The sequence below is a fragment of the Lactuca virosa genome, chromosome 8 (genome assembly GCF_052849685.1).
Source record: "Lactuca virosa cultivar CGN04683 chromosome 8, Lactuca_virosa_CGN04683_v6, whole genome shotgun sequence".
NCBI classification, from domain to species: domain Eukaryota; kingdom Viridiplantae; phylum Streptophyta; class Magnoliopsida; order Asterales; family Asteraceae; genus Lactuca; species Lactuca virosa.
Window position 1 is genome coordinate 33,927,157 of NC_136433.1, and position 72,089 is coordinate 33,999,245.

Genomic DNA, 72,089 nt, shown 5'->3' on the forward strand with positions numbered 1-72,089 from the left:
CCTGCATTGCATGTGATAATCGGCCGGTGAAGGTCGAGGCTCCGAGGGCTCATGGGAGAGCTTTCCAGTTGACATCGGAGGAGGTCCGCGCAGCGCCTGACGTCGTGGCTGGTATGTATTTCTCTTATTACTGTTATTTTGAGACATGTATATGCTTATATTGTGTTGTCCATAGGTACTTTTCTTGTGAGTTCTGTACCTGCTCTGGTGTTGTTTGACTCAGGTGCGATTCGATCCTTTGTGTCTATAGCCTTTAGTCGTCACATCAGTATCCGGTGTGAGGCGTTGAGTCGACCTCTGAGGGTTTCCATAGCCGACGAGCATGTGGTTTTTGCCACTGATGTATTCCAAGGATATATGTTAGAGATTTTTGGTGTTGAGTTTCCGATAGATCTGGTGCCGATAGCGATGGGAGATGTCTGTGTCATCGTGGGCATGGGTTAGTTGAGTCATTTTGGAGCTGTGATTGACTACGAGCGTCAGTTGGTGACTATACGAGACCCTATTGGGGGATTGCTTACAGTGTATGGCGAGGGTACTAGATATGGATAAGCTTTCTGCTCTGCTGCCAGAGCGAAGCAGAGTTTACAGCAGGGTTGCATGGGCTTTTTGGCATATGTGATGGATATGCGGGTTGCCACAGAGAGGCCGAGTTCTATCGTTGATGTTCCGATAGCGTGCGAGTTACCAGATGTTTTTCCTGAGGAGTTGTCGGGAGTGCCTCCCGAGAGGTAGGTGGAGTTCCGGATTGATTTGATATCGGGAGCGACGCATATTGCCAAGGCACCCTATCGCCTTGCGCCGCCTGGGATGCATGAATTATACTCACGGCTCCAGGAGCTACTGGGGAAGGGGTTTATCAGACCGAGTAGCTTACCGTGGGGAGCACCGATCCTTTTTGTCAAGAAAAAGGATGGTTTATACCGGATGTGTATTGATTACCGGGAGTTGAACAAGTTGACGGTCAAGAACAGTTATCCACTACCGAGGATCGATGATTTATTCGATCAGTTGCAGGGGCATCTTGGTTTTCCAAGATTGATTTGAGATCCTGGATATCATCAGATGAGAGTTCGCGAGGAGGATATCCAGAAAACGACCTTCAGAACTCGTTATGGACACGAGTTTGTGGTGATGCCTTTCGGACTCACCAACGCACCGACGGCGTTCATGGACCTCATGAACCGGGTGTGCAGGACCATGTTAGATCGTTTGGTGATCGTGCTCATCGACGATATTTTGGTGTATTCGAGGACCAGAGAGCAGAATGAGGAGCACCTACGTGAGATTCTTGGAGTATTGAGGACGAAGAGGCTTTACGCCAAGTTCTCCAAGTGTGATTTCTGGTTACGAGAGGTCCAGTTTCTGGGGCACATCGTTAATCAGAATGGGATTTTGGTCGACCCGGCCAAGATTGAGGCAATTATGAGATAGGAGGTGCCGAGATCCCCATACGAGATCAGGAGTTTTCTGGGATTGGCAGCTACTATCGGAGATTTATCAGATATTTCTCCAAGATTGCCGTCCCCCTTACTAGATTGACCCGCAAGGGTGTTACTTTTGCTTGGGGGCCTGAGCAGCATGCCTCATTTGAGACTCTTCGCCAGAGATTGTGCGAAGCCCCAGTGTTAGCCCTTCCCGAGGGGATGGATGATTTTGTAGTTTATTGTGATGCTTCAATATCTGGGATGGGTGTGGTACTGATGCAGAAGGGGCACGTGATAGCGTATGTATCGAGGCAGCTGAAGCCTCATGAGACGAGGTATCCCACCCATGATTTGGAGTTTGGGGCAGTGGTGTTCGCCCTCATGATCTGGCGCCATTATCTGTATGGAGTCCGGTGTACCATATACATGGACCATAAGAGTCTGAAGTACCTCATGGATCAGCCCAAACTGAATATGAGACAGAGGCGATGGTTGGATGTAGTGAAGGACTACGACTGCGAGATCTTATATCACTCGGGCAAGGCTAATGTGGTAGCCGATGCTTTGAGCCGTAGAGCAGAGAGTGCTCCAATCCGAGATGTGTGTATGAGGATGACAGTGATGACTCTAGTCTTAGACACCATTCGAGAGGCCCATGTTGAGGTCGTGAGATGGGAGAACCGCAAGATGGATCGGGTGATTGGGCAGGTTTCTGAGTTTGAGACGGATAGTCGTGGGCTTATGACCTTCCGTGGGCGGATTTGGGTGCCCTATACCGGTGGAGCTCGTCGTATTCTGATGGAGGAGGCGTACAAATCGAGGTTCTCGATCCATCCGAGGGCCACCAAGATGTATTTGGATCTGAATAGGGATTACTGGTGGCCCTGCATGAAGAGAGATGTGTCATGGGTAGTTGAGAGGTGCTTGACCTGTCACCGGGTTAAGGCCGAGCACCAGCGACCTCATGGAAAGTTGCAGCCATTAGAGGTTCCCCAGTGGAAGTGGGAACAGATTTCCATGGATTTTATTACCAAGTTACCGAGGACTGCGCGTGGGGTTGACGCGATATGGTTGATTATTGACCGGCTGACGAAGAGTGCTCACTTCCTCGCTATTAGTGAGAGCTCTTCCGCGGAGAGACTGGCCGAGATTTATGTGAGAGAGGTGGTAAAACGGCATGGAGTGCCGACCTCGATAGTGTCATACCGAGACATGCGTTTTACTTCCAGGTTCTAGAAGAGATTTCATGAGGAGTTGGGTACCCGTTTGCATTTTAGTACCGCATACCACCCGCAGACAGACGGGCAGAGCGAACGAACGATTCAGACGCTTGAGGACATGCTGCTTGCATGTGTTAAGGATTTTGGAGGAAGTTGGGACACTTATATGTCCTTGGCTGAGTTTTCTTACAACAACAACCATCATTCGAGTATTGATATGCCTCCCTTTAAGCTTCTATATGGGAAGAGGTTTCAGACTCCCATCTGTTGGGGAGAGGTAGGACAGAGAGTGATAGGTGGCACTGAGATAGTGCTCAAGACGACTGAGCAGATTCAATAGGTTAGACAGAGGTTACTGACGGCCCAGAGTCGCCAAAAGAGTTACGCAGACAAGCGACGATCTGAGCTTGAGTTCCAGGTTGGAGATTTTGTCCTCCTGAAGGTATCCCCATGGAAAGGGGTGATCCGATTCAGGAAACGGGGCAAGCTGGGGCCTCGATACATTGGCCCGTTCAGAGTGACTGCCATAGTAGGGAAGGTAGCTTATCAGTTGGAGCTACCTGCAGAGTTGGGCCAGATACATAACACATTCCACGTGTCTCAGTTGAGAAAGTGTGTAGCCGATGAGACGACTGTGGTACCCTTGGAGGATATTTAGGTTGATGCGAGCCTGAATTACATTGAGAGGCCGATTGTGATTTTAGACCGGAAGGTGAAGGTGCTGAGGAACAAAGAGTGCCTTTGGTTCAGGTCCAATGGCATCATCGGAAGGGATCCGAGTGGACATGGGAGCCGGAGTCCTTGATGCGCGAGCAGTACCCGGAGTTATTTCTGGAGCATGACTTCGAGGGCGAAGTCTGATTCTAGTGGGGGAGAATTGTAACATCCCAACTCCCAGGTATATTATTTATGCATTTAATTTTTGAGATTTATTGAGTGACTCGACGAGTTGTGAGCCCAACTCGTCGAGTAGAGTCGAACTGGCCACGTGGGTTTAATGAACTGACTCGACGAGTCAGAGAGCCGACTCACCGAGTTGGTGCTGTGTGATGAAACCCTAAATCCCTGGGGTTTGGGCCTATTTAAGAGAACTTATTTTCTCATTTTCGCCTCCCCAGCTGCCGAAACTTCCTATGTGAAACCCTAAACGTGTGTAGTTAGCTAAGAGAGTTACAAAGCTAATCCTTGAGTATTCTAGTGCATCTTTTGAGGAGAAGAGGAAATCATCCAGCAAGGAACAAGGAGATCTAGTGTCTTTTCGACCAAGAGCTTCAGTGGGAGGTAAAAGCCTGTACCTTTCTCATCTATTTGGTTAGATCTCATGTTTATGGAAGTATAGGGTTTCTACCACCTTTTATTGGGACTTTGAGTATACTGAATTATCAAGAGGTCTAGACCTCAGATCTGGACCTTATGAGCTCCCTAGAGTCCAAAGGTCCCAAATTTATCCAACCATATGAGGGTTATTGTGCTTAACACCTTGTGAGAACATGTATTGACGTTTTGAAGCAAAAATACCATGCATGAACGTAAAGATCGAATCTTTACGTGACAATCGAGTCTTAGGATGCTAGATCTAGAGTTTGCAGTGGTATATCCACTTTAAAACGTCTGAATGAGAAATCAGATTGAAGGAACTCGCCGAGTCCATGAACTGACTCGACGACTCGGTTAGGGTTTTTCCCGATGAGCGTGATCATGCGATAACTCGGCGAGTTAGGGGTCAACTCAACGAGCTGAGCTGGACTTTCATGAGACTTTTGAGGAAACGAGGGGACTCGACGAGTTGCATAAGTCTACTCGACGAGTTGGGTTAACTTTGACTGTTGACTTGAGTTTGACTTTTGTTGACTTTAGGGTTTGGTCAAGCATGAGAAATGGAGACCATGGAGGGGTAAAATGGTCTTTTACTCACTCCAAGAGTTAGAGAGATAGAGAATAACCTTTGGTTTATTAGAGTTGTGAATAGAGTATTAATTAGCGATATTTATCCAATGTGTTAGGCGGAGGCTAGTTCAGGATTCGTGTACGAGGTTATTTGCTTGCTTGCTTACGAGGTGAGTCTTCTCATTATACTTACCTTGAGTGGTAACCTATGTGTGACTGGAGAGTCTTATGTGTTATATTGAGTAATGTGATATCCTGCATTATGTCTTTGTAATTTATGATGTGTATTATACTGAGCTTACTGAGTTAGGACCGGAGGGTCCACCCGAGTTATGGGACCGAAGGGTCCCGCTGGGACACATTGACCGGAGGGTCTAATTCGAGCATAGCCATGAGCGGCCAATGAGATACGTGTGGTAATTTGAGGAAGTCACTAAGCCTTGTGCTTACGGTGTTATGTGTTATGTGTTTTAGGTACCTCTCAGGATCACGGGAAGGCACCGACGTGATTGTACACATTGTTTGAGACCATGTTGAGGATTCTGGGATAGTGATTTTTATTCTGTGGATTTTGATGACATTGAGACATTGTGGTTTTTGAGAAATGTAATATGAGATATTTTTATGTGTTTTTAAAAATGAAAAATTTGATTTGAAAATTTACGGTGTTACATCTTTCGCATAAGAGCTCCGTTTTTTACTGTTTTTTTATCGTTGAACTCCTATTAACGATATTTTCATTTCTCGTTTAGATTATTTTGGCTAAAAGTCGACCGATCTAAAATTCGAATTCCGGGCCGTGCACTACCATGATAAATCTTAGAAAAATCGTAACTTCCTCATACAAAGTTAGATTTGGACGTTCTTTTTATGCATGCTCTCGGTTTAACGTATACTACGACTTTTGTTTAGACTGCTAAGGCTAAAAAGTATTTTATCAAAAATTCACTTTTTACGTTACGCGGTGTTGTGCCAATTTAGTCGTAAAACTTCGACATGTCATAACATCTTCGTTATAACTCGGATTTCGGCGTTCTTTATATGTACAGAACCCTTGTGACATATACTATAACATGGTTAAGACTACTCATTCTAAATAATCTTTCATTAAAAAGTCATTTTTTATGCTTATTGTCTCTAAATTGACTAGCCCGAATCTGTAGGCGTTACAATTATCTCCCCCTTAGGATGATACGTCCCGGAATCATTAACAGAATAGGGCTATATAATGACTCCATACGTTATCTCTTCTTCCTAGGTAATAATCATAACTTTTATGCTCTTTCGAATGAGTATCTAAATCTTGGTCTTCTTGAATGTAGGCGATGCTCGATCTTGCACCCGCTCTCTTTCTTATGTTAGACTTTCAATCATGACCTTCATTTCACAATCTCGATATTTATTGGAGACTCCTTTAAGAGAAGTTCTTTACTTTGATTTATCATGACAAACCGATGGATCAAGTTCTAATGACCTCTCATCGTATGATGCAACGGTTAGACTCAGGTCTCTTAGAGTCAAATTATATAATGGAATATACCTTCCTTCATGTTCTAATGTGATATAATCACATTTTAGTATGTATCACTTCTATCTACAAGCTTCCAACTTTAGCATCGATTCGCAATACTTTTATTGATTGCTTCGATTATCTTTCACATCAGTCTTTTCACTTAAGTTAGATGCTACATCGATCTTGGTTCTCTAAACCATGTAACATACTCATATTAGTTGGACTCGATTTGATATGACCACTAGGGTCGGAATAATAATCATCTTCTTAGTCATTACCGAAACAATGGTAACGACATACTTGAAAAAAATGGAATCAATTACTAGCTTCTTAGTAACCTTGTGACTTTCCTTGATCCAAGTGTGAGTCCTGTGCTTCCGGTAGTATAGGCCTCTACTACTATTCACACCTACTCATACTCGTCCCAAGCATTGTCTCTTAGTTTTTCAAGTCACCATTCAAGAAAATCACATAACAACTTTGATGGGTTTTGAGCATAACATCAATCCTATGGTGTTCATGCAACCCTAATTGCTTGGATCTAGTTTTTCTACTTTGAACATGCAATAAACCTCCAAGACTTATAAACCCTAGATCTAGCATACAATTAATCAAATTAACATATAAACTAGGGTTTGGATCTTACCTTGATTGTTATGTAGCAATAACAATCAATTCCTTGGCTTCAGAAAGCTTAGTGCCTCAAGTGTTGCACCTCTAATGGAGTCACAGACACCACTAAGCAACTTGGATGAAGAGGATGAGAGAGGAGGCAGCCAAAAATGTCCAGAAACCCTAATCTAAGAGTTTTCCACGTTTTTGGGCATAAGGGGCTCTTTATATAGGTGGCCAATTAGGGTTATCTAACAAGGAAACCCTAATTTGACTGCTTAAGCCCTAAGCAGCCCATGGACCCCTTCTGGAACATGCCTTGGACGATTTCTAATGGGCTTCCCCATAGAATTCGTCCAACCTATTATTCCAAGGTGATCCATAGCCCAATTGCAATTATCTTATAATTACAATTCCAGTCCCCTTAGTTTAATTAATCTCTTTTAGCCACAAAATTAATTCTTAATTAATTATTGACTAATATTAATTAAACAATATGATTTCTCCTTTAATATATTATTCTCATAATATATTAATAAATCATAATTAAACCTTTCTCTCCTTAATTCATCCTACATATTGCTATGGTGAAGGCAACCCAAAAGGACCATGCTCACAATCGGGTCAAGTACATACCAAAATAGTTTTGGACTTAGACACTAATCCAACAGTCTCCCACTTGGATAAGTCTAATAACTATTTTGCATAACTTCAGAACCTGATCAGCAATCGTAGCTTTCAAAAACCGCTGTCAACTCTGATCTTATCAGATATGCGTGTCCTTAACATAAGGGATTATATATTCCTCTATTCTACAATATATCGTATAGACATGATACATGGATTTAAATCATTCTCTCTGTCTATGTACTGTTTCTCGACATCTGATTTATGACGACTGATAACAGACTACAATTGAACACATCAACTTAGTCTCGGCTTGGCCAAGCGCTTAGGGTGTCATCAGTAAATCATCGAGGGGCCCACAAATATCGCTTTTATCCCACTTTGGGTAAAAGGAATGGATAAACTTTGACTCAAATGCTCGCTTGCATTTACTGATAGAATCACACACAACAATAAGTTTTATAACACCAAGTTACTGGTGCGTTTACTTATCATCAATGCGCAACCGACCAACAAATAGCAACTTACACGTCTCGGTTTCAAGAATATACAATATTATCGACTCACAATCACTCGCGATATAATCCATGAAGTGATTCACGTGAGTGTGGGTTTAATCCAATACTCAAATCATATTCATAAGCACTCATGAACTTTGCAGCAAACCTTTGTTATGTCTAAAACCTTTTAGACAATCTACAAACTATTCATGACAGTCTTCATTCATATCTACTTCCAAAATATGTGCGACTGTGGAAAATTCAAATAATATTATTATTCTGGAAGTCAAAACATGCAAACTAAAACACAACGATAATACTTAATCCTATATGGTCCCAAACTTGTGAGAGTAAATAAAACACTTCTATTTAACCACCATATTGATTACTCATTATCAATTGTTTTAATGTTTCGTAAAATCAACTTATTACTTGAATTATGATAACAACTGTCCCATGCTCCAAGCATGCACATTTTGTTTCCTATGGTCCATGCTTTGTGAAATAGATCAATTGAAATTTTTTCAATGATGCTCATTTCACATTTCCCAATCATTAGTGTAAGAACACAAGATTCTTGCCACTATTAGAATATGTTAGATTCTAACATTTTATGCAATGATCCTTTTGTAAAGTCATAGCACAAAAGTCACTAAGACTTGGCCAATGAAATTACAAAGTTCTCTATCAGAAATTGTTACAAAACAATTCTATAGATGTGATGTCTCTCACTCAAAGTACATTCCTTTGAACATCCCTCTTGCATAAAATTTTCTAATCTACATAAAATTCTCAATATCCAACTCCCAATATGGAAACATTTCCATATTTTCCATATGACAACTCATTCTAAATAGAATCTTATCTATTTATAATAATGTCGATCTAGTCCATCCAATACTATACTTCCAACTACTCACAAGCGACCAATCCTCAACAAACTTTGGATCGTCCTTTGATAGTTGTTTAATTATTTTAGTCAAAACCGATTCTTGTCCTTTTTCCCTCTTAATGCCCTAGGCATTTTGAAAATTTAGAATGGTAAAATATTATAGCATTTGCAATCGATCCTATACCCGAAGCGTATGGGATACGATGCATAATGTCTTACATAAAGATATTATGCTTTATCAATCTTCTGCCATAATATTTTATGTGTCATGTTCTCACAATACGAAATTTGAGAACACACTATGTATCCTTTGACTAAATTTATTAATATTTCTCGATCTAAGCTTTAGATTTTGAAACAAAGTATAATATTTTCTCCCTTAATTATAGCAAAACAACTTTTCAACCCTTGCAACTTTGCAAATTGAATCTTTGTTTTTCTATAATTAATATTGCTGACTTGCAATACTTACCATAATAATCATGCTCCCACTAACATGATGATTATTTTCTTACCAGCATAACACTTATGCTCCCACTAGCTTTGACACGTATTCAGAAAACAGCTGAACTTCCAGAAAACAATGCTTATTGAATTCCTTAAGTTCATATTTCTAATACCTAATGCTTTGATAAGCCTTTATCTAAGCTTTTTAAGCTCATACACCTTTGCCTTAGATAGCTCACATGTGTGTCTAAACAATTCAGAATTTATGTTACTAAGTCCCAAATGTTCAGACCAATTGTCAAATCTCACAATTCGAACTATGAAAAGGGATGCCGTAATCATAATCAAATTTGGGAATACAATTTTCACAATTGCTATCTTCTTAAAATCTCTCTTAGTGAAAGCATTTCCTCACAATCATTTTCATGAAGGAGGGAAACCTTATGACACTTAGATTTTATGATGTATGTGTTCCTATCCATGTGAATTTGTTAAAACGAAGTTATGCGACAAATCCAAAACCATATGGACTGAACTTGTTCAAACTTGATTTCTTGCCTCATGGTAACACGAGTGCCCACCATGTCTTTCAAATAGTTTAGCAACTCACCCTTACATATCAATGTACCATCCATTGATCAAGGTGCTTGCCTATATGCATACAAATGAGAACTCATAGAACTCAGAAGCATAACTAACTTAACTGGAATGGCGTAGAAAACAAAATTGTCATCCACGATAGGTTACAAACCTCAAGTCGTGCGCTAGTGATGATCAATTTGGTTTATTCTTGATTTATTCTTGAACCTTTTCAAGAACATTAAGACTCCCACTAACTCCTTGACATATAAGGTTCTCTTGTCAAGAAACATTTCTTGACAAACAAATATTCAAGAGTTAGTGTAGCTTCTTATCAAGCTTAACACTTCACACAATTGGTCTTAGTTGGTCTTTGACTTATCCAAGACATCACAACTTACCAATTTCAAATGTGCAAGAATATGAAAACTTTTCCACATTCCACATTTGATGAGTGTCATAAACCTTCTTAAGACTTGTCACTCAAGTCACAATCTTAGACTCTAAGACTTGATATTGGAACGAAGTATGATTGACTTCTTGATTTAACCATTTCTACAATTTTCGATTCCTCTTCTTAGACATGAAATTGCACTAAGACTCACTTAGAGGATCAATTGAGACATGGTTCTTAATCATTAAGACCTATCATAAAAACACAATAAAAGCTACTCTCCCTTCTTCTTAGAATAGAGAAACTTTTATCTTTCTGCCTACTAGATTCTTCTTATTCGTTCTGCTATTGATTGAAACTCTTTCAATCAACTCAGAATTATACTTATTCTTATAAGTATAATCATATTTACTAAACTTTAGTAAATCATGACGAATATCATTATCACTCTTGTAGTGGACTTGATCAACGCACAATCTTGTGTACTCGATCTCCTAGTCCTTCACTTGACACTTTGTCAAAGAATTAGTCTAATTTCCAAACATGAAGTTTCTCATTCATCACACAATGCAGGTTGCATGATTCCAAGTTTCTGTCCAATTGAAACTTGGGTGATGAGAAACTCTCCCTATCTGGTAAATTCTCGACATTTCCACAAATAACACAATTAAGAATCAAATCCATTATTGCTAATAGAAGAAACATTCAAACATCTATTTTTTCATACATGCCATTGCAAGGATGAATAAATAAGACAAAAACAAATTTTATTTTATTGCGGAAAAAACTTTGTCCTTACAATGCAATTCAACTGAAAAACTATGTTATTTCATATTTCTTATCATTCTATCCTAACTCTAGAGTAGCAGCTCAAAAATCTGATCCTCAAGTCCATGCGATCGAAATCCATTTCTTCATGATCAGATTCAGCACGCTTCTTCCTTAAGCTTCCTCTCTTTTCTTCGATCCTGCAAAAACATCAAAATGTAATCTTATCACATCATGTATTAAGAATCAAAGAATAGGAACTTATAGAGTTAGTTAATAGATTTTACCTGAAGTAGAGTCATACGTCTTGACTCTCCCATCACTTAGATCTCTCAGGTAAACATGGCAGTTTCGTCTCCAATGCCCCTTCTCTTGGCAGTAGAAGCAAATGGACTCGTTTGGAGTGGCACAAGGAACTATCTCAGAATATATATTTTCTTGATTTCCAATGTCACCATTATCAATATCCATTGAAGCTTGGGATTTGATTCACCCGACAAATTTGCTTGACCAGCACGCCAAATCATTTCTGATTCAGCAGCTATAAGCAAATAGGTGAGATCAATGAGGGTCACGTCATGATCCATCATATAGTACTCTCTAACGAACTCACTATATGATTCAGGAAGCAACTTGAAGAACCCAGTCAACAGCCAACTCGCCTGAAATCTCGACACCCAACATCCTTAACCTGTCAATGTGTGACTTCATCTCTAAAACATGTGCACACACAGGTTTCCCATCTTCGTGTTTACTTGTCAATAGGGCTTGAGTGAGCTTGAACTTTTCAAGCCTTCGAACTTGTGGGTTATGGAGAATAATTGGAGGAGGTGGAGGAAGTGAAGCATGATCTCTTGTTCCTCGATCATATCGTGGAATATCATCTTCATTTGGAAATCTTGTTCCATGGGATTTGGGAAGACCATGAATGTCAGAACTAGACATCCACAAAATGGGAGAAAATACAAGTTAGGTTGATTAGAATCCTTGATGTAACACCCAAACGAAACATCAAGGCTAGGATCCAACACAATACTCTACAACCTAGAAAGGGATGCCGTACTCTAGTTGCAGAATATTTGAAGGTAGGTAAATGACAATTTACCAATTTCCACCATGAAAAACAAAAAGTAAATTAAGTTTTAAATGTATTGGAAACTCCTAGATATTTTGAGATTCATTGAACTATTCAATGGCATGTTTAAATCTCGATTATGCCCTTCTATTTGTGACTGGGATGTCGAGGATCACAAACAAGGAGTGAATAACCATGCGAATCACGTGGTGCACTCAACGTCATGCTCACCTAATCAATGTGCCGGTTAACCACACACGCTCCATTGATCTATGACAAACATCGAGCCACCCTTCGCCACCAATGTCAATCCCAAATTAGTGTGTCGGTTAACCACACACGCTCCACTAATGTTTGACAAGGGTACGAAGTGTAATTCCATGGATTAGCATACAATTTCACATTTTTCCTAAAGTAACTATGATTTGGGAATTTGTATAACATTTAGTTACTTTTTTACTTCATTATACTTTTAATGGAAGGTTTCGTCCTATCCTACCCGTTCGGCTAATGACCCTCCACTAGTCAAGAGCGCGGTGGATAAGAGTGGATACCCATTCAATCGCCATTTTATAGGCAATTTCCTTAAACACCCCTTATAGACCAGCTTCGTGAATGAGGCCTACTAACGGTAAGACTGATTTTTACTCATATATATATATATATATATATATATATATATATATATATATATATATATATATATATATATAATATTAGACCTTTAATGTTACATATATATAGTATAGGGTGTATTTTACACTTTTAAAATATTAGGTGGTCTAATTTAATAAATTATACTTTTAATTTATTTAAATGTAAACCAAAACTTTATGATTTTATTAAATCTCTTTTAAATATACACTTTAATTAATTAATAAAACCATAAGGATGTAATTTGAACTTTTCAAAGTACTAGGGTTTTAGAATTTAAAATTTCACATTAAGACTTTTAATCAAATTTTAAATCCAAAACTTGAGGGCAAGTTTTGAAACTTTTTCAAACTTAGGGTTTAGAATTTAAATATTTCAAAATTAACTTTTAATTAAAATTTAAATTCCAAAACTTGAGGACAAGTTTTGAAACCTTTCAAAACATTAAGTTTTAACTATTCAAATTTCAAAAACAAAACTTTTAAGTTCAAATTTAAACTATTAAACCTAAAGGGTGTAAATTGAAACTTTTCAAACTTACTAGGTCAAATATTTATCTAATAATAATCCTATATTATCCATATTTAACCAAATCCATTAATTTTGATGAGGATAAACCTTCCAAACATGAAAAATCGATTTTAGGCAATAAAAACAAGTTTTGGTAATTATCCTCAACAAAATCTGCTCAAAAAATCGAAAAATCCGGCATCAGACTCGAAAACTCGTCGAGTTGGTACTAGAACTCGTCGAGTTCATGCCAAACTCGTCGAGTTCATGCTCCAGACAGCTAAAAACTTCGATTTCCTGATCTTTAGCAGTTCAATTTCGCATCTATTCAATAGAAAAACGACCTAGGCTCTGATACCACTGATGGGTTTTGAGCATAACATCAATCCTATGGTGTTCATGCAACCCTAATTGCTTGGATCTAGTTTTTCTACTTTGAACATGCAATAAACTTCCAAGACTTATAAATCCTAGATCTAGCATACAATTAATCAAATTAACATATAAACTAGAGTTTGGATCTTACCTTGATTGTTATGTAGCAATAACAATCAATTCATTGGCTTCAGAAAGCTTAGTGCCTCAAGTGTTGCACCTCTAATGGAGTCACAAACACCACTAAGCAACTTGGATGAAGAGGATGAGAGAGGAGGCAGCCAAAAACGTCCAGAAACCCTAATCTAAGAGTTGTCCACGTTTTTTTGGCATAAGGGGCTCTTTATATAGGTGGCCAATTAGGGTTATCTAACAAGGAAACCCTAATTTGACTGCTTAAGCCCTAAGCAGCCCATGACCCCTTCTGGAACATGCCTTGGACGATTTCTAATGGGCTTCCCCATAGAATTCGTCCAACCTATTATTCCAAGGTGATCCATAGCCCAATTGCAATTATCTTATAATTACAATTCCAGTCCCCTTAGTTTAATTAATCTCTTTTAACCACAAAATTAATTCTTAATTAATTATTGACTAATATTAATTAAACAATATGATTTCTCCTTTAATATATTATTCTCATAATATATTAATAAATCATAATTAAACCTTTCTCTCCTTAATTCATCCTACATATTGCTATGGTGAAGGCAACCCAAAAGGACCATGCTCACAATCGGGTCAAGTACATACCAAAATAGTTATGGACTTAGACACTAATCCAACAAACTTAACACACCAGATAACAAAACGAAGTTTTATATTATTTCTTGAAACGATTACATAGGTGTTTAAGTTCACCCTAGACTATGCCTCTAATAGGCTACACCATATGATACTATCCACATGGCTACTGCATAACTCGATCTTCGGATATCAAGTCCTCACTCCTGATTCCTTGCATTGTCAGCTGCTTCGTCAAGGATCATATGGAATGTTCTTGCCTTCGGCTTTGGCGGCACATTTGACTTTGTAGCCCCTTCCCTCTTTGGGCAGTCTTGCTTGAAGTTCCCTTCTTCATTAGATTTGTAACACACCCTTTTATTGAATGTACACTCGTTGGCCTAATCCCTATGCTTTCCACACTTGAAACAAGTCACCTCCTCACCGCATTTTCCAGAGTGTTTCTTTTTGCACTTCTCGCACCATCTTGCTTCACTTTCTCTTCCTCCTCCAGAATTTGGGAATTTGATCTCCTTGTTGGACCTTGAAGATCCTTCAAATTTCCTCTTCTCGCCAACTTCAACCTTATTGGCGGTTCTGCCCTTGATCATTTCTTCGACAGACTTAGCAACCCATATGGTAGCCTCAAGGGTGCGTGCCTGGCGTACTGGCACAGTGTACTCCCATGGTAGTCCCTTTGCATACTTATCTATTTTCGTCAGCTCATCAGGGACAATGTGTAACACCCAGAATCAGAAAGACCAAGAAAGGGAAGGAAAGCCCTAAGTCAAAGGAGTTAACTCGTCGAGTCCAAGGAATGACTCGGCGAGTCGGAGCGGGATCCATGTGCAAGGTTAAGTGACCGACTCGACGAGTCGGCTAGTATACTCGGCGAGTCTGGTCTGGGTTGGGAAACCCTAATTTCGGGACTTGGCACCCTATTTAAGCATCTCATTCCCATTTCTAGGGCTTCATTTACAGCCCCCACTGTCCAGAGCGAAACCCTAGTGTCCTCCATGAAAGTGTGAGCTATTATTGTGTGTTCTTGAGTGATTTGAAGTCTAGAAGAAGAAAAAGGAGTTGGAAGAGCTAAGGGGTGATTGTAGATCCAGAAGGAGTCCCTCTTCCTCATCACTTTCTGGTAATCAAGCTCTTACCTTGATCTATGGTTTCTTAGATCTCTTCATGTCCCTTTTATGAGACTTTTGGGACCATTCCCAAGGCCAACCCGAGTATTGAACCTTTGAGGATGAATAGAGACTAGATCAGAGCATCTTTGAGCCTTAGGAGCTCTGAGGAAGAAGCTTTTCTCAGCTATGGTTTCCTTTCATGGCTTAGACCTCCATTAAAGCTTGGATTTGGTGTTCTAGCCTCATAGCACCTTGCATGCACGTAAAGTTAGCAACTTTACGTGCAATGCTAGCATAAGGAGTCCAGATCTATGAGATAGGAGTGTTGGAATAGACTGAAATCGACATAATAGAGTTATCTCAAGGAGGACTCGGCGAGTCAGCTCATGGACTCGGCGAGTCGGGTCGCAAAACCCAAACCCTCCTGTTTATGAGTCGGATCAGTGAGTGGGGTTAGAGAAGGACTCAGCCAGTCTGTGCCCGTGATGGTCATGAAGATCATGGTACTCGACGGGTTCAAGGAGGAACTCGGCGAGTCCAAGGCAATCTCCTTAGCCGATGAAGATGGACTCGGCGAGTTGTAGAACAACTCGGCGAGTCGGTTGAAGATAGTCCCGAAGCGTTAGATGAAGGAGAACTCGTCGAGTTCTCGCTAGACTCGACGAGTGGAGTCGGGGTTGTTTGGGATTTGAGGAGCATGGACTCGGCGAGTCGAGTCAACTGGAAGGTTGACTTTGACCAGGACCTTGACCATAGTTGACTTAGTTGACCTCTGGAGGACAGTTTAGGCTAAGTTCTATTATTTGGTGTTGGTAGCTCGGTGAGCTAGGAGAGCAGCGCTTCAGAGAATAGTCGATTAGCGGCCAGAGGATTATCAGCAGAGTTCAGCAGTACAGGTGAGTTTCCTTCCAGTAGGAACGGGTCTACGGCCACAATGCCGGCCCGTTTAGTCAGCAGTAGTTCCGGACTTCGGTCCAATGCAGTAGTTCAGTATGCTTGGTGTCTTTGTGATTCAGGCATGTTTATGTGTTAGTTAGTTCGGACCTCGGTCCGATGCAGTATGCAGTATATGTGCTTATGTTATATGCTATGATCATGTTATGCTATGTTCAGTTAGTTCGGACTTCGGTCCGATGCAGGGGGCAAGGCCCCAGTTAGTCCGGATTTCGGTCCGATGCAGGGGGGCAATGCCCCAGTTAGTCCGGACTTCGGTTCTATGTAGGGGGCAAGGCCCCAGTTAGTCCGGATTTCGGTCTGATGTAGGGGGCAAGGCCCCCGTTAGTCCGGACTTCGGTCTGATGTAGTGGGCAAGGCCCAAGTTAGTCCGGACCTCGGTCCGATGCAGTGGGAAAGGCCCAGTATGTGCTTTATGTGTTATTGTATGGTATGTGGTAGCTTGGGGGAGCTCACTAAGCTTTGTGCTTACAGTTTCAGTTTTGGTTTCAGGTACTTCCGCAAGCAAGGGGAAGAGCTTGGGATGATGGCATGGCACACACCACAGCTTCAGTTTTATCCTGGGAGTTTTATTCAGATAATTTGATATGATTGATACAGTATTTGTTTTGACACGGTTATTTGACTTTTGAGTTACTCATTCTATGGTTCTTAGTATGTATGACATTCGATGATGTGATTTTTAGTAATATTAAAACAAAAAATTTTGGGTCGTATTTTGGGATGTTACAAGTTGGTATCAGAGCCTTGGTTTGAGGGACTCAGGCACACTTTTGGGTATGACTGGACTCAAACTAAGGAAATGGTAAAAGATTTTTCAAAATAAAAATGTTTTCGAAAGAATTTTTGAAAAGAAACTTAAAAAGAAAGAGTTTTAGAAAAGCGAAAAGAATTTTTAGAAAGAAAAGAACTTTGAAAAGAGAAAAGGGTGTGGTGCATGCAATCAGCCGAGCTCAAGTAAGTACTCCCAAATTACCCATACAAGTTTATGTTATGATTATCAGTTCCAGTTTCAGTAGAACATCATGCTAGAATAGGACTAAGGATCTAGGAGGATGCCTTATGTGCCTGCTATATGTGTTTTAGCTTTATGAGAATTGCATGCTAGTATTAAGTAGACAGTAGTAGGATAGCCTGCTTAGGTTATGCCTGATAGTATGAGCTTAGCATTGTATGCTAGTACAGTTTCTTGTTATGAGGATAGAATTGCTTGAGTAATGTCCTGTGTCTGAATGCTGCTTGCTTTGTGCTTTGTGGGACTCTGAGTGATAGGATTTAGCCATTAGGTGAATACGTCATGTCACAAGTGATCAGGGTTGAATAATCTCAGAGTGCTGGAATTGGCCCTATTGCGCAGCTCTCGTTTGAGTCTAACCGTTGTAGGGACGAGTCTTTTACTCGAAGGATTATCTGAGCCTCGTCACCTGTGATGGTATTCAGGTGATGGCTAATTGGCATTACAAGGAGGCCTTCAGTAGCTGAGGGCTGGATTGGGTAGAGTCAGAGATTTCCCTAGGGCAAGCCTATGATGAGAGTAGCAGAGATCAGTAGCAGTAGAAGGGACTTGGTTGAGTTAGGGTAACTCTTGAGGAAAGTACGGATAGATGTGGAAGGTAGTATGGGCCCGTACTACTGAAAGCAGAGGATTTGTACTCGATTCAAGAGGGGCCAAGACGATACCAGGGAAATTGTAGAGTGTGTGTGAGATCCCTCAGCAGCAATGAGTATTCTGACAGTTATTGCGTTATGTTTACAGCATGGTGATGTTGTGCGAGATACCAGTTGGCAGTTCAGGTGCCGGGGAGGGATCTGGTTCAGGCTCTAGAGCCGGACAGCTTGATGATCGGATGAGAGATGTCATTTCCACAGAGATTATGCGCAACATCATTGATCAGACTCCTGTGATATTCAGTTCGGTTAGGGAGGCCGTCGTGGAGCTTTTGGACAGTCGTCTTGAGGCCTTTAGGGCCGGGATAGTTTCAGGGCAGTTTGGGGCTCGTCTAGAGCCTGACTCTTATGGATCCCAGGGATCCATCAGGGAGGGGGATCCCATTTTTAGCTCTTGCCATTAGGGGTCGGGAGTGAGTGGGGCACCCTGTCCCCAGGAGAATTCTCTACGTGATTGGGTTGCTGCGTCGGTTTCACGAGTCGTTCGCGAGGAGCTACCCGACATCGTCGAGAGGGTCACTGATAGGTTGACCGAGAAGCTCCAGGATCAGACACCGGTTGTTCAGACGATTGATGGGGACGATGGGGTAACACTGGAGCGAGAGATTGACCGGGAGTCAGAAAGAGAGGAAACCGGATGAGGTTCAGGGGCCCACAGGTTCGGGTAAAAGAACCAAAGGGCCGAGTTCGAGATCGAGAGACTTCCAGGGCCGCAGCCGATGCGGTAAGTGTGGCAAGATGCACGGGGGTGCGTGTAGGAGTAGTAGAGGTGGTGCTGTTTCAAGTGCGGCCGGACTGGTCATTATAACAGAGATTGTACTGCTACCATCGCCCAGGGACTTGACCCAATATGTTTCCATTGCAGTCGGAGGGGCCACAAGAAGGCCCACTGTCCGAGTTTGTGTTCAGCAGGGCAGGTGACAGCTCCTGCCCCTGTGACTTCGAGAACCACCAGCAGATGTCAGGGCCGGGCAAGGGCGCCCATGGCTCAGAGCAGAGCATTCTGGTTGATTTCAGCAAGGATTCGAGCAACACGGGAGGTTGGAGGTACGTATCTTTTACCTTCCTGTCAATTATTATTAATGATGTTGTTGTTATGTTACTGCACCGATTTAGTAGGTACATATATTGGAATATTATATTACCTGCTCGTGAGTGAGTCATATGCCATCTGCATATCTTGGATTTGGAATGATAGCTGGAGGACGTCCCCTGTAGAGCAGGTTACTTCGGATGTAGTAACTGTAGAAAGTATGAGTAAGACTCGGTGGTATCTCACTACCTTTGGGAAGGTGTAGTTCGGGTATAGATCGATTATTTTCTAGCACGAGGAGCACCTGAGGGAGGTGCTAGAGACTTTGAGAAGGGAGAGGCTTTTTGCAAGGTACTCCAAGTGTGAGTTCTGGTTGTGAGAGGTGAAATTTCTTGGGTACCTTGTCAATCAGAAGGGTATCCTAGTCGTTCCGGCTAAGGTAGATGTCGTGATACAGTGGGAGTTTCCGAGGTCTCCAATTGAGATTCGGAGCTTCCTGGGTCTAGCAGGTTATCACCGAAAATATATTCAGATTCTTGGAAGTGGTGTGATCTTTTGGACTGGTTAGTAGTGACACACTAGCAATGGCAAACTTGGTTTTCAGTAGATTGGGCATAGAATGGTAAGAAGGATTGAGGATCCTTCCAGCATTGTGTGCTGTAAGACATTAGTTGAATCAAAGTGGGGGAGAATCATCCAAGGATTCAGAAGTAGGAGCAGTTTTGAAACTGGGATAAGTTTCACATCCTTATCAGAAAGGAAGACAGTCCAGACAGATGTGTGGTTTGAGGGTAGTGTGAAATGGAAGTTTGGAAAAACTTGCCAGTAAGGAGATCGTATTCCCGTAATGTTTGCCAGCAAGCCTTAGGGAATCAGTTTGGGGATTCCAATCAGGACATGGGTTAAGTTTTGGATGTTAGTTCGCATGTATGCTCGACGTTGGATGTTTTCGGATTAGTAATCAACGAATGAGATAGTGTTAGGGTGTTGTAAGTCTGCGGGTGTAGCCGTAGCATTCACTAGCAGCCTGATAGTGTTAGAGTGTTGTAAGTCTGCGGGTGTAGCCGTAACATTCACTAGAAGCCAGATAGTGTTAGAGTGTTGTAAGTTTGCGGGTGTAGCCATAGCATTCACTAGCAGCCAGATAGTGTTAGAGTGTTGTAAGTCTGCGGGTGTTGCCGTAGCATTCACTAGCAGCCAGATAGTGTTAGAGTGTTGTAAGTCTACGGGTGTAGCCGTAGCATTCACTAGCAGCCAGATAGTGTTAGAGTGTTGTAAGTCTGCGGGTGTAGCCGTAGCATTCACTAGCAACCAGATAGTGTCAGAATGTTGTAAGTCTGCGAGTGTAGCCGTAGCATTCACTAGCAGTTAGGTAGTGCTAGAGTGTTGTGAGACTGTGGGCGTAGCAGTGGAATACACTTGGCTGGTAGACAGCATGAGCGCGTTGTTAAGACGCGGAAGGAACATTATCCCCCAGTTTGGGCGTAGCAGTAAGGATGTGGAAATCCACGAAGTGGATTATGGAATTGTCTGGATGCATTAGACCTAGTTGAGCCAGTGATAAGACTGTAGGAATGCCACTGCAGTTGTGAGATCGAGGAAGCAATGGATTGCTTCAGGTTACTTGTTATATAAGGCTACAATTGGTCATGTAGCAATCGCGTTTAGCTGTGGGTTGGTAACCTCGGGATTCGACGTGTGGAATAGATCAGTTAGATCAGAAGGCCGCTAGGGCCACAGTGACAAGATAACTAGTAATTGTTAGTTTCAGAGAAGGATTTCGTTCAGAAATTGTGTGAGGCGACTAAGTAGGGAGTCCTTGGGGCTCCGCAGTTGGGCGGGAACCCGGTATTTCAGATGACTGATGAATGAATTGAGACCAGGAAGGTCTCGATAGATGTTGGAAAACACCCATGTAGCAGCATAGTGTTTCAGGCAGTTCAATGTTTCAGGCAGTTTAGTATTCAGGTAGTTCAGTGTTCCAGGCAGTACAGTGTTCAGGCAGTTCAGTGTTCAGGTAGTTCAATGTTTCCAGGCAGATCAGTGTTTCAGACAGTGTTGGGTCTCCAGCGGTAATGGTATTTTGGATTTTCATGGATAGCTTGGGGAGTGGCAAGTCACTCATAGCACGATTATCGAAGTTATGGCCAAGTATAAGTGGATCGCAGGGATAAGTGGATCTGTGAATTCTGTTGTTCTAGTGGGAACCTGGAGTAGTTAGCATGAAGGGAATGGTAAGGAATGATAAGGAATGATTTTGAGGATGAAATCTAATTTAAATGGCTGGATTAATGGATAGCGTGAAAGGAATGTTCTTCGCAGTGGTAGGGGAGATGGTTAGTTATGGAGAGTTGCCTTGGGGAAGCCAGAAAACACGCAAGGAAAAGAGGGTGAGCCCCTAGGATGTTCATCATAAGTACCCGGGGAATACCAGATGGATGGTCAGTTGGGTAAGATGTGTTATCGGGGTTGTTGAGAATTAGAGTGCACTCAAGGTGATTAGCTACAAGAACTAATACTAGTCATAATGACCGGACGGAAGGTCAATGGAAGTGTTCAGCAGGAGTTAGAGACATCAGGCAGGAAAGTTGAAGGCAGTTTGCAGGACAGTTGGCCGTAACGGACTTCGAGGACGAAGTATAGTTTAAGTGGGGGAGAGTTGTAACACCCAGAATCAGAAAGACCAAGAAAGGGAAGGAAATCCCTAAGTCAAAGGAGTCAACTCGTCGAGTCCAAGGAATGACTCGGCGAGTCGGAGCGGGATCCATGTGCAAGGTTAAGTGACCGACTCGACGAGTCGGCTAGTGTACTCGGTGAGTCTGGTCTGGGTTGGGAAACCCTAATTTCGGGACTTGGCACCCTATTTAAGCATCTCATTCCCATTTCTAGGGCTTCATTTACATCCCCCACTGTCCAGAGCGAAACCCTAGTGTCCTCCATGAAAGTGTGAGCTATTATTGTGTGTTCTTGAGTGATTTGAAGTCTAGAAGAAGAAAAAGGAGTTGGAAGAGCTAAGGGGTGATTGTAGATCCAGAAGGAGTCCCTCTTCCTCATCACTTTCTGGTAATCAAGCTCTTACCTTGATCTACGGTTTCTTAGATCTCTTCATGTCCCTTTTATGAGACTTTTGGGACCATTCCCAAGGCCAACCCGAGTATTGAGCCTTTGAGGATGAATAAAGACTAGATCAGAGCATCTTTGAGCCTTAGGAGCTCTGAGGAAGAAGCTTTTCTCAGCTATGGTTTCCTTTCATGGCTTAGACCTCCATTAAAGCTTGGATTTGGTGTTCTAGCCTCATAGCACCTTGCATGCACGTAAAGTTAGCAACTTTACGTGCAATGCTAGCATAAGGAGTCCAAATCTATGAGATAGGAGTGTTGGAATAGACTGAAATCGACAGAATAGAGTTATCTCAAGGAGGACTCGGCGAGTCAGCTCATGGACTCGGCGAGTCAGCTCATGGACTCGGCGAGTCGGGTCGCAAAACCAAAACCCTCATGTTTATGAGTCGGATCAGTGAGTGGGGTTAGAGAAGGACTCAGCCAGTCTGTGCCCGTGATGGTCATGAAGATCATGGTACTCGACGAGTTCAAGGAGGAACTCGGCGAGTCCAAGGCAATCTCCTTAGCCGATGAAGATGGACTCGGCGAGTTGTAGAACAACTCGGCGAGTCGGTTGAAGATAGTCCCGAAGTGTTAGATGAAGGAGAACTCGTCGAGTTCTCGCTAGACTCGACGAGTGGAGTTGGGGTTGTTTGGTATTTAAGGAGCATGGACTCGGCGAGTTGGTAGAACAACTCGGCGAGTCGAGTCAACTGGAAGGTTGACTTTGACCAGGACCTTGACCAGAGTTAACTTAGTTGACCTCTGGAGGACAGCTTAGGCTAAGTTCTATTATTTGGTGTTGGTAGCTCGGTGAGCTAGGAGAGCAGCGCTTCAGAGAATAGTCGATTAGCGGCCAGAGGATTATCAGCAGAGTTTAGCAGTACAGGTGAGTTTCCTTCCAGTACGAACGGGTCTACGGCCACAATGCCGGCCCGTTTAGTCAGCAGTAGTTCCAGACTTCGGTCTGATGCAGTAGTTCAGTATGCTTGGTGTCTTTGTGATTCAGGCATGTTTATGTGTTAGTTAGTCCAGACCTCGGTCCGATGCAGTATGCAATATATGTGCTTATGTTATATGCTATGATCATGTTATGCTATGTTCAGTTAGTCCGGACTTCGGTCTGATGCAGGGGGCAAGGCCCCAGTTAGTCCGAATTTCGGTCCGATGCAGGGGCAAGGCCCCAGTTAGTCCGGACTTCGGTCCGATGCAGGGGGCAAGGCCCCAGTTAGTCCGGATTTCGGTCCGATGCAGGGGGCAAGGCCCCAGTTAGTCCGGACTTCGGTCTGATGCAGTGGGCAAGGCCCAAGTTAGTCCGGACCTCGGTCTGATGCAGTGGGCAAGGCCCAGTATGTGCTTTATGTGTTATTGTATGGTATGTGGTAGTTTGGGGGAGCTCACTAAGCTTTGTGCTTACAGTTTCAGTTTTGGTTTCAGGTACTTCTGCAAGCAAGGGGAAGAGCTCGGGATGATGGCATGGCACACACCACAACTTCAGTTTTATCCTGGGAGTTTTATTCAGATAATTTGATATGATTGATACAGTATTTGTTTTGACACGGTTATTTGACTTTTGAGTTACTCATTCTATGGTTCTTAGTATGTATGACATTCGATGATGTGATTTTTAGTAATATTAAAACAAAAAAATTTGGGTCATATTTTGGGATGTTACACAATGCGCAGAGCAAACTCCATCTTGTCTGTGAAGGCATTAGTGTATTCATCAACGGACATACTGTCCTTCTTCAATGTCAGGAATTGGTTCTCTAGCTCTAGCAGATTTTGGGCCGAGCAGATTTTGCGTTTAAAATGCATCAAGAACTCTGCCCAAGTCAATTACAGGGCTCGTTGGGGCTTAGAGTCTTCCCCAGGGTGTTCCACCAGCAAACAGCTCCTCCTCTGAACTGACGCACTGCAAATGTGGTTTGTAGCTTGCCTTTGCAACCACATGTTATGAAGGCTAATTCCATCTCCGAGATCCAATCCATAACTCCAATTGGATCTTCTTTCCCAGTGAAATTCGATGGCTTGCAAGTTGTGAAGTCCTTATACTTGCATCCGTTCCTCTCGATTCCATCGTCTTGGTTGTTCCTCCTAACCACCGGCGGTTCAGCTTGGCCAACAGTCCTACTGTAGTTCCCTTCCTCCGACTGTCTGTCATTCAATTATGGTTGTTCAACAGGCATTGCAGGTTCATCCCTATTGTTCAGCAGCAATTGCCTCATCTCTTCCCTCTGTTCGGCCATCATAGCCCGAACCATGGCTTGTACTCCAACCATTGTGATTGGCTCTGGTGCAGCTGCTACTTCTGGTGTACATTCAATCACAGGTCGTTGATTAACATCTCCGTTAGCATTTCCGAGTCTGCTTCGAGTTCTTACCATGTCGATCTATACACCAATTTAAACGTTCGGTGTGTAGTGACGAGAATTTAGATAGGAAATATTAATTTACGATAGACGTATAAATCTCCTTATTACTTTGAAAAGTTACATGTCAGTTCTAATACCGTAATTAAACGTTTAGAAATCTAAACACATAAAATTTCCAGATCCGGTCGGCAACAGACCATAGATCCGATCAGATGATACCATCATAAAACATCACAAATCATTTAGCATATAAAAGCATGTTAGGCATTTTCCCTAAATAAGCTAGTGCTTATGTCTATTCATGTGTACCTAAAATATAATAGACACAATCCTCACGATCATCACTTAGCATTCTACGTTTAAGTCTAGAAATAAATCCTTATTCCAAGTTCGCTTAAACTAATGCTCTGATACCAACTGTGACATCCCCAAATTCACGGTCATTTTAAAAATTTTATTTATGCTTATTTTAAAATCAGAGTATCATTTTTAAAGAACAATGTTGCGGAATTTTGTTCCCAGAAAACATGATAAAGGTTTTATCAAAGCATTTCCGAAGAAATGTATTTGTTTATATTAAAACATTGGGATGTCATCGTCAATACAGAAACATAAGCATAAACAGACCTTACATTCTTTTACACTAGTGATCTACATCTCCTTTAATCTCTCAGTGTAATGTAGCTTCGTATCGACATCTGTGATGCAAATAAACTTGAGTGGGTTAGGTTGGGAAACCTGGTGAGTACATAGGGTTTTCAACCCACAATAATATAATTATTATGTTTAAACATAAAACAATCAACCCAATTACCCATCCCCATTATCTTATTTACTCTTAAGGATCTACCCTAAGAATCAGCTATTATTCATTCATTCATTCCTAAGTATTGTCCTAAGGAATAGGTACGAAGTCCATCGTTACCAATGACACAACTGTCAATGTTATCTATTAAGCACAGCTGCCAATATTACCATTTAGGCGCAGCTACCAGGATTGTGACATTCTCTATTAGGCACAGCTGCCGATATTGTTCTTTAGGCGCAACTGCCAGGGTTATGATGTTCTCTATTAGGCGCAACTGCCGATACTATCCTTAGAGCACAGTTGCTAGGATGGATGTTTAGAGTACATCGTAGATCAAAAACATCTACAGGTTGTGGCGCAGCTTCCAATGCTCATCTATAGGGTACTAAGTCCATTGCTGCCAATGTTCACCTATAGGGCACTATGTCCATACTGCCAATGTTCCTCTATATCAGCTTTCATCCCTCATCATTCATCTACCCATGTTTTACCCAACATATTTTGTAGATATAAATACATATACACTTTAAATCATTTAAAACGTGTATAAAATCGTTCATACATCATAGATAGGAAGTATATAGATAATATGCACACATAGCACGTAATATATATAAAATACTTCATATCTATGTGTAAGATGAAAGTAACTACGCACTCACCTGTTAGGGTGGTGATTCTAAACTTAGATAGCGCTTCGCTTATTAAAATAATTCCCTTCAACGAAACCTAGTATTATTACCAATAAATTTTAGTCTAATGTTCATCGTGACTATCTCTTAGTCTTAGTATTAATACTATTATATAAGCGCTAAACAATACTTCCTAACTACTATGTACAGACAGGGACAGACATGAAACACCGGAGGGCAGGACCATATTGGCATTATAGCACTTCTGAAATCCAACAACCCAGGCGGCCCTTCAAACCAGATTCCCCGTACCGTGAGTAGTTAAAAAAGATATTAGAACGACGCTTATATAAGTCATAATAATAGCCCAAATATTTATTATAAGTTCATAATAAAAATAGTAATATTAATTATAAGCTATACTTAAAGTAGGGTAAGCACAACTTACTTACAATGAGGTTTTAGCTAGGAGTCGGGCTCTGCAGGGGCAGAATTTCGTCGCTAAATCTTTCTAATAAAGATTCTTGTAGCGCTTCAGCGCTCACCTTACTATACTAAAACTACAGAAAGAGAAGTCGAATCACGAGGGACCGAAATGCTCGGGGGGATAAGAAGAGAAAGACTCTTGAATCAAAAGAATGGTGCAACAAATATAAGAGCCTAAAGCTCTTATTTATAGTAATTGAATTTTCAAAAACTACCCTCATAGTTACTTAATGACCTTATAGTTATATAAACAACTAAACACCCCTTTATAATACTATTTTAAATAGATTTAACGATATTTATACTAAACTAATGTCGAAAGTACTCAACACTAGTCTTATAATGACCGCATCGTCGATACCTTTCTAATGATATATACATATGTATATATATGTGTACGTATATATGATTTATACTTTATTTTAATACGTAAATATGCTATTAAAAATTATAACTCATTCATACGAACTCCGTTTTTGACGTTCTTTATATCCACGTGTTGGTATTTACGAGTAATACAACTTTCATTTAGATTTAATTTTCATTCTATCTCCGATTTACAAAACTGTATCGAATTTTATCGCGCTCGAAGAGTAGGGACTAAGTTTCGTCCATATCTTTCGCATACGAGCTCCGTTTTCGAGTGTTTTTTTATCGTTGAACTCATATTAACGATCTTCATTTCTCATTTAGATTATTTTGGATAAAAGTCAACCGATCTAAAATTCGAATTTGGGGTCGTGCACTAGTATGCTAAATCTTAGAAAAATCGTGCACTAATACGCGGTGTCGTGCCAATTTAGCCGTAAAACTTCGACATGTCATAACTTCGTCGTTATAATTCGGATTTTGATGTTTTTTATATGTACAGAACCCTTGTGATATATACTATAACATGGTTAAGATTATTCATTCTAAATAATCTTTCATTAAAGAGAAATTAAATATCCTCCTACTTTTGTTCCTACAAATCCTTCTACCCAATGAAATGATGACATTTGTCATATTAGTATACTAAAATATCATTAAATGAGCATTAAATGTGACACATGTTACTATTTAATTGGATAGGAACATTTGTAGGAACAATAAGTAGGAGAATATTTAATTTCTCTTCATTAAAAAGTCATTTTTTTTACGCTTATTGTCTAAAAAATTAACTAGTCCGAATTTGCAGACGTTACAATGAAAAAGATTATTAGTGAAGTGTTTGAGCAAATGCTTAGTTGAAAAAAAATTTGAAGAGCAACATCATTCTCCTTCTTCCTCACCTCTTCCATCTTTTTTTTTCACCATGATCATCCCAGTGAACCCTATAAACCCACCTGAACCTCAATCTATAAGGATTATTTTCACTCGTTATTGTTATAATGAATGTCAAAATATGATAATTAGACAACTATAATTAAAATTTGAAATTGATAAAAAGAATATATATATATATATATATATATATATATATATATATATATATATATATATATATATATATATATATATATATATATATATATATATATATAGGAGGGTTCAATTGAGAAAAAAAAGTTGAGAATGGGGGAATCATTCTCAGCCACTCATTTATTTTTGCCGCAAAAGCCTCCGTCGTTCCAGCGGAAATGAGAAAGGAATAGACATGTGTTTTCCAACAAAACATGTTTCCTTAAACTATGCTAAGCATTACCTTAATATATACAAAAACATAGTTTTTTCGTTTTTTTTTTAATTTAAAGAAGCTATTTTTATCGAAAAATGATTTCAAATATACCAAAATTCATGATTTTTATTCTCTACAAATAGACATCCATATTGATATAGTTTTAAGATAAAATAAATTTTTTTTTTTTATATTTTCAACTATCGTTATTCATAAGTGAATAGAAATGAATCAGATTTTTACTACAATACATTCGTTATTCACTTATGAATAAAAACTATGATTAATTTTTTTTTACAATTTAAGTTTCATTCATATATGAATATAGCATATAATAAACATAGTATATTCATATTTAAAAATTAGACAATGCATTCACTTGTGAATATTACATAGTATATTCACTTGTGAATATTAGATGGTATATTCACTTATGAATATTAGATAATATTTTCATATCTGAATATTACATAGTATTACATGGTATATCACATGTGAATATTACATAGTATATTCACTTGTGAATATTACATGATATATTCACTTATAAATATGACACAGTATATTCACATATGAATATTACAAGGTATTTTCACAAATATATATAATTTTTATATGTTATTCACATATGAATAACATACAGACTTGCATATTTTTTGTTTTGTTTTAATAATTATATACTGATTCATGTGAGAAAACATATTCATATATGAATATAACGTGGTAATTTAGTTTATGCATTTCATCAAACAGTTGGAGTGCATACAATTTAATTTTTTTAAAAATGTTAAAAACATGATACTTTGACTATTTAAATCTTACAAAATAGTAGATTGATAGAGAATTATATGAATTTTAAAAAAAAAACGATTTGATCTTTTTCTTACCTCAATTTTGAAGTTTTATTTGATAATCGATGTTGAATGAATGATATGAAGTGGATTTTTTGTTGATTATCGATGATGTTGATCTAATGACGTTGGGAGTATAATTAATCGTAGATGTTGAAGATCTGATCGTATTCAAGCAGAATTGAAGGTTGGATTAAAAGAACAAAAAACGAATTTTTGTTGTTAATTGTTGAATCGTGTTGATAAACATGTTATTGACGAAGATCGATGATTGATTAACACTGGATGATGTTGATGATGGTTTAATTGAAGAAATCTAGATGATTGTTTAAGGTTGGAGGAGAAATTTGGATGATGAACGATCGATTAGAAATAGCTTTGAACTGTTATCTATTTCTATACAGTTACGTATTTGAGATTGAAGGTTATTATCATATTTACAAGTTTGCCACCGTGTCTTTTTATGTTTAGATAAATGAGTGACTGAGAATAATTCCCTCATTCTCAACATTTTTTATTTTCTCAATTGAACCTCTCTCTCTCTCTCTCTCTCCCTCTCCCTCTCTCTCTCTCTCTCTCTCTCTCTCTATATATATATATATATATATATATATATATATATATATATATATATATATATATATATATATATATATATATATATATATATATCGGGATCATTTCAAGAATCATATTGATTATTGAACGGAATATTGTCCAACCAACATCCTAAAATACATGCCTCCAACTACCCTCATACTATCCAAATCTCCACTAAACAATTTGACTAAGATTTTTATTTTATAAATTATTCCAAATTGTAGGTGTTTTTTTAATAAAGATATAAGTTTTTGAATTAAGGATAAATTAATATTTAGTGAAAGTTAATGTGTTATAAACTTATAATACCTTTTTACCACCATTTCCCAATGAAACTGTTGACTTATTTATTAGTTTGTCATTGAATTAAAATTTTGTTTTCCCCAATCCCCTTCGAACTAATGTTTCTTTATTATTGTTTTTTTTTCTGTAGTGTTAATTTGGTTTTATGAATCACACGTTTTATTTTTATTATCTTTATATTTTAAAAACCGGATATAGAATAAAATGGTTAATTGTTATTTATGGCCATAATATATCACATACAAATTTCGAAATATTTTCCCAACAATGCAAACTATTTTGATAACTATTATAAATGATTGACTTATGTGTATTAACTAATGAGTTTGAGATGAAAAAACTTTCTAAGATGGTGGCTACTTTTTTGAGAATAAATCTACCTTCTTATTAAAAGAATCTCATATGTCACGTGTCACCGACAACATCGATTTCCCTTCAATGTTAAATTCCATTTTTGCCCCTCCTTCATATCACACAGTCGATTACATGTACACGAAATCAATATAACGTTTCCGCTTATCATTCACATTCAACCTATCAGAAGGAGAATCAAAGGAGAAATCACGGAGTACTCACCGAAAATCTTCACTAAATTAGCATTATGAAGGTAATCCATTCCAATGTTTATTCGTCAACTCCCTATTTATTCCGATTTGTTTAAGGTAATTCCACAATTTTTAACCCTATTTTTTTTAGATACGCTTATCATCTGAACTCCTTTCATTTCTCCAGTCCTCTATCTGGCATCAGTGTGGTTCTGTTTTGTCTTTCAGTCCTCCTGTGTTTTCCTTCAATTTACTCGTCATGAAACTACATTTGATTCAAGGTTTGGACATTATTTTGTTTATTTTTTCGTTTTGTAACGATAATTTTATATCATCATCAAATTCGATTCCATTTATTTTGATAGCCACACATCCCATAAACGATATGAGGCTTTAATCTATCTTTGATGCTTTCATAATCTCGATTCTTTGTTGCTACTCTTTAGATTTCTTCTAATAGAGTTTCATCAAAGGATTATTATGATAGTAAAGTATCAATTTTTGTATTCAAGTTTTAATGAATCTATTTGGATTTATAATGAAATTTGATGTTTTTCATAGTTTTTTGAATGAGTTTAAGCTTTCTGAAATATTTGTTGTGTCCTGACTCCTCTCCTAATATGTCCCATTTTACTATTTAGTATGCCTACCTTGCCCTATAAAAAGACGACACCCTCCAGGGGATCTAGAATACGACTTGGTAAATCAAAGTTCGACATCTGAACTTCAATATTATATGGAATCACACTGTACTTGAAGGGTGTTCATGGAGTTGAATTTTATGGAAGCAAGAAAGTGATGATTACTAATAAAAAATGCACGCTACTTGAAGCAAGAAAGTTTTATTTTATAACAACAAAAATGCTATCTGCTACCAGTTGAAGAGCATTTTTGCATTGCAAAGATGTCTGTTGCCGATCAAGTTCTTTTTTAAAAGGGATTTTGTTTGTGAAATAAGATTTGCATGATATGTTTGGTGTTAATTGTTTATATTAATTTGGAATTTCAAACGATAATGTTCATTCTTACACTGAATTATGCTTCCAGATTAGAACCTGGAGATGGCTATACTCCTCTGATGAGCCAATTACTGTAGTTTGCAAAAGTTTTAGAATAGTTAGGAAAGGTAATGTTAAATGCAGAGAATTGGTGGTTATATATAGCTGGGGGTATATTGGTAAATTCTATTTTTCCATGTTTTGTTGTAGGTTTAGCCGGTGTTATGAAGGAAGAAATGACAGACGGGAAGACAAACATTTGGATTTGTAATCAATGGTTTATTGATTGATGATTGATAAGTGGTTTTATAGTTTGGTTATTGTTTTCTTATGTTTTATACTCACTGTGCTTGGCACACCTAGGCTGCCAGGGGATAATGGTTTCGCAGGCCTTAAATGTTCACTGACAAATGTAGGTAAAAACGTACTTGGCTCTCACTCAGTGGTCAACTTGGTCTCTCCTTTGATCATACTAATTTTTAAATATGGTAATTTAAGTGTTTTTTTATTTAGGTGAAATTAATTATATGTTGTATTTTTTTATGTTTAAAGGCGTATTTGGGGACAAAACTTGAATTTGAAGTGTATAATTTCATTGACTGAATGATATTGTGCTCACATACATTACTTTGTAGTATAATCCCTTCGATTGTGTTTTGTACACTTGGCTTGATTGGGCTATCTTTAACCGTTTGTATGTTTGTTTTTTAGGTGATAGAAATAAAAGTTCTTTATTACAGGTTTTTAATTTGTTTATAATGCTTTGGTATATGATCGTTTATATTTGTAACTGGTGTTGATTTCAAGATAAAAAAGAGTTTGATCAACTTGAATTTCAATATAAAAGTAAACAAAACTTATATCTTAATAGTTTAATAAAGTTTTATAACCCGTGGTTTCCACGGGTTGTAACCTAGTATAAAATATGAATAAGTTTTATGTTATGAAACTCGTGTTTAAAAAGTTATTACCATAAAAACGACATACGTTTCTAAAATATGTTGTTAAACAAAAATAGTCATAGCTTAAAAACTTTGTAACATCAAAAATCAATAACGTCTTTGAAATTGTTTTGAACATTGTGAAACTTATATAATAATAAAAACTAGATCATGACCCGCGTTAAACGTGGTGGAACACATAAAAAAATAAGATAAAATAACATAAAAAACTTTGTGTTAGTGATTATTATAATGCGTTAAAAAATAAAACGAAATGTCTGATTATCTATAATTGTTGAAGGACCTCTTTATAGACAACATTTTTTGTTTTGTTGGTTGGATGACCTTCCTCGTCATAAATGAGTACCTTCAAGCATTTTTTTACTTGTTACGCGAGATACAACTATATATAACTAACCACAAGTGAAGAATAGTATATATCAAACACTCAATACGATTATGGAATGAATAAATATAGTATAAAAATTGATTTGTGATGTCAAACAGTGGTGTAACAATATAAAATTATAAAATTTAACCGAAGCTTATAATATTATGTATAAAAGAACTATTAAAAACCTTTGTTAATGCAAGTTGAAGTGTAACAATAAAAAACTTATTTATATTGTTGTTGATCCTCATGCATTAAAACTACTTTTATGGCTTTCTCTTGAGTTTAGAATGGTGATGGATGATGGAAGATGGAAGCCCGCAGCAGAACGTCGACACATTGGTTGAAGAATTTTTTTTTTCGTTTTTGTGTTCTGTATGATATGTGATATTATGTAGTGTTAATAAGGATAAAATGCATAACCTCTTAATATAGGAATGTATCAAAGTAAATTAGGTAGGAAGCATATATTTTGAATAATTAAATGAATGGAAAGGATTAAAAAAATCGATCCAAAAATAATCTGGATGGTACCAAAGTTAATAAGATATTTAGAATACTTTTCATTTAAATAAATAAAGAGCATATAATACCAAATTTAATTAGACTCTTCAAATTTTTCTGGAATTATAATTATAATACTAGAATATTTTCGAATTATAATTAAAAGCTTAAAATATTTTTAAAAATCGATCCAAAAATAATCAGAATCATATCAAAGTTAATAAGATATTTAGAAGATTTTTCATTTAAATAAATAAAGAGCATATAATACCAAATTTAATTAGAGTCTTCAAATTTTTTCGAATTATAATTATAATCTTAGAATATTTTCGAATTACAATTAAAAGTTTAAAATATTTTCGAATTATAATTAATGTTAATAAGATTTATATATATATATATATATATATATATATATATATATATTAACAGTTTGAAAATTAGAATATGCAAATAAATATATTAAAATTTTAAAAATTATATAAAAGGGTGAATTGGAAATGAAAATACCAAGAACCGAAAAGAAATTCATGAACCCTGCTGAGATCTGTACAACTCATCAACTTCCTACATGGGTCACAACCAATAGATCTGCATTCTTACTGCAAATAACAAATCATAAAATCTTCATTATTTAATTTTTATAAAATTAGTGATTGATTTAGAAGCTAAAAAAGTTGAGATTTGTCAACTTACATAGATACAGAAGATCCAATTACTGTTTCAAACAAGCCACACAACAAAATGCCAATTCCCTAACAATAAAAGAAAAGACAAACATATTTGTCTTTTTTTTTATAAAAAACATTTAATTATGTTCAAAAGAATTATAATTACATGTCAACCAACACCACGACTTAAAATAGATGGAGGCAAGGGGATGACACTTTCATACCGTGAAACCGCAATGAATCCACCAGTTGACTGAATCAAAGAATTGAAACATGTAATAATATTAATTTGACATTTTAATAATATTAGCAAATAACGAAAAAAAAAGGTTTCCTTAAACCTACGGTTTTTAATTTTTTTTCGTTTTTTTTAAATGGTTGTATCCTGTAAACAATTGTATATATATTATGATTCTGTGTTTTTTTATCGAAAACTAAAAAAAATTACCGAAAAGATTACCAAAACCGTAAATTCAAATGAGCATAAAACCAAACAATGGCAATCGATACCACAACAGAAAATTTCTCAAAGATCCTTATAGTGAATGTATCAAATGAGGCAGATACTACACATAACCAAACAAACCAATTTTAGTACTTAATGAGGAAAGTCTTCTTTTCTTGACTTCTTGTATTAAGTCGTTCTATTCTTTCTTACTCATATATAGCTTACCAGATTAAGTGCATAGTAATGCATTAAATATGACATTATTATCCGTGACAAAACAACTACAAAGATGAGTTAAGGAAGCCCGATTTCGACATGTCTTGCAACCTAGAAAAGACAAGACAAGTTTAATTCATGTATTTTACCTAAACATATGATCATGAGAATAAATGATTTATTTATTTTTGTTATACTTACCCCGAGGAATCCAAATTCATAGAGCCCAAAACCAGCAAGGGCGACGAAAGGAGTAACAGAAAGAGGACTAAAAAATCTATAAAAATCTATAATGATGTTAAACAAAGAACACAAGAAAATAGAACAATCATAGTTGTGATAAGGGAAGTTTTCACAAAAACTACTACATTTTCAACATTTTATCCGAAAAACCACTACTTTTTTTTTCTTTAAGAAAAATCATTCATATTTCACAAAGTTAAAAAAATAAAACATTCATATTAACATTTTTTCTTCAAAAAACATCATTTTTTAGGAATACAATATAGTTGACCATGAAACAAAGTTTGTTAACCATTAAGGGTGAGAACGGTTCGGTCTGCTTTTGGATTTAGTAAAAAATTCGAACCATTCTCACCACGAGTTGTTAACAAACTCTGTTCCATGGTCAGAAATTTCGTTGTATTCTGAAGAAAAAAATGTTTTTAAAATAATAATGTTTTTTTATTAAGATTTATAAATATGAATGGTATTTCTGAAAGAAACGTATTGCTATATATATATATATATATATATATATATATATATATATATATATATATATACACCTCCTGTATCTCATCCCTTGTGATCCTTCCATATTCATTGTTGTCAGCCCTGTATTTAAAATAAATAAATAAATAAATCATTAGAGTTTGTTTACCAATAAAGAAAATAACATAAATTGATCAATTTTATCATCGGTGCGGTTGTTCGTGATTCATCTCATATTCTTATTCAAGAAATACAACGTTTAATTTTAATTAAACGCATAAAACAATTTGTAGCGTTTGCTTACGACCTCCAACCATCTTTCCCACATCTTTTACTTTTTTGGCGGGGACAAAAAACAACAACTTTAACCAGGGGCATTATGGTAATTTACACCTTCAAAGGTATAATTTTATTTTGACCAAGGACATTATGGTAATTTACACACATAAGAGATCAAGAATGCATAAGAGAGAGAGAGAGAGAGAGAGAGAGATCAAAAATGTGTCCCTATCCTATCATTCTTACATCTGGCAGGGACAAAAATTGAGAATTTTGACCAAGGGCATTATGGTAATTTAGACCTTCTGGTTCAAGAGTATAATTCTGACCAGGGGCATTATGATGGTAATTTACACACATAAAGAGATCAAGAATGTGTCCCAATCCCATCTTTCCAACATCTGTCAGGGACAAAAAATGAGAATTTTGAGCAGGGGCATTATGGTAATTTTATACCTTTTTGTTCAGAGGTCTAGCTTTGAATTTAGGGGCTTTCTCCCGTTCTTCTTTTTCTAATTCTTCAGTTGTTTTAATGGTTGGAGGTCGTGCTCTCACTAACGTTTGTAGTGGTGGTGTCTTAGGGAGGAGGGAGTCATTCCCTCCCAACCCACTGAATCCACTGCCACATCACTTTTTCTCTTTTATTTTTTTCATCTTTCCGAACCCACAACACACGGAAATCCTATCTTTTTGAACCCACTCAACCCACTCAATTAAAAAAAAATACAAAACAATCAAATGTAAAATCTTAATTAGCAATAGAGTTATCGGCGGTACCACTCCCGCTTCAACGAGTGGGTTGATTGGTTTCACTAACCCACTTCATCATCTCTCTCTACATTCTCTTTCTTATTTTCTCTTGTACCATGTGTTTTAAAACTTGTACCTTAGTTGTTTTGTATTTTTTTTAATTGAGTGGGTTGAGTGGGTTCAAAAAGATAGGATTTCCGTGTGTTGTGGGTTCGGAAAGATGAAGAAAAAATAAAAGAGAAAAATTGATGTGGTAGTGGGTTCGGTGGGTTGGGAGGGAACGACTCCCTCCTCCCTTAGGGGGGAAGGAGTCGTAGCGGGTTGGAGGAGAAGAGGGATAAGCGGGAGGAGAGTAAGATAGAAAGAGAAGGGTGCTTCGGTTTGAAGAACCCGCTGGAGGTTGAAACCAAAGAAGAAATTTGGGGAAGACGGGTTGGGAGGAATTCGGCTTGGGCGAGTTCGACTCCGTTCACCTTGGGTCCAGCGACTTGAGCGGGAGGAGATAAACGATTCCGTCCTCCCTTGGGTGTAGTAAGATATGGCTTCCATTTATGAACAACCTTCTAGAAAATAAAATAAAAAAAACAATCAGCCAAAATACTAAAGAAAAAAGGAAACAAATTTAAAAAAGTACCCAAAATACTAAAAAGTTCACCTGTGGGGCTGATTCATTTGACACAACAGTTGAAGTTTCTGCATTCTGATTGGCTCTTTCCATTGTCTGTAAATGAAATTCTTGGAATTCAGGAATCTGAGGTGTGCTTCTTTTCATTGCGGGTAATGTTGGAGCTTCGAGTATCTGTTGAAACAACATTTTTTTAACAAAAAGAAAAATCCATTTTTGATTTCTTGATTTAAAATTTAGAATGATATTTACTTATTACCTTTTTGTTGACTGGACGAGCCTTGAATTTTGGGATTTTGGCCATCAATTCTTCTTCGAGCTCTGCTGAACTTTTGAGTTTAATTGCTCGAATGCGTTATGATATTTCAAATGCGGGTTCTTTTGGTCTTGTCAGTGCTAGTTTTGACTTTCTTTGCATTATTTGATTGTTACTATCGGGACCCTATAAAGAAAAAAACATTATCAGATAAAATGAAATTATCGTTTAAGGTAAAAATTCAAGAAATTACAACATACTTTCACGTAAAGTACAATATGTGTTGTACAAATATTCGGTTGATTTTTCAATGTAACAAACTTATTTAGGGTTAAATACGAACATACTTTCATTGAAAACTAAAAACTCGATATTTAAGGTTAAAAGAAGTTAGAAGAAAAAAAAATTAAATGTAAGGTTAAAAAAACATCATTGAAAGTATTGTTCTAGAATTTTGTTGAGTTTTAAAGGTAACAAACTTATTTAGGGTTAAAAAAACTGTTGGAATCATTTATAAAATAGCTGCATATTTTCACTGAAAAAGTACAATGCTAAAAAATAACAACATACTTTAAGTACAATGCTATAATAGGAAAAAAAAAGGTTACATGTGAGACTGAAGAAGCACGAGGAGGCAGATTTAGATCCCTTGTGCCTGATTGAAATTTCCTCATCATTTCAGCCACAGAAACAAATGGAGTCTGTGCATGTTCACGAACATACATCTGTTCGTTTAAAGAAAAAATTTATGTCTTTTATATAAAAAGTTAATGTCATCAACTTTCTTATTATATACAAATGAGATTATGTTGGCATTATGTGAAATGACCACCGTACCATTAAACTGAGAAGTCATTTTTAAATTATACAATATTAAATAAATAATGGGTTAAACCGGTTACATAATAATGTGACAATTTATATTATGTTAATTTACATTTAAAGTCCCTCTGTTTTAGTGAAAGTTGCTATCATATCCAAAACTAATTTTTCAATTGAACATTTTTTTGTAAGTACTATTGTCCCTTATTAGTTATTAGTGATGTACATTTATAATTATTCCCTTATTTGTTGTTTTTTTTTAATATACAAATAATATTTGAAATTTATTTCATAAAACATAAAATGATTATCCTCTAATAAAATATTAAATTCATCACCTTTTTCACTTTCGGATTCAGCTTCTTTGAATTCATCCTCATCCACATGCTCTTTTCCCGCACCGGAACCACCTTCCCCCTTCGCTAATATTTCCAGTTCATGATCATCATCATGAACATATTTGATATATCCAAAAGTTTGACTCAATTTAGGTACTTTAAACTCTCCTTCTACTGTTTCTTACGATTTAGATCCCTCTGGTTTCATTCGTAGAAAAGTAGTAATTTTCTGCTTTTCCTTTTTTTCAGATTCACAGCTTTTCACTGCTGCTTCTTTAGCTCTTGATTCCCTATCATCATCGGAACCACCTTCCTCAGCCTGCTGCTTCCATTTTTCCGATTCACCGGATTCCTTCAGCATGGCTTTTTCTGCTTCTTTAAGTTCAAAATACTCACGCCAACAAGGTTCGTTAAACTCCCGCCACAATTCCTCTTGTGTTGCAGAAGCTTCCGCAGGCTGCACTCATACAACAAATTAAAACCTTAATATATATATATATATATATATATATATATATATATATATATATATATATATATATATATATATAAACTTAATTATAAATTAAGAACAGAGTTGCAAAACTCGGCCTACTCGGCCGATTACTCGGAATCGCCCTCCACCGAGGCGAGTAATGTGAACTCGTCAAAAAAACTCGGATTAAGTCAAACTCGATCAAAAATCGGTCAACATTTGTCTAACTCGGGCCTACTCGGTATTACTCGGTCTTACTCGGTCAAACTCGGCCAACTCGGTCAAAATCGGTCAAACTCGGTCAAATGGTCAAAATTGTCATAAAAAGAGAAAAAAATCAAAAATTTCAAGATTAATATGTATAATACACTTAATGATTTATTATTTAACACACACATGTGATTATTACTACATATATATCTTAAATGTTCAGTAATTGTTTATGAAGTGAGACATTTGTGTGTATTTCAGTTTTTATGTATTCACATGTATCTAATTTTGTTATATATTTCAATCAAATTATGATTTTAACTTATGATTTTGACATATATAATTTTCCTAAAAATATTTCTATATGAATTACTGAATCCAAGTACTTCCCGAGTACTCCTGAGTACTCGCTACTCCCCAGTCGGCCGAGTAGGTACCGAGTAGCGAGTTCTACAACCTTGATTAAGAACAATAGATTAGTCACCTCATAGGTTATTGCTCGAATTAATTTGATGGCTTTGATGACATTCTCACGTGGACCAAATATGTTGATTAATTTATCCTGTTTAGAACCACATAGATTTCATATATAGCATTGTTAAATGACCAAAATACCCCTCTGTTTGATCCCTTTAACACTATAACCTTGTCAAAAATGCAACATCTGTTTGACATAAGGTATGTGCTTGTAGGAAGGAACAAACCCAGTTGTCATTTGATCACAGGATCAAAGGAAGAAGCTCTTATCTGGACAAAAGCTAACAATCAGAGATGGTGATATAATAGAACTAATCTTTGGCACTACTTATTTAAATATAAAGCTCTTTATGATGTAAGAAAAAAGTCTTCACCAAACAAATAGAAAAGACCTTTAACTGAAGGAGTTCAAGATGAGCCACTTGCACAAAAGAGATTGCCACAAGTTTCTGAAGATGAGGTCATTGGTAGAAGATTACAGGTACTTTTCTTATAGTACTGTAGCTTCACTTGTTTAAGTTGTTTTTTTCTTTTCGAATTAATGGACTTAATGGGGACAACACTTAATCTGGACAAATAAACAATGGTGTTTCTTTTTGATTTGTTAGGCTGGAGGGAGTGGTGCCACCGAAACCGCACTCCCTCCCCCGCCACATAAGCGTCATGTCATTTTTTACCACACAAGTATGGTTTCTTGCCACACTTTTATTTTCTTTTATTTTTGTTTTTTTTAACTATTTTAATTTAATAAAACTTCTTTTTTTTTAACTATTTTAATTTAATAAAACTTATATTTTAATAAAAAAACATAATTTTTCATTACTTGAAAATTAAAAAAAACATTACATTGCATTACCAAAAAAAAACACGAAAACCACACACATGACATTTAAATAATCCTAGAAACTTAAAAAACACAAATAAAATAACCAAAGCAAACTACATAAAGTCGTTCTCCGAGAACTCGTCTTCGGGGTCATCCGGTGGATCCAAATTAAGGTTAATGTTTTGAACCCCGTAAATGTGTTCCACCAAGTCATTGCGAAGATTGTGAAATGTTTCAGTGCAACGTATCTCTGCTCTCCTGTTTATATACTATTCGCCACCAATTTCTATTAGATGTGTCTCTGGTATGGTTTCTTCCTCGTCAAACGCACATATCGCTCTTCCTTCGTCTTCAATAATCATGTTATGCAATATGAGACATGTATACATGATTTCTTGAAGTTTTTCCTCGCCTAAATAAGTTGCTGGTTTTTTCAATATGAACCACTGTTTCTTTAGAGCTCCAAAAGCATGCTCAACATCCTTCCTAGCTCTTTCTTGAGCTCTCTTGAATTTCTTTCGTCTAGAACCATGTGGACACGTAAACGATTTAACAAACACATCATACTCAGGATAGATTCCATCGACCAGATAATAACCATACTTATATGGCGTTCCACGCACTTGAAAAGAAGAATCTGGTGCAGATCCATCGTATATGTTGTTAAATATTGGTGAACGATTAAGAACGTTGATGTCGTTAATCGAACCAGGAGAACCAAAAAAAAGCATGCCAAATCCACATATCTTGTGATGCAACTGCTTCAAGTATGACCGTTGGGTGACCATGATCACCTCGGGTAAATTGCCCATGATATGATGTAGGGCAATTTTCCCATGCCCAATGGAGACAATCTAAGCTTCCTAGAATTCCAGGAAACCCATGCACACTAGCATGATGAGCTTGCAATTGCAGGATGTCATTACGTGTAGGCTTACGTAAATATTTTGGACCATAAAATTGAATCACAGTTTTGTAGAAAAAATGGAGACTGTCTCGTGCGATCCTAGCAGACATCCTAAAACTTTCGTCTAACGCATCAGGCGGAATGCCATATGTTAACTGACGAAGTGCGGCCGTGCATTTTTGTAAGGGAGTGAAACCGGGTGTACCTCTAGCATCGTAGCGTTGTTGAAAAAAGCTGCACTCCCTCGTTACATCTTCAACTATACGTTCGTATAAACCTTTGAGCATTCTGAAGCGCCTACGGAAATAATGCCCTTGATAAGTGGTATTCTCTGCAAAATAGTCTTGCACCAAACGTTGGTTGGCTTCTTCACGATTTATGCAAATATATCTTTGTGTTCTCCGTTGAGAACTTGCAGCTGCGTTGTTACATACAATGTTGTATGTTTGTTCCGCCATTTGAACGCACGCAATAGCGGTATAAAAAATAGTCTGAAATTCTTCAGAAGATGAAGAAGATGACATTTTTGAGAGAGTGGTGATTTTTTTTTTAAAAATTTTGAGAGAGATAAGAGATTGTGTTGTGAAAAACAAATGAAGTTGATATGCGGTCAATACACCCATCAACCAATCACCAAACACGGCACTAAAGGACCACACTGCGGTCAAACGCGCAAGACTGCAGTCTGGGGGCGGTGTGTGCGGTCCAGGTGGCACAAACCGCGGTCCCAGACCGCAGCCACACCGTATAGCCTTATGGCTCATACAATGGTATTACTAATAGGGAAATTCCTTTTTTTATGGTTTATTAAATCTATATGATATATGTTTATGTATTCCTCTTTTACATACAGACTGAGCTGAATGAAGATACCCAAGATACAAAGAACCCTACTGAGGCAATCCGCAATTTCAAGCCCTTAGAAGATAAAATACCACAAACCTTTCAGACTTATGCGAGTCACAGGAACAATTTTTATAAACAAGAATTACTTGCACTATTTCACGCATTTTATATTCAACATCAGAAGCAAGAGCTAATGCAGCATCTGGACTCTAGAGACAAATTATTTATGCCAATGCTCTGTGTTATGACCTCAACTGTCTCCTGTGGTACGATGCTCATTTTTCCTCTCTTTAATACAGTTTCATCCAACTCTAGGGAATTCAAGAATAGCAGAAGAATCAATTTCACGGAACGCAGATGGCCTTACAGAAAAGAGATGGAGGTACCGATTTGTGGTATCGATTCGATGATGACACATAGGATCGATTCGATAGGGTTACGTTTTCTGGTATAGATTGAAGGAATGGATTAAGGTTTACAACAAAAGAGATGGAGATACTTGAATTAGAAAACTAAGAAGATGATGGCGATGTTGATATATGCTCTTGGCATCTGTTCGACTAACAAAAAAACGCCCAAAAAAATTCAAAACCACGATGTGTATCTATGATCGAAAACCAAAAATAGAAATCAGAAGGGATGGTCAGTTACCTTCTTGTAGGTTGTACTGGCAGCATATATTGACGGTGGTGTTAACAAACGGCTACCAGAGACTCAAGAGATAAATGTGAGACATAGGAGATATGCTTTAAGGGGGTGTTTGGATAAATAGTTTTTAGCTTATTAGCTTATTGCTTATTTGCTTATTGCGGTGGGAATAAATACTTTTTTAAAATGTGTTTGGATTAGCTTATTGCGGTGGGAATAAGCAATAAGAAATAAGCATTTTAAGTGTTTGGCAAACAAAACAGCTTATATGAGTAAAATGACCAATAAACAATAAGCATTCCCCCATTGCTTGTTAAAATCAGCTTATTTAGCTTATTCCTACCGCAATAAGCTGATTTTTAAAGACTTCTATCCAAACACTTAAATTTGCTTATTGCGGTGGGATTAAGCAATAAGCAATAAACAACCTATTTTTTTCCTATCCAAACACCCCCTAAGAGCCTTTGACGATGGTTGATTGTGTGAAGAGAAAACCGAGGAATGAAATTAGGTATGAAACATAAGAGGTAAATTGAGGCGCGTGTATATTTGAAAGATGATGTCATCGATCCAAAGGCGGAGACAATAAGAGTGAAATATAATAAGGTCTTTATTTCTTCAATTTAGAATTTAAGGTTTTCTTTTAATAATATTTAAAGATAACGATTTTAAAGAGAATAAAAACTTAATGGAAAAGAAAACAATTAATAGTTCAACCAATAGAATTATGAATAAGTACTTTGTTTTACTTTTTCCATTTATTTTCGACGTCAATAGACGTGGATTGAAATCGCACATATAATTAAAGATATCATTAATTCAAAGACGGAGACTTTAAACCAAATTAAGTTATATGTTATGGCTTTTGGATAACTTGAAACTTGAAACTGAATCCGATTCCTTAACCTTATTCTCAAACTAGACATTCCAATCTCCTTCTTTAGTCAAGAATCCCTCCTCTTATCTCTTTCCTCTTTCCTCTTTCTTCAGAAGACTCTTTTCTGAAAGTCCATTTTCCAAACAGAATTATTAGCACTTTCTATTTCTGTCACGACACCAAAAAATCCACATTTCTTATCTGTTCAAATCAGCCAAAGTGGGTGAGAATACTTAAACCCGTGAACGAATTTCACCTTCTTCCAACAACACCTAAACAAGTTCCAACTTTTCTTGAATATTTTCGAGCTTTTGATCATATACCCACATAGAGAATATCCATAAACTTACACTCAATCCTTGTTTCTTGTTTGAATAAACCAAATGTCTCTTGTTCATTGCACCTGCATTTCTCACCTTCATCAAGAATGGTAAAAAGATCATAGTATTTTTCTTGAGAAGTTTCGATCTTTCTGAACATGGGTATATGATTGTTTTTTATTCCTTGAGCTTTTTATTATATACCCATGTCGAACTAGCATCTTAGACACCACACCGATTGCCATTTTACCCTTTTTTATGGGTTTGAATGTTCTTGATTCTTTGAGCTTTTGATCGTATACCCACATGGAGAAGGGCCACAAGCTTATTCTTATTGCGACTTCATCAATTTCGTTGGTTGTATTCATTTTCCTGGGTTTGATTTGTGTCTGTAGAAGAAAAGGGTCCAGAAATGATGAATCTCGAGACACAGAATCAAGCTTTGAAAGTAGTAAAGAAATGGAAATAAATGGGAATTTAATAAGGTTTAATGGTGATGAAGATCTGACTTGTGCTGATATACTCGATGCCCCTGGTGAAGTTATTGGGAAATCAAAATACGGGACTTTGTACAAAGCTAATTTGGCAACGAATAATTCAATCGTATGTTTGAGATTCTTGAGACCAACTTGTACAGAAAAGGTACAAGATTTGATGCCTATGCTACAACTTATGGGGTCAATTCAGCATCCTAATTTAGTTCCTCTTTGTGGGTTCTATTCTGGGCGTAGAGGTGAAAAGCTTCTTGTTCATCCCTTTTATGAGATGGGAAATTTGGCTCAATTCATCAAAGGTAATCTTTTTTATTTTCTACCCTTCTGTTTTTTCTTTTTTGAGTTACTAACTTTTTTCAAAATTTTTGGCAGATGGAAAAGACGAATGTCATAAATGGACAGTCATTTGTAGGATATCGATGGGGATTGCTAGAGGATTAGATTATCTACATACGGGATTTCAAAAGCCGATAATCCATGGAAATCTCAAGTCAAAGAACATACTCTTGGGTCAAAATCACCAACCATTTGTGTCGGATTTTGGTCTACACACTTTCTTGAAACAAGATGCAGCTCAAGAAATGCTAGATGAAGCTGATATTGAAGGGTATAAAGCACCTGAATTGATGAAAATGGAAGAAACGAATGAGGCGACTGATATTTACAACTTTGGAGTGATTTTACTAGAATTACTTACGGGAAAGGAAGCAGTGAACAAGAAAGGAAACCCTAATCAAGATTCTTATTTGGCAACCACGTTGAGGATTGCAATCTTGGATAACCGGATATCAGATTTGTATCATACTGATATTCTGGTTGATGAAGATAATGGTGATGGAAGTTTGATGAATGAAGAACGTGTTCTTGGATTGTTCAGGATGGCAATGGATTGTTGTTCTCCATCGCCTTCTCTCAGGCCTGATATAAAGCAAATTTGTAAGAAACTTGAAGAAATTTGACAGGGACTATCATGATCATGTTTGAAATAGCCCATAATCTTGACAATTTAAAGATTCAAAGATTAGTGTTCCATGATGCATAAGAGGATTGGTTTCTTGAAATGGTGGGATTTGATAGAGATGATTTATAAGGTCAGATCTGAGAAGAATCTTGTGAGAGCATCAATGGAACAGGATGCCTACATCCATGGAGTTGATGCAAATATAACTATATAAGGGAAAAGACAACCTTTTAACAAAAACTTAAATTTTTGTAATCTTTGGTATGGATAAAAAGAGGATTTGTGTTATTTGGAGGATTTGTTGTAAATTGAATTGAGCTAACAACGCTTAAAGTCAGCTAACTGTAACTAGAAATACGATTGATTTTGTTCAAAAAAATATGAAATTTATATAAGTTAGGTATTTAAGTAATGATGTTTTGAATGTTGAAAGAATAGTTGCTAGCATCGGCACATTTGAAAGATTAAAAAAGTTGGATGCTTTGCTTTGATCTCATTGTTAGAGAAGTAGGGGAAGGAATATCAACAAGTAACTTGGATAATTTCAAAGATTGTGTGTAAAATTTTCAAAATCTGTATTTCGACCCTATTGCTTGGGGTATCATGAAATCAAATTTAGGATAATCCAGGAAAAACGTATATTAATTCCAAACAACTTAAATATACAAACACAAAAATACCTTGTTTTATGCTGAGACAAACATTGCAACAAAAAAAAATGTAATTTATATGTAAAAGTTCTCTGCAAACGAGCCACACATATATATACTTGGCAGTTATTTGGTGGGAAAAATTGTGTATCTTGGAAACAAATACAACCATTCGAATTTTAGTCGGATTGCTGCTAGGGTTTAATAATTATTTATCAATACTTGATGGTTTAATTAGGAACCAATAGAGATAAACTTATTTTGTAATAAACCAAAAGCTTTAAATTAAGAAGAGAATGATATAAAGACAGTTATCTTAATTAGATAATTACTTAGTTTAAATGATGTTTGGATATCAACCAAATCTCTAAGAATTGTACAAGTATAAAAAGCATTCAAATTTTTACGAATAAAGAGAATTTCAAACCCTAGTACATGTTGCGTGAATTTTATGAACTTAAATCCAGTGAGTAGATTTTTGCTAGTTGATACTATTGATTTTTAATTTTGATTAAATTATGTTGGTATCATTATGAGTAGGAAAGCCCTTTCGAAACATTTTCTTTTGTGTTATCAAATTCTTTAGAGATTTATCCAATGTAAATGTAACAAAATACCAAGTTTCACAACAAAACCTAAACAAGAAATTAAAAATTATTTAATAATTTCTCTACCGTTAATCTGTTGGAAAAATCCAGAAATAGAGCTACGTTACCATATTCTCTAGTCCACCAAAAACTCCTACACCAGCAGCCTTATTGGCGTTTGTTCTGCTGACTCGTCATCCTACTTTAGTCAATGGTCTATTTTCTTGCCTACTGTCACTTTCCCCCACAAAAGAACTCGAATGATCACGTCTTTCTCTCTTTCTCTCTCTAAAAGCTTTTGATTTTAGCTGTTCCTCAAGATTCGTTGCGAGAAATCTTAGTATCGATTAACCGCAAATCGGAAGGTAAACCCTCAATTCATGTATTCTGTTTTCGCAACTATCTAGGGTTTCGTTCTTCGTAAGTTTTTGATCTTTACTGTTTAATGATATCTGTTGTTATACATATGCGTTTTTATATATATGTTTGAAGATTGATTTCTTGCTTTCAGTTTTTTTGTTTATACAAACACATTTCATCATTGAATAAGAATACAAGTGGTGTGAGTAATCGGTTCTTCAGTTTCTTGACTCCTTTTTTTTTCCTGTGTAATTCGAAGTTTTCTGGCGATCATTGATGTGATTTTCTTCGTTTGATATTGAAAATTTGAAATTGATTTAGTGTTCCAAGAGTACTTAGGTACGCTGTGTGGATATTTGAAAGCAATTGTAACAAGCCGATGATCATGTTACTTTCTTTTTCAAATTAGAGAGATTTAAATTGTAAAAACTGCTCTTTTCTCAAGATTGTTTGTCTAGTGATCAAGAAATTACATGCTGTTTGGCTGGCTTTGCCCGAGACATATGAAAGTTAATATACATCGTCTGGAACTTTGATCCTATCTTTAGTGATAAAAGCTCTTGTCAACATATAGTCACGAAAGATTAACCTTGCTAATTACTTATTCTATTTACTGATTGTTTATATTTCTTTTGCATTGGTGTAAAAGAAATCAGCTTAATGCCTTCAGTCGTTTCGCCTCAATGGCAAGAGAAGGCCAGTGGTTTCTTCTCATCTTCAGGTAACTTAACTTAACTTATGTCCTCCTTCACTTGATAATTCTGATTTTTTCTTCATAAATTAAACAAATGATGCAGGGATAAAACTGAAAGAAGCTGGACAGTCTGCAGGAACATTTGTTGGTGAAGTTGCTAAAGATGCAAAAGGCAATGTTTCAGAAGCTGCAGGAAAGTTTGGCTCTGTGGTGAAAAACAGATGGTCTCTTTTTCAACAGCCATCAACAAGGCAAGCAATGCAGGAAAAACTTGTCAATGCTGCTGCTACTACAAGCTTCTTTCTAAGAAAAGGTGTTTCAGAGACAAAAGAGAAAGTTGTTGTAGGGAAAATTAAAGTAGAAGAGGTAACTACTAACTACTAAATAGTAATCCACCTTTAATTATTTATGGTTTAATTTTATGATTGACTTTTCTCCAGGTGGCAAAGAAGACTGCCCAAAAGAGCAAAACTCTGTTGACTGATATTGAAAGATGGCAAAAGGGTGTTGCAAGCACTGATGGTAAGTTTGTTTTTTACATAAATAGTCAAAGAAAAGTCTTTTAAATTGACATGAAATTGTTTTGTTCAGTGTTTGGTGTTCCAATAGAGGTTACAGTACAGAGGCAAGAATCCAGCAAGCCTGTTCCTTTTCTGTTAATCAAATGTGCAGATTATCTTGTATTATCAGGATTAAACTCACCTGATTTATTCAAGTCTGAAGGAAACAAGAAAGCCATTCAGCAGTTGGTGTCATTATACAACCAGGGTAAGGGTACCAACTCTACTCCAAATTTCATCTATCTTTTTTATATAATTCGTTGTGATTTGTGAAAACTGAAATGTAAATGTAATTAACTAATTACAACAGACTTGAATGCACCACTACCTGAAAATGTGAACCCAATTGACGTTGCTGCCCTTGTGAAGTGCTACCTTGCGAGCCTTCCTCAGCCATTAATCACTCCAGACCTCCACAATGAAGTGCGTGGGGCCCGTTCCAGCATCCCACTAATGAGAAGCATATTGAAAAAGCTTCCCACAGTCAATTACATGACACTTGAACTCATTACTGCTTTATTGCTACGTGTTAGCAAGAAGTCGCTTCTCAACAAGGTCCTCTCTCTCTCTCTCTCTCTCTCTCTCTCTCTCTCTTTTACAAATAAATAAATCATTAGGCGTTGTAGTAATCATAAATTTTTTTAGATGGATGCTGGAAGCCTTGCTATGGAGATGGCTCCTATCATTATGTGGCAGAAGGGACAACCACCAGAAACTTATAAACAGTTCTGGAATCAGCCTTCAAAGACTCAATCCAATGCAAATCTTGATTCTGTACAAAACTATAACGAATGGGATATGCTTGCAGGTTTGTGTTCTCTAATGCAAGGAATAACAATATGCTTTTCTTCATTTGTTTATTAAACCATATTCTACTTTTAAGCTGTAAACTGTACATCTTTTTCTACTCATAATGATGCTATAATATATAGTATTATGTCAATGCATTTAGCCTAGAATCTGGGAGTTAATTTTAATTTTTTTTTTTTTTTTATTGGTGTAAAAAATTCCATCCAGATGAGAGTGAAGATTCAGATGTATCCTCAGCAATCCCATTGGATGATGGGGTGCGAATTGACTTCAGTGGCATAGAGGTTTTACAGTGTCTAATAGAACATCACAATGCCATTTTCACTGATGCAAACGAGACCGTTTGGAGGTGACTCATATCTTCTTTATCATTTTAAAATTTGATTCAATTTTCTCATCAATAAAATTCATTCTCTCATATCATCAAACTTACCATAAACTGGAGCTTTTCTTTTTGGATTGATGGTGATTTGTATATTCTATTCTGTCAAGTTCATTACATAATGTTTTTAGGTTAGGAATGTATGCAAAGCAAATGTTTCTTTTACAAGTTTGTATATTATAAAGGTTATGATGTTTGGTTTTCCTTTTTGTGCGGTTTATGTGGTTTGAGCCTAATATATTTAGAAATCAAATTACAGGTAACCAATATACTACGAATTTGTGCATAACAAGTGTAACATTTTATTAAACTTGGATTTATAATTTGCAACCTTTTCTCATTTTCTTGGATTGAATATTAAGTTGGCATAATGCATGCAGTATTTTTGTATATTATTTGTCTCTGATGATTACTAGTTAGATGACACAATATCCTTTTGTACAACTTATAAGTCTGATTAATAATGTAACTTTTAGTAAGATGTTTAATTAGAGGCAATGTTTTAATACTGTATCATCGATAATTGTTATGATGATCACAATAATCAAAATAGACAGATAGTTTTAAGTTGTGACACTAAATTTTTCGGTACAAAATCATCAATATTTATATTCAATGGTTACACGTGCAATCTCTGAAAGTTAAAGATATACTATAAAAGATAGATATAACAAAGTAAAGAAGTCTACATTGATAGTATAGTGATCGGTTTAGAAAGTTGAATTGCAAGCGGCAATTTTCTCTAGTCCCATGTAGTTGGTGGAAAAACCTACAATACGTTTAAAAGGTTTTTCTTACCTTAAGCCTTCGAATGCTTTAGACTGTAGTGGAGGATAAGGTATGGGTCAAGCCCACAAATATGAACAGACGGAATGACGTGATTTATTTTGCCTTTTTGGGCGCTCAGAGTTGAAGAACTTTTAAATTTTAGCAAAGTGTTGGTCGGATCGTGTTGGACCAATCCAATCAATGTGTGACTTCATACTGTGACGATGTACTGTGGCTCTCACGGTTATTTTGGGTGTCTCCTAGGGTTTTTGCGGTTAAGATTACAGTTTTTTTGGAGCTGTATTCCACACACCAGAGACTGGGAAATCTCACTGCTCTCCTCTCTCCCTCCGCATTCTTTCAGTTTCCGATTATTCATTTTGAATTTATTGGTTCTTCCATAGTTGGTGGAACAAACGATAATCTGCATTAGATCATGGGGTTTTATGTTGAAACTTACAACAGTTGAGCAACGTAAAAACCTTTAAGGACGTGGGTTCTTTTGTGCCGTTTTAAAAGTCAAGAATCTATGATCTTCTAATTGGTTTTACTGTTTTCTATCACATCTTAAAACTTGTCACATAATGGAACAACCTTCTTCTACTTAATCCTGTTAGTTATTCAACTACTCCAAGACGTTGAATTATTTAGTGTGTATCTCTATGTTCGTTATAAAGGGAGGGATATAAAAATGTGTTGGATAAAGTTTATATCTTGTAAATACGGATGCCAATATACATACACATACCCACTTGACTATGTTGTTCGTTAACATACAATGACGAGTATATATATTACCAACCTAATTCTTTTACAAGTAATATATAAAATTTATATGTGACCTACCTTAATTTGTTTAACAAAAAAAGTTAAATATAAATCAAGACTTTTAAAGCCTACCTTTTATATCTCTATAGCCCAAATACTTAATTACAGATTAAAAAATAACTTTATATATTTTTTGAGTGATATATTTTGTGTCATATAATAAAAAAATGAGTGATTAACTTTTAAGTGATAGTTTAGTGTTATATCTTGAAAAAAATGTTTTAGATAGTATTAGTAATGATATAATTGTGAAAATGATATTAGTATTCCTCGGGTACAATTGTAAGAACTTTAAATCTTTTTGGTTTGCTTATACGATCCTACCCCCTACTACTATTTTTTGACTAATTTATTTCTATATATCAGTTTCATTATCGCATAGGTTTTTGTTCTAGACTCTTCCTATAAAATATCTATGCAGTTCATTGTTAAGTGTTCCACTACTTGTTGTCGTCAAACCATATGTTGCTACTAGGGGTGTTCGCGGTGCAGTTTGGAGATAAAACCACAAACCGCACCGCACGTGCGGTTTGATATTTTTGAAAACCGCAAACCGCACCATGAAGGTTCCAAACCGCGTTATGCGGTGCAGTGCGGTTTGGTGTGGTGTGGGCGGTTTTGATGCGGTTTGATAGACAACTTTTCAAATTTAAGTATGAGTATATAAATATTAACTTATTGTTTATCATATCCATTTTTCAAATATAATAATCAAATGGAATACTTAGCGTGCGATAGATGTTTGTAATGTTTGTAAAATATGTTTTTACCTGAGGCTAGAAGATGAATAACAAACATATACTCTATATATATATCCTAAACAATATATTATATATGTCTAACGTATAATTAAAAAAATAAAGAAAAACATATAAAGAATTAGCAAAAATATCTAATTTATTAAGCGAAGTTTCATCAAATTCAATTAAACAAAAGTTTGAAATTTGCATCCCGCTTCGATCCATTTTTTCGTATGTATGACTAAATTAGTTATGTTCTTTAATTATTTTATACTAAATTGGTTATATATATATATATATATATATATATATATATATATATATATATATATATATACACACACACACACTATGGTGCGGTGCGGTTTGAACCGCAGTTTTGTAATTAAAAACCACAAACCGCACCGCGTAGTGCGGTTTGACAAAATTTCAATCCGCAAACCGCGCCGCATATATCTTAAACCGCGTTATGCGGTGTGGTGTGGTGCGGTGCGGGCGGTTTATGCGGTTTGTGCGGTTTGGTGCACACCCCTAGTTGCTACTAGTCAACTTGCTGCGAAAGATTCAACTATGTAGCTCCCTCTAACGACAAAAGTTAGGTTGTCAAGATCAGGATCATACGTAGGATCGTTTTCGGGTTTACAAAATCAGGATCGTAAGATCGATATCGGGATCCTAAGATCCACCGAAAATGACATAATTATAAGTTTAAATCATGCAAAATTCACATTCATCAACCACTTTATAGTATACCGTTCTTAATAAGAAGCATAATCAATAAGGGTAAGAAGCAATATCAATCAGTTTACGGTTCAGAAAATAGGTACCGAATAAAGTTATTATCGATTGACATGTGGGTAAGACGACTAGCAAATGGGTAAAAAAATGAAAATTCAAATTAAAATTTGTCAATTTTCATAGAGTGGTAGGATTGAATCGGATCCCAATCCTACGATCCCATATGCGATCTTACATATAAAGTGATCATATTATCCTACGTGATTTTCATAGGTAGGATCTTACGATCCAACAATCAGGATATTGACACCTTCGATAAAACATAATCTTGAGCTTCTTGTTAGATTTTAAGTTATGTTTTATGAAATATTGATATATCTACTCTTTAAAATTAAAAAATAGGATAGCTAAGTTCTTGTGTAGTATACGAAGGTGCTTATAATGCAATTTTAGCTCGCGAATTATTGTTGTTTGTTATTAATTTTGGGATACGTGTTGTTTTTATTATCTATTGATAGACTTTTGTTACGATTGATATCATTTTCTTTCAAGAGCTCTATTAATGAATTCATAAAATAGTAAATATTATAGTAGTTGTTTGTGGCGGATCGGCATGGGAGTACGTTAATGATCGTTAGGAGCAGTGGCGGAGCCAGACTCAAAGCAAAGGGGTATCCCAATTTTTTTCGGGTATCACCGCAACGGCTGAGCAGTCGGACTCGATTTGATATGACCACTGGGGTCGGAATAACAATCATCTTCTTAGTCATTACCAAAACGATGATAACGACATACATGAATCAAACATAATCAATTACTAGTGCCTTGTTAACCTTGTGACTTTCCCTGATCCAAGTGCGAGTCGTGTGCTTCTGATAGTATAGGCCTCTACTACCTTTCACACCTACCCATACTCGTCCCAAGTATTGTCTCGCAGTTTTCCAATTCACCACACAATAAAATCATATAGCAACTTAACACACCGGATAACAAAACCAAGGTTTATATTATTTCTTGAAACGATTACTTAGATGTTCAAGTTCACCCTATACTATGCCTCTTATATTAGGCTACACCACATGATACTATTTATGTGGCTACATTATAGATCCTTACTTACTCCTATTCCCTTGCGTCGTCACCTGCTTCATCAAGGATCATCTGAAATGCTCTTGCCTTTGGCTTCGGTGGTGCATTTTTCCTTGTAGCTTCGTTTTTCTTTGGGCAGTTTTTCGAAATATGCCCACCACCTCCACATTCGTAACACTTCTTGTTGTCGAATGTACAATCTCTGGAATAGTGACCAGCCCTCCCACACTTATAGCAAGTCACTTGTCCATCGCATCTTCCGAAGTGCTTCTTCTTGAACTTCTCACACCACTTGGCTCCACTACTTCTTCCATAATTTTGGTCGTCCAGGTTGGACTTCGTGAATCTTCTTTTCTTATCAGATCTTGTTGATACCTCAATCTTCATTTTCTCGCCAACTTCAACCTTGTTGGCGGTTCTGCCTTTGATTATTTCTTCAACAAACTTAGCAACCCAGATGGTTGCCTCAAGAGTAGGTGCCTAGCGTACTGGCACAATAGGTTCGTCTTAATTTTGCTGAAATAAATTCCTTGTCTCTTCCATCTGACGATCCAACATCATCTGCATCATTGCTTGTACTCCTGCCATCGTGATTGGCTCGGGTGCAACTGCTACTTCTGGTGCACGCTCAATCACTTGTGGCTCAGGCTGCGGGTTACCACTTCCGAATCCGCTTCGAGTTCTCACCATGTCCATCTATACACCAAATCAGACGTTCAGTGTGCAGTGATGAAAATTTAGATAGGGGAATCAGACGTATAAATCTTCTTATCACTCCGAAAAGTTACATGCCAATTCTAATACCATAATTAAACATTTAGAAATCTGAACACATAAAGTTTCCAAATCCGGTCGGCAACAGACCATAGATCCGATCAAATAATGGCATCATAAAGCATCACAAATTATTTAGCACATAAAGCAATTTAGGCACCTTCCCTAATTGAGCTAGTGTTCGTGTCTATTCAGGTGTACTTCCTAAAATATATTAGACACACTCCTTACGATCATCGCTTAGCATTCTAAGTTTAAGTCTAGAAATAAATCCTTATTCCTAGTTCGCTTAAACTAATGCTCTGATACCAACTGTGACATCCCCAAATTCACGGTCATTTTAAAAATTTTATTTATGCTTATTTGAAAATTAGAGTATTCATTTTAAAGAATAATATTGCGAAATTTGTTCCCAGAAAACATGATAAATATATTATGAAAACATTTCCAAAGAAATGTATTTTGTTTATATTAAAACTTTGGGATGTCATCGTCAATACAGAAACATAAGCATAAACAGACATTACATTCATTTACACTAGTGATTTACATCTCCTTTAATCTCTCAGTATAATGTAGCTTCGTATCGATACATGTGATACAAATAAACTGAGTGGGTAAGGTTGGGAAACCTGGTGAGTACATAGGTTTTCAACCCACAATAACAAATTTATTATGTTTTATCATCAAACAATTAACCCAATTACTATCTTCTTTATTCTTAAGTATCTTCCCTAAAAATTATCTATTCCTCGATATTTATTCCTAAGGATTGTCCTAAGGAATAGGAACGAAGTCGATCGCTTCCAGAGTTTATATAACAGACACTAAGTCCATAGCTGCTGATGTTATCTGTTAGGCACTAAGTCCATAGCTGCCACTGTTTATATATAGGGCACTAAATCCATAGCTGCCAACGTTTATTTGTGAGGCACTAAGTCCATAGCTTCCAGGGTTTATCTCCTTTATTGACATTATTATTTTAGGGATTCCACCCACAATACATTGTTGGATTAGTGTCTAAGCCTGTAACTATATTTGGTAAGTACTTGACCCGGTTGTGCATGGTCCTTTTGGGTTGCCTTCACCATAGCAACTTGATAGGGTGATTCATAAAGAGAGAAGAGATTATTATATTAATATATTATGAGAATAATATATTAAAGGAATAATAATATTATTTAATTAATATTAGTCATAAATTAAATTAGGAATTAATTTGGTGACTAAAAGAGGTTAATTGAATAAAAGGGCTTAAACTGTCAAATGTGTGATAGTTGAGTTTTGGGCTATGAATCCTTATAGATCTTAGGGTGGCCGAATTTAGGGTTAAGATATCCTTGAATTCGTCCAAGCCTCATATCTAGAAGGATCCTTGGATTGCTTAGAGCCTAAGTTATTCAATTAGGGTTAAGGATGTAACCCTAGTAGCTCATAGTATAAATAGACCCTATGGGTGAGGGAAATCGACCACCTTGTTGCATTAGAAACCCTAGAGCCGATTTTCTCATCCCTTCTCTCTCTCCAAATCATCCTATTGCTAGTTGGTGTTTGTAAGCCATTAGAGGAGTGACAATTGTGACTCTAAGCTCCAAGAACAAGAAGATTCAACCAAGAAACTTAAGGTATTCTTCTAGATCTGATTTCATATGTTATGATTCAATTGTTTACACTAGATCTAGCATTATAAGCCTTGGAAACATTGCATGTTCAATTAGAGAAACCTAGATCCAAGCATTAGGGTTTGCATGTGCACATAGGAAAGTTCTTATGGCTCAAACCCATCAGTAGTATCAGAGCTTAGATTGATTTCTATTGAATTGATGCTTTAATTGATTGCTTTTACATGAAAAAATCGTTTTTTTTTGTGCCCCTGACTGACAGACTCGGCGAGTAGCATGAACTCAGTGAGTCCATAATGGAACTCGGCGAGTTCGAGCGTCAGTTAGAGCAGATTTCAGGATTTCTTGCTGTTTTGCTTGAGGATACTTGCCTTAATTGTTTTGGGTCATTAAAATCCGAATTTTATCATATATTTGAGTATATCTTTGACCAAACAAAAGATAATTACCATTTGATTGAATAATAATTTCCTTATATGATAATAATTGATTATTTGAATTAATTGGTAAATTGTCTTGCAAGTAATATTGACTGGGTCAAATTTAGATAACCATTAAATTAATTAGTTGATTTATATTATTTGCTATTTGATCCTTTATGTTTTGAAAAGTTCAAAACTTGTCCTTAAGTTTTGAAATTTAAGTTTTGTGATTAAAAGTTTAATTTGAACTAATTAAATTTCAAACCTTAGAATTTTACAAGTTTTAAAATTCAACACTATACTTATAATATTATAAGATTAATATATATATATATATATATATATATATATATATATATATAACTTAAATGCTAGTCTTACCGTTAGTAGGCCCCATTCACGAAGCCAGTCTATAAGGGGGGGTATAAGGTTATGGCCTATAAAATGACCGTTTAATGGGTGTCCATTCTCACCCACCGCTTCCTTGATTGGTGGAGGGTCGTTAGCCGAACGGGTAGGATCGGACAAATCTTTCCTCATTAAAAGTATAATGAATCTATATAAAGTAACTAAATGTTTTTACAAAATTCCCAATCTTAGTTACTTTAGGCAAAAGTGAATTGATGCAATTCCATGAAATTACACTTTGTACCCTTGCTAAGACGTTAATGGAGCGCGTGTGGTTAACCGGTACGTTAATTGGGTTCTAAGCAAAGGTGGCAAATGGTGACTCATTGTTTGTTATAGTTCGATGGAGCGTGTGTGGTTAACCAACACATCGAATAGGTAACTGTAACAATGAGAGCACCATGTACATTTGCATGGTTATTCACACCCACTTTGTGATCCTTGACATCCCAGTCACAAACGAGAGGGGCATATCGAGGATTAAACATGCCATTGAAAAGTTCAATGTATTTCAAAAGATCTAGGAGTTTTCAATACATTTAAAACCTAATTTCTTTTTCGTTTTTTCATGGTGGAGAATTAGTAAATCGACATTCACTTGCCTTCAAATTATTTACTTATTAGATTACTGCATCCCTCTTCTAATTTGTGAATAATGTTGTTGGTTCCTAGCCCTAATTTTTCATTTGGGTGGTTAATTTGGGAAATTCATTTCTAATCAACTTTGTTCTTTTCCCATTTCAGATGTCGAACGCAAACAACAACGCTTCTGGGTCAAACTCCTCTGGTTCATTCTCACTCATGAACTTGTGTGGGAAAGTGATCTTCGATGGGACCAATTTCAGTAATTGGATCCGCAACATTCGCATGGTCACTCGCTACAAGGACAAAGAATATGTCCTCGACGAGAAGCTAAAGGAGATTGATATCGAAACTGCTACTGCCGATGAGATCGCGGCCTACGAGGCCCATGAGCGTGATGCCACGAAAGTCCATTGCATCATGCTCGCGACTATGACTGCTGAACTCCAAAAGTCCTATGAGGACAAGTACCCCTATGAGATGTATCAGGATCTGCTGGAATGCTACCACCAGAGCGCTAGGCAAGAGAGGTATGAGATCATCACTTCGATGATCACTACCAAAATGGGCAATGGAGAGTCCCTTACTGCCCATCTGCAAAAGATGCAGAGATATGTTGATCGCCTGCTGAAGTTGAATGTGAACTTTGATGAAGACCTGGCAATTGACATCATCCTTCACTCATTGCCTTCCTGCTATAGCCAGTTCCGCATGACCTACCACATGAATAAGGAATAGGTCTCCCTGAGCAAGCTTCAAGGCTTGATAAGGACTGTTGAGAGCAACCTCAAGGATAAATCTGTTGCATCACCTCCAACTCCAGCTGCTGCCCCTGTCTTGGCAATAGGGCAAGGGAAGGGTAAGAAGAGGAAGGCCTCCTCAAGGGGCCACCACAAGGGAAAGTCCCATGATGACACCTCTTTTAGTGGAACCAAAGTTGGTTCTGCTAAACCTAACTCAAACCCTAAGGAGACAGAATACCATCACTGCCACAAGAAAGGGCATTGGAAGAGAAGCTGCCCAGAATATCTGCAGGCCATCAAGGATGGAAAGATCAAGCCATCTTTCGCAGGTATTTACACAATTAAATCTAATAGTTTATCACATGCTACTTCTTGGGTTCTTGATACAGGATGTGGTTTTCACATATGTTCTGATTTGCAGGGACTAAAAAGAAATAGGGATGTGGAGCGTGGAAGGATGAATCTGATCATGGGAAACAGAAGATCGTCGCTTGTGACCAAGATTGGAGTTTATTCCTTAGTGCTTAGTAATGGTTTAGATTTAAATTTGAATAATTGTTGCTATTCGCCAGATATGGCTAGAAACATCATTTCATTTCATGGTTTATATAAACAAGGTTTTAGATATTCATTTGATAATGAAAAGGGTTCTATTTATGCTTATTTTAATAATGTTTTATATTTTGAAGCATTGCCTTGTAATGGAATATATGAAACTGTGATGGTTGTAGACAATTTAGGAAATGATGTGTTGTGTGTGGATTCTTCCAATAGTATGGATAAAGCATGCTTGTGGCATTGTCGTCTGGGACATGTCAACAAGAAACGCATAGCCCAACTCCAAAAGGATGGAGTGTTGGAGTCATTCGACCTTAGGGACGATGACGTGTGCGAGTCTTGTTTACTTGGAAAGATGACCAAGTCACCCTTCACTGGCACTTGTGCAAGGGGTGAGGGTTTATTGGATCTCATACATACAGATGTATGTGGACCCTTTAGATCCACCACGAGGGATGCGAATCGCTTCTATGTGACTTTCATAGATGATTATAGCAGATATGGGTATATCTACTTAATCAAGCACAAGTCAGAAACCTTTGAAAGGTTCTAAGAGTTTAAACAAGAAGTGGAGAATCAGTTGGGCAGGAAAATCAAGATGCTTCGATCTGATCGAGGTGGAGAGTACCTAAGTCTTGAGTTCCACGACTACCTCAAGGAATGTGGAATAGTTTCACAATTGACGCCACCTAGGACACCACAATTAAATGGTGTAGCTGAGAGGCGTAATCGAACCTTGCTAGACATGGTTCGTTCCATGATGAGTCGTGCTTCACTACCTATCTCATTCTGGGGGTATGCCTTAGAGACTGCCGCCCATATCCTTAACTTAGTCCCTACGAAGAAGGTTGCCAAAACACCTCACAAAATGTGGACAGGGAAGGCTCCCTCGTTGGCACATATCAAGGTTTGGGGTTGCGAGGTTTTCGTAAGACGAGAAACTCACGACAATCTCGAACCTTGTAGTGAGCGATGTATTTTCATCGGCTACCCACAGAAATCCTTTGGATATCTCTTCTACAGACCGAGTGACAATGTTGTCTTCGTTGCGAGGAGAGGGGTTTTCCTAGAGCGAGAACTCATAAGCCAATGAGACAGTGGGAGGCAGATCGATCTTGAAGAGCTTCAAGAGTCGAGCGATGAAGGAACCTCTAACACTGGCGCTCAACCTGAGGAGGTAACTCCGGTTGAACCGATTGACGAGTCCTTACCTCTTAGTCGTTCCGAAAGAGTTAGTGTTCCACCCCAGTTTTATGGTTTTCATATTACTATGGAAGGGGATACGTTCATTAGTGATAGTACACTAGTGAATATGGACGAGCCTAACAACTATAAGGAAGCCATGGCAGACCCAAAGTCTGCGAAATGGAAAGAGGCTATGGACAGCGAGATTCAGTCCATGTATGACAACCAAATTTGGAATTTGGTTGACAATGTACCAGGTCGTAAGACGGTCAGGTGCAAGTGGATCTTCAAGAAGAAGACTGACGTGGATGGAAACGTGCACACTTATAAGGCGCGGTTGGTTGCGAAGGGTTTCACTCAAACTCCTGGAGTTGACTACGACGAAACCTTCTCACCAGTTGCGAAGATAAAGTCTATCAGGGTGATGCTGGCCATTGCTACATTTCATGACTATGAAATATGGCAAATGGATGTCAAAACCGCTTTCCTTAATGGGAAGTTGGTTGAGGATGTTTACATGGCTCAGCCAAAGGGGTTTTGTTAATGCGAAGCATCCCAATAGAGTGTGTAAGCTTGAGAAGTCTATATATGGACTTAAGCAAACGTCTCACAGATGGAATCTTTGTTTCGATGAGAAGGTCAAAGAGTTTGGTTTTCTGCGAAGCGAAGATGAATCGTGCGTATATGTCAAAGCCAGTGGGAGTGTAGTAAGCTTTCTCGTATTGTATGTCGACGACATACTACTCATAGGAAACGACATCCCGACAGTGCAGGAGGTTAAGTCCTGGCTCGGGAAGTGCTTCGCTATGAAGGACCTCGGAGAGGCTTCCTATATTCTGGGAATAAGGATAGTGAGAGACAGAAGTAAGAGACTAATAGGACTTAGTCAGAATACTTACCTGGACAAGGTACTAAAACGTTTTAGTATGGAGAATTCGAAGAAAGGGGAGTTACCAATCCAGAGTAATGCCAAGCTGAGTAAGACTCAGAGTCCGAGTACTGAAGTCGATATAGCAGAGATGAGCCGAGTACCTTACGCTTCCGCAGTCGGCTCAATCATGTACGCTATGACTTGTACTCGCCCTGATGTGGCCTTCGCTTTGAGCATGGTTAGCAGATATCAGGGGAACCCTGGCAGAGCGCATTGGATCGCAGTCAAGAACATTCTTAAGTACCTTCAGAGGACCAAGGAATGGTTTCTAGTCCTCGGTGGGAGTGATGACTTAAAGGTGCGAGGGTACAGCGACGCCAGTTTTCAGACCGACAGGGACAACTATCGTTCGCAATCGGTCTGGGTCTTTACCCTCAATGGAGGAGCAGTAACTTGGAAGAGTTCCAAGCAGGAAACTATAGCTGATTCAACGTGTGAATCAGAGTACATTGCAGCAAGCGAAGCGTCAAAGGAGGCAATATGGTTGAAGAACTGCATTGGAGACCTTGGAGTTGTGCCAGCCATAAAGGAGCCCATGGAGATTTTCTGTGATAATGAAGGAGCGGTTGCCTTGACCAAGGAACCAAGAGATCACGGTAGATCTCGACATATCGACAGAAAATATCACTTTATTCGACATCGGGTGGAAGAAGGACTCCTCGTAGTGAAGAGGGTATCGTCAGAAGATAACCTAGCAGATCCGCTTACGAAGGGACTGAGCAGGGTTAAGCACTTGCAGCACGCTAGGAGCATTGGGCTGAAGGACGATATTAGTTTAGATTAGATAGTTTGGAAACGTGTAATAGATAAGTTGTTATTAACATTTGATGATTAAATAAAGGAGTATTATTTATTAGTAATGTCGTTGTCTTATGTTAATCTTTTACCTATTGTTTCATTTTGCATGTTTTGACTTCCTAAATGATTGAATTATTTGATAATAATCGAATTATTCAAACGGTCCACAGTCGTTCATATGTTGGAAGTAGATATGAATGAAGACTATCATGAATAGGTGTGTAGATTGTCTAAAGTGTATTAGACATAGCAAAGGTTTGCTACAACGTTCATGAGTGCTTATGAACTTGATTTGAGCATTGGAATAAACCCACACTTGCTGGAATCACTTCATGGAATTTATCACGAGTGATCGCAAGATGGTAATATCATATGGTCTTAAAACGTAGATATATGGTTTATTGTTTGCTAATTGGTTGTGCATTGATAATGCGTAAACGTATCAGTAACTTGATGTTATAAAACGCATTGTTGTGTATGATTTGATTAGTGGATAATAAATGCATATAAGTCGAAGTTTATCTGTTCCTTTTATTCTAAGAGGGTAAAAGCGATATCAGGGCCCCTCGATGATTTGATTTGACTTATGTGCCGGGCCCGGTCAGGACTGAATTGATGTGTTCAATTGAGTTCTATGTCAAATGAATCTGAGATCGAGAAACCAATTGTTGGACAATAAGTATGACCATGTTCCATGTGATTGTCCGCACGATATCTAGAACAGAGGATTATACGATCCCTTATCTGAAGGACAGGTTACTGATAAGATCAGAGTTTGACAGCGTCTTTGAGAGCTATGATTGCTAATCGGATTGTGCTTGCATTTATAGTTACTAGACTTATCCAAGTGGGAGACTGTTGGATTAGTGTCTAAGCCTGTAACTATATTTGGTAAGTACTTGACCCGGTTGTGCATGGTCCTTTTGGGTTGCCTTCACCATAGCAACTTGACAAGGTGATTTATAAAGAGAGAAGAGATTATTATATTAATATATTATGAGAATAATATATTAAAGGAATAATAATATTATTTAATTAATATTAGTCATAAATTAAATTAGGAATTAATTTGGTGACTAAAAGAGGTTAATTGAATAAAAGGGCTTAAACTGTCAAATGTGTGATAGTTGAGTTTTGGGCTATGAATCCTTATAGATCTTAGGGTGGCCGAATTTAGGGTTAAGATATCCTTGAATTTGTCCAAGCCTCATATATAGAAGGATCATTGGATTGCTTAGGGCCTAAGTTATTCAATTAGAGTTAAGGATGTAACCCTAGTAGCTCATAGTATAAATAGACCCTATGGGTGAGGGAAATCGACCACCTTGTTGCATTAGAAACCCTAGAGCCGATTTTCTCATCCATTCTCTCTCTCCAAATCATCCTATTGCTAGTTGGTGTTTGTAAGCCATTAGAGGAGTGACAATTGTGACTCTAAGCTCCAAGAACAAGAAGATTCAAGCAAGAAACTTAAGGTATTCTTCTAGATCTGATTTCATATGTTATGATTCAATTGTTTACACTAGATCTAGCATTATAAGCCTTGGAAACATTGCATGTTCAATTAGAGAAACCTAGATCCAAGCATTAGGGTTTGCATGTGCACATAGGAAAGTTCTCATGGCTCAAACCCATCATACATGTCAATGGGTTTTTAGAGTACATCTGGTGAACACATCGTTCACAACACCTACAGGTTGCGAGCCTGCTAGTGTTCCACTGGACTGTCTAGAATAGTCTGTGGTTGTAATCTATACTCTGCTAGATGACTGGGCCATCGCTTGGGTCAAGGCTTCTCATCATTTTCACCCTCATCATCTACCTCGTCTCTCATCTCTCATCTCATCTTTCATCTACCCATCTTTACCCATTATAATTATAGGTATAAAATACGTATACAGTTTAAATCGAATAAAACATGTATATTTTTGTTCATTCAACACAGATATCAAGAACATAGATAATATGCACACATAGCACATAATTTATATTAAATACTTCATATCTATGTGTAAGATGAAAGTAACTATGAACTCACTTATTAAAGTGATGATTCCAGACTCGGGCAGCGCTTCACTTCTAACAATTTTATTTCTTTCGACGAAACCTGTTATTATTACCACTAGATTTTAGTCTAATATTTATTGTGACTATTTACGAGCAATGTTGTTTTATAAGTGTTAAACAATACTTTTCAAACACTATGTACAGACAGGGGCCAGACATGAAACACCGGAGGGCATGACCATTTTGGCATTTAAGCACTTCTGAAATCCAACAATCCTATGCGGCCCTTCAAACCAGATTCCCCGTGCCACGAGTAGTTAAAAGATATTATAATAACACTTTGTATATTATATTTTATTGTATATATATTTTTTATAAGTTTATAATAATGATAATAAACTTAAACATAAGCTATACTTAAAGTAGGGTAAACATAACTCACTTACTAGGAGGTTTGGCTAGGAACCGGGCTCTGTGGGGGCAGAACTTTTGAGCCGAAAGCTCTTCTTATCAGAGTCTTCTGGCACTCCGGGACTCGCCTCTAGCACTCGGGAAGTGCTAGGGAATGGGAGGGGCTAAGAGGGGTGTTTGAGAGAGAAAGAATGGGAAAGATGTGAGTTTTTAGGGTGATTTGCGCCTCTATTTATAGGCTTAGTCCGGTTCGAATGCGGGGTGTTCCCTTGCTGAACGTTGGGCGTTCATGGCCAGGGTTCATCATCTGGTGCCAAACCGTGGTGGGGAAGCAATGGCTCAGATCGCGCCACGTGTCGCTCGCTGGTTACTCCAAAAACTAATTATCTTCTAAAATACGTAACTTTTGCATACGAGCTCCGTTTTTGACGTTCTTTATATCCACGCGTAGGTATCGACGAGATCTACAACTTTCGTTTAGACTCCGTCGGCTAATTTTAAATTGATTTTTCAAGTTACATTTTAACAGAAATAGACAATTAAAATCCGTTGAAAATTCATAACTTTTTCATCCGACGTCTGTTTTCGACTGTCTTTATATCGTTGAGCTCCTATTAAGGAGATCTTCAATTCTCGTTTAGGTTGTGTCGGCTAAAAATCTATCGATCTAAAATTCGATTTCCGGGCTGTGCACTACTATGCTAAATCTTAGAAAAATCATAACTTCTTCATACGAAGTCAGATTTGGACGTTCTTTTAACGTACGTTCTCGGTTTAACATATACTACAACTTTTGTTTAGATCACTAAGGCTAAAAAGTAATTTATCAAAAATTCACTTTTTACGTTACGCGGTGTCGTGTCGGTTTAGTCGTAGAACTTCAACGGGTCATAACTTTTTCGTTATAACTCGGATTTCAGCGTTCTTTATATGTACGGAACCCTTATGACATATATACTATAACTTGGTTAAGATTACTCATTATAAATAATATTCTATTAAAAAGTCATTGTTGACGCTTATTGTCTCTAAATTGACTAGCCCGAATCTGCGGGCGTTACAATAACTCTTGTTCACAGTCAGGATGGGTGTTTTTGCTGGATTGAGGAGCGATTACATGGAAGAATTCCAACCATAAGATGGTGGAAGAATCAACTTGTGAGTCAGAGTATATTGCAGCTAGTGAAGCTACAAAGGAAGCTACAGGTTGAAGAACTTCATCGGTGATATTGGAGTTGTACCAATCATCAAAGGACCTTTGGAGTTCTTTTGTGATAACGAGGGTGCAGTCGCCTTGACTAAAGAACCTAAGGACCATGGTAATTCAAGACACATACTCAGAAAGTACCACTACATTCGATATAGAGTTGAAGAAGAAAACATCGTTGTGAATAAGGTATCATCTAAGGTGAATCCTGATGATCCTTTCACGAAGCCACTATCAAGAGAGAAACATGATGTTCATGCGAGGACCATTGGCATGCAACTAGATAGTGATATTATGTATTATTTTAGTTGAATAGTTTGAATTGTTTAGAACTTTTAACAGTATAAATTGTAACCGTTTTGATGTTTATTTTGTTGAGACTTAATAAAGAGATTTTCTTTTCTATCAAAGTTGTGCTAATTCAATATTGTGTTTCATTTTTATATGTTTAAACCCACTTCTAGAATGTTTAATTATATTCAAATCTCCACAATTGGTCACATTCCAGGAAGTGAATGATGTGATTAAAGATTCTCATGAGTATTAGTTGATTGGACAAATGGGATTGTTTAAAGATTCTCATGAGTATTAGTTGATTGGACAAATGGGATTGGACATTACAATAGGAATTGCGCTAAAACTCATGAGTACTTACTTGAAAATGGAGATTTTAAGTATTGGAACAACTTATGCTTAGAGATTACTTCATGGATCTAGTCACGAGTAACTCTAAGTTGACAATATATTTTTATTCTTCAAACTGAGATGCATATTGAGTTTTCTTTGCAAATTTTGTTGTGCATTGGTCTGCTCCAACGTTATCTGTAGCTGGTAGCATAAAGGGTATGTCCATGTATGATTAGACAAGTAGACAAAAACTATGCAGTCCATGTTTATTTGTTCTTTCTCGTAACAGGGAAGCAATATCTATGGGCCCCTCGATGATTTGGTGTTGACATTTGAAGAGCTTGGTCGAGCCCCGACTTTATTGATGTGTTCGGTTTAGTAGTCAGATGTGTATGTTAAAAATCATTAATGAGGAAACAAAATTTTGAACATTGAGATTTACCCTTATCCATGTCTCATGTTCATAGAGATATCTAGAACGAAGGAATAATTGATCTCTGGTCTAAGGACTGGATTTCGATTCAGATCAGAGTTCGAAAGTTGCATTGGATGACTACTCTCTGTTGATTTTTAGTGAAATATTAAGACCGTGAAAGTTAGCGACTTTTCCAAGTGGGAGACTATTGAAAATAGTGTCCAAGGTCATTAACTATTTTGGTAATATTTCTAATAGCAGCACGGTCCTTTTGAGTTGGCCTCATGACCCAAATAACATTAAGGAAATGAGAAAATAAGTTGTTAATTTATTAAGGAATTAATAAACTAACTAGAAATTATTTTGGTAATTAATTAACTTGTTTTAATTAATTAAATAGTTTGAATATTAACTAATCATTGAGATTAATTAGAATATTCAATAAACCCCTAGAGGATTAGGGGTGGACGGTTTTGATGGCATCCATGATAGGGATAAGGTAGCTTTCAGATAAGGTAATGATAAATCCTAAGAGTTTGTATCATTTAGGGTTTCATCAACTGCTTATAAACATATTGTTAGGGGTCAAACCCTAGGGTATTTTTACTTCTGAATTTTGTCCATACTCTCTCTCTCTCTCTCTCTCTCTCTCCTTTCTCTGTATGAAATACATAACCCTTCCCCTAGGGTTAGTCAAGAAAAATGGAATGATTTGAAACCCATTTGACTGGGTATAATAGTAAAATAAGTTGGTGCCATGAATAGTAACATGAGTAATGGAAGCAACTAAAGTCAAGAAAAATGGAATGATTTGAAACCTATTAACCAAAAAGGGCTAATTCATTTCACACATGGCATCCATGATTCACAATCATACAGAGAAGAAGGCCTTTGTGTGATTTGAACCTTCATATTTCCATATTCTGCCATCATAAACAATTTCATACGCCTTTAATGATAATTTCACATTAAACTATCAATGTTTACAACTATACTCACTAATCGGCCCAAATCAAAGGACAACTAGATTTTACAGGTGTTCTTCTTGCAAGGAATATTGAATCGATAAAATCAATATAAAGGCGTCATATCTCCTAGATCCACAAATGTAGTTTTCAAAAGAATTGGTTTTGCCATCCAAAAAGGGCTAGCGGCGCAGCTTGTTGTCCGTTTGCCTTCAATCGATATGTATTGAACCTTTTGAATTTAAAAAAAAATAATAATAATAATAAGTAGCATATGTTTATTTGTATTATGCTATAATCATAAATCATTCACCTCCAAGAAAAAAAGAATTAGTAAAGGTATGCCCACAGTAATATTGACTCCATAAACTGAAAAACAATCAACAATAAGTGTATCTTAGAAAAGACAAATACCTCATTTTTTCAGTCCCAAATCTTTTATAGCAGGTCAAAGTATAAGTTGGAAACAAACAAATGCACAAACTTAAGGCAACAATCATGAATTGAACATACAATATACTCATACCTAAAATAATTGAAGCTCAATCATTGCGAAAGGCAAACCCAAAAGTCCTCAAAACAATCCTACAAACCTATAGAATTCGCTCATGTATGCGCAATTCCAACACCCTTAACCCTACCATTGCCACCAATGTAAACAACCTATGATTGCATATGTGATAACCGAAGAAAAGTTTACCAAATATGCCAAACGTGGGTATAAGAAAAAAAAGTAGATTCTTAAAAACCTTATAAAAGCCTCATTTGCAGCAAGGAACCGTAGCCTTGAGTAATACTTTTGGGGTTATAATGGTGGTCTTCCCACCAAGAGTAGCAAAAGTCCCTGAAAAGAAAAATAAATAAGAATCAATTCGTATATGAAGTGGGTTACTTAAAAATTAGTGTAACAGAGCATGTAATTAATGAGGATAACAGGGGAAATTCGAGAGGTATCTCTACCTATCATAACTTAAATGCAATGGTAATCGTAACAACTCACCAATCAAACAACAAATGGCGAAATACTATTTATGCACATACTATCACGTAATTTTGGTAAAACAGAAAGCTAAAACCAAAAACATCAACAACAATCAAAACCGGAACCAAAAAAATTGTAACTTCATTGAAGAAAGAAGATTAGGGCAAACCAAAGAAGAAATGACGGAATACAAACCTTCAAAATGAAGCAGGTTGCAATAAGCTTGCCGATAACCCTTAATTACAATCTTGAATGAAGATGGATGAATCAACTTGTCGATTTTGGAAGTTTGGAGCGCATCAAACGAACCACGGGTGCTATGAGGAAACAGTGTTTAGGTGTCGATTGGAGGAAAATCTATGTAACATGGATGTATTGGTGAGTCAATACGTTTTGAGATAGTGTTGTAAGCTTTTAATTGGAATTGAGATACGGCCAGGAGGCAAAGCTGAAGAAGACGAACAATGGAGTATGGAGCTGGTGAGCCGTCACTTTTAGCCTGAGCCGATGAACAGTAACCAGCTCAACCAATTATTGTTCATAAGCTTATTGTCTTTTAATAGTATATATAATCAATCGTTTTTGCTGCATCTGAGTTTGTTTATATTTTTCAAGAAAAATATTTATGCTAAGCAATTTAAGCAATTTAAAGATTTTTCCAACCTCAGTAAAATAATACACAATTATGATGTTTATGTCACTTAAAATCTATTTGTGTTTGAAAACATAATCTTATTAATTCACGAACCGAAATCAATCATCTTTATTTTTACTGACTAGCTCCATTTTTTATGTTTTAATACGGATATTATCATTGCAAAATTGTATTTTTTCAGTTTGAAACAAACAGCACGAGTTCATAGCATATTTGTTAGATTATTTAAGAAAAAAGATAAGTATTGCAAATTTTAAAAAGGAAAAAAAAATTGTTATTTTCTGCCAACAAATATGAAAACGTATGAAAATATGAAAAATAAATATTTTATTTAAGCAAAGCGAGCAAAATGATTCGGTGGGTGAAATCTCCTTCTCAAGGGATTTGTTGAAACTAATTAAATAATTGAATTTATACATGAAAATCCAAGCTAATTTCACATCAAATGAATTATTAAATTAATAAATTCAAAAAGATGTAACTAGAAACCCAACTACAAAACGGACAAAAACGTCATGAGTTGAGAGTAAAAGCAACGACCAATAACCACCATTAACGGCAGGATCATTGGGAAATATTTTATTTGTTTTAATGATATAAAATTTGTTTGATTTTATTTTTTTTCTTCGCCCTTTTACCAAATTTCAAACTTTGAAATAGTAAGGACGGCACAGTACATCTTTAACCAACTGATATTAACTGATTTGAAATACATTATTGATGACTTTGAAAATTATTGCTAAAAAAATCTGTATTTTTTCAAATCAATGTGCCACGGTGCATCACTGATTTCAAAATAATTATTCATGACTTTGAAAATTGTTGCTAAAAAAATCTTTATTTTCAAAACAATGTGCCAAGGAAATATAACTCTGTAGGTAATTGGACTACTACTTTTATATATATATATATTTAGTTTTTCTTTTGTACAGTTAAATTCAGATCTATTCAAAATCTAATATATTCACCGGGTATTACAGGTTAATATTTTTTTATACGATTTACTATTAAACTATGTCTCATTCATCTTATCTGACTAACACCATCCACTACCACCTCAACCGTTCACCTCCCATCACCACCATCCACCTCTAACAACAAAAACCACTTTCTATCAACACTATTTGCAAACACAACCATCCATCTCCATCAATCACCACCACCAATAAACTATCTACAATCAACTTCAACATGCAACAAAATTGATTTAAACCTCCCATCAATTCAAACTCACATTCTGTAACGCTTCAAGTTTCAAACCAAAATTTTCATTTTTAAATTACCCAAAATATTGTTCATAAACCAAACCATCATAAAATCATAAGTATCAAATACAAATCATCACTGCAAATATCAGAGTGCCACAAAATGCCCGGTAACAAAATCTCTCAGCGAGTGTGTACAATCAGACATTCGCTTTCCCGCGATCCTTAGAAGTACTTGCAACACATATAATCAACAACTGTAAGCATAAAGCTTAGTGAGTTCCCCAAAATACCACACACAACACAACACAACACAACACAAATAAACAACTATGAGTTATCGGCAACCCTGGAGACCACCTGAAGTCTCAGTGGGCAAACAACACGCCTTATGGGTTATCAGCAACCTTAGAGACTACCCGAAGTCTCAACAAATATAATCAGCACATAAACAGTAAGAACACTTAGACCCAATTGGTCACTCTCAACACATATAATCATCACATACACAGTAACAACACTCAGACCTAGCCGGTCATCACATGTAAATATATACGACTATTCTACCACACATGTAAGAATAAGTGAGGAGACTCACCTGATACTGATGACTGATAAATCTCACTCCCAAACTGCTACAACTAGACTCCGGCTAATAAACACAACAAGTAACCCTAGTTAATTAAGGTTATAACCTGACTCATAGGTCCAATCCCACAACTACACCCCTGAAGGGAATAAAGACCATTTTGCCCTTCCTTGGTCCAAAACCCTAAATCTTCTGACCAAAAGTCAAAAGTCGGTAAAAGTCAACAAGTCAACCTCCTCGTCCGTATGCGGGGCGTACGCTTTCTTACGCGGGGCGTACAACTCGATTCAGCGAAAACGAGAACAAACCTGGCTACGCGGGGCGTATCCAGGAGTACACTCAACGTACTCTGCTTGGTCCCAAATCTCCAACTTTTATGTCTTAATCCTTTAAGACACTTATTCCAACTTCAGATCTAACCACTATAGAATGTCTTAACCCATAAAGTTACTGACTTTAAGCCTTTGCATGGCTATATAGGCACAATACACAAAACCTTGACTTCTACAACACTCTAAGTCACTTAACTCATGTATGGGCCAAGGGAAACAATCAAGTAACCATTTTTATGAATCTAAGCACTCTAATACATCTAAAAGGATAGCCAAAATGCTCTGGAGTAACCCATAATCACAAAGGTCCTATCTTTGGGACAAAAAGCTCATAAAAACTCATCTAAATATATCTAGGAAAAACATTAGCAGGGTATGGACTTTATACCTTTAAAAGATGCACAAAGTGAGGTAGTTTCTGGATCCACAAGCTTGCATGCAACACCACCTTCTTCAATGACCTTTTTCCTCAACAAGAATGCAAAAAATTACCAAAAAGGCTCCAAGATCTTCACTCTCAAGGTTAGGGTTCGATATTAGGGTATAAATGGAATGGAGGTTGATTATGGGAGGTCCAAGGGTGAGTTAATGTGTTTAAATAGGGGTGAAACCCTAGAAATTAGGGTTTGACATCAGCTCGCGTACGCCCAACGTACTCCCTTGTACGCACAACGTACGCTGCCTCAGTCCCGACTTGATGAAGGACTTACGCCCGACGTACATGGATAGTACACCCCGTGTAAATCGGAAATTCTCAATACTTGAATTAATAAATAAATAGATTGGTACCTCGAGATTCGAGATGTAACAATTCTCCCCTACTAGAATCAGACTTCGCCCTCAAAGTCAGCCTCAGAAAATAGCTCAAGGTAGTGATCGCGCATCTCAGTCTTGGGCTCCCAAGTCCACTCTGAGCCTTTCCGGTGTTGCCACTGAACTTTGACCAAGTTCACTACTTTGTTCCTCAAGGTCTTCACTCTCCTATCTAGAATCTCCACTGGCTTCTCGATGTAATTCATACAATCATTGACCTGAATATCCTCCAAAGGAACCACAACTTTCTCATCAGCTATACACTTCCTCAACTGGGAAACATAGAATCTGATTCAACTCCTCAGGTAGTTC

General features: G+C 37.0%; 4 protein-coding genes and 3 long non-coding RNA genes across 12 annotated transcripts; 4 read left to right on the forward strand and 3 right to left on the reverse strand.

Annotated features, from left to right (window-relative positions):
• Nucleotides 1-30,267: 30,267 nt before the first annotated feature.
• On the forward strand, nt 30,268-31,966 carry LOC145128760 (uncharacterized). Of its 4 annotated transcripts, none has more exons than XR_013717091.1 (4): nt 30,268-30,463; nt 30,534-30,627; nt 30,988-31,472; nt 31,555-31,966. It is a non-coding gene; the product is annotated as an uncharacterized LOC145128760 (long non-coding RNA). The 4 variants fall into 4 exon arrangements; XR_013717089.1 differs by having other exon boundaries at nt 30,269-30,408; XR_013717092.1 differs by having other exon boundaries at nt 30,270-30,463; nt 31,394-31,472.
• A 961-nt stretch (nt 31,967-32,927) lies between these two features.
• On the reverse strand, nt 32,928-34,071 carry LOC145129394 (uncharacterized). The gene is made up of 3 exons (XR_013717475.1): nt 33,877-34,071; nt 33,691-33,782; nt 32,928-33,049 (listed from the first exon to the last, which is right to left on the reverse strand). It is a non-coding gene; the product is annotated as an uncharacterized LOC145129394 (long non-coding RNA).
• Nucleotides 34,072-35,272: 1,201 nt separating this feature from the next.
• Nucleotides 35,273-38,751, reverse strand: LOC145134095 (protein TPX2-like). 2 transcript variants are annotated; one of them, XM_079069010.1, is made up of 6 exons: nt 38,300-38,751; nt 37,748-37,864; nt 37,143-37,325; nt 36,914-37,057; nt 35,965-36,818; nt 35,273-35,352 (listed from the first exon to the last, which is right to left on the reverse strand). In XM_079069010.1, the coding sequence occupies exons 3-5, from the start codon at nt 37,185-37,187 to the stop codon at nt 36,555-36,557; spliced, it is 453 nt and encodes a 150-aa protein (XP_078925136.1). In that variant the 5' UTR covers nt 37,188-37,325; nt 37,748-37,864; nt 38,300-38,751; the 3' UTR covers nt 35,273-35,352; nt 35,965-36,554. The 2 variants fall into 2 exon arrangements, with proteins under 2 accessions (XP_078925136.1, XP_078925135.1); XM_079069009.1 differs by having other exon boundaries at nt 35,965-36,821.
• LOC145134096 (uncharacterized) lies at nt 38,326-39,977 on the forward strand. The gene is made up of 3 exons (XR_013718908.1): nt 38,326-38,452; nt 38,549-38,704; nt 39,677-39,977. It is a non-coding gene; the product is annotated as an uncharacterized LOC145134096 (long non-coding RNA).
• Nucleotides 39,978-40,556: 579 nt separating this feature from the next.
• Nucleotides 40,557-41,099, reverse strand: LOC145130225 (uncharacterized). Its single transcript, XM_079065061.1, has one exon. The coding sequence runs from the start codon at nt 41,097-41,099 to the stop codon at nt 40,557-40,559; it is 543 nt and encodes a 180-aa protein (XP_078921187.1).
• A 2,319-nt stretch (nt 41,100-43,418) lies between these two features.
• LOC145133443 (putative kinase-like protein TMKL1) lies at nt 43,419-45,657 on the forward strand. The gene is made up of 2 exons (XM_079068388.1): nt 43,419-44,678; nt 44,752-45,657. Exons 1-2 carry the CDS (start codon nt 44,192-44,194, stop codon nt 45,336-45,338), a joined length of 1,074 nt encoding a protein of 357 aa, XP_078924514.1. The 5' UTR covers nt 43,419-44,191; the 3' UTR covers nt 45,339-45,657.
• Nucleotides 45,658-46,793: 1,136 nt separating this feature from the next.
• LOC145134735 (putative Rho GTPase-activating protein At5g61530) lies at nt 46,794-49,587 on the forward strand. 2 transcript variants are annotated; one of them, XM_079069571.1, is made up of 8 exons: nt 46,794-46,942; nt 47,587-47,658; nt 47,735-47,997; nt 48,072-48,153; nt 48,223-48,399; nt 48,502-48,746; nt 48,837-48,999; nt 49,209-49,587. In XM_079069571.1, exons 2-8 carry the CDS (start codon nt 47,598-47,600, stop codon nt 49,352-49,354), a joined length of 1,137 nt encoding a protein of 378 aa, XP_078925697.1. In that variant the 5' UTR covers nt 46,794-46,942; nt 47,587-47,597; the 3' UTR covers nt 49,355-49,587. The 2 variants fall into 2 exon arrangements, with proteins under 2 accessions (XP_078925697.1, XP_078925698.1); XM_079069572.1 differs by having other exon boundaries at nt 46,803-46,942; nt 47,594-47,658.
• The last annotated feature ends 22,502 nt before the right edge of the window (nt 49,588-72,089 follow it).

Coding starts and splice junctions, on each gene's coding strand:
- LOC145134095 (XM_079069009.1), bottom strand. CDS start 37,187: ATGGCCAAAATCCCAAAATTCAAGGCTCGTCCAGTCAACAAAAAG. Junction 37,058..37,142: donor CTCGTCCAGTCAACAAAAAG/GTAATAAGTAAA, acceptor TTGTTTCAACAG/ATACTCGAAGCTCCAACATT. Junction 36,822..36,913: donor CAAATGAATCAGCCCCACAG/GTGAACTTTTTA, acceptor TTTATTTTCTAG/AAGGTTGTTCATAAATGGAA.
- LOC145130225 (XM_079065061.1), bottom strand. CDS start 41,099: ATGGGCAATTTACCCGAGGTGATCATGGTCACCCAACGGTCATACTTG.
- LOC145133443 (XM_079068388.1), top strand. CDS start 44,192: ATGGAGAAGGGCCACAAGCTTATTCTTATTGCGACTTCATCAATTTCG. Junction 44,679..44,751: donor TTTGGCTCAATTCATCAAAG/GTAATCTTTTTT, acceptor AATTTTTGGCAG/ATGGAAAAGACGAATGTCAT.
- LOC145134735 (XM_079069571.1), top strand. CDS start 47,598: ATGCCTTCAGTCGTTTCGCCTCAATGGCAAGAGAAGGCCAGTGGTTTC. Junction 48,400..48,501: donor GGTGTCATTATACAACCAGG/GTAAGGGTACCA, acceptor TAATTACAACAG/ACTTGAATGCACCACTACCT. Junction 48,747..48,836: donor AGAAGTCGCTTCTCAACAAG/GTCCTCTCTCTC, acceptor AAATTTTTTTAG/ATGGATGCTGGAAGCCTTGC.